Source organism: Lissotriton vulgaris, unplaced genomic scaffold (assembly GCF_964263255.1).
Source record: "Lissotriton vulgaris unplaced genomic scaffold, aLisVul1.2 SCAFFOLD_743, whole genome shotgun sequence".
NCBI lineage: Eukaryota > Metazoa > Chordata > Amphibia > Caudata > Salamandridae > Lissotriton > Lissotriton vulgaris.
Window position 1 is genome coordinate 83,327 of NW_028254099.1, and position 72,089 is coordinate 155,415.

The 72,089-nt window shown below is 46.6% G+C and overlaps 1 protein-coding gene across 1 annotated transcript; it reads left to right on the top strand.

Moving 5' to 3' along the window:
- The first annotated feature begins 6,326 nt into the window (after positions 1-6,326).
- LOC147660664 (refilin-B-like) lies at positions 6,327-42,152 on the top strand. Its single transcript, XM_086951550.1, has 3 exons — positions 6,327-6,824; positions 18,639-18,748; positions 32,571-42,152. The coding sequence occupies exons 1-3, from the start codon at positions 6,600-6,602 to the stop codon at positions 32,899-32,901; spliced, it is 666 nt and encodes a 221-aa protein (XP_086807676.1). The 5' UTR covers positions 6,327-6,599; the 3' UTR covers positions 32,902-42,152.
- Positions 42,153-72,089: the final 29,937 nt, after the last annotated feature.

Below are 72,089 nucleotides of genomic sequence, written 5' to 3' on the forward strand. Positions count from 1 at the left end.
TTTGGGGGGACTGGCAGGGCCGGGCACTCCTTCACAATGCGTGCCCCCACCACAAGAGCAACTAGCAGCACGCAGGGCGCACAGGCTGAGGACAATAGATAGTTTTAAAAACAAAAATTTCCCTTTAGATTGGCACTTCCTTGGCTTCGGAATATGTTCGGCATACATGCTAAAATTAATAACCTGCACTTCATTGTGAAGGTAACTTCAATATCTTTCATTTATGTTCAAATGATAAATGAAACGGCTCCTATGAGGTAAAAAATATTGATTAAAAAATTATTACATTATGGGAGACAGTCATAATTCTACAAGAATCACTGTAATGTGGGCATTAGTGAAATGGATGTTTTACTTGTCAACTCTTCCTATTTTAAGTGGGGTTCTCTCTCTCTTTACTAAAAACATTATTTCATAAAATTTTTCTGGTTATCCTCCCAAAAATACTCATCAACCTTTGTCCATTTTTTAGATCACCATCCAGGTGGCTCCATATTTATCCTCAGATCCTAGCGCTCAGGGCTTTAAGTGGGTCGGGTCTGAGCACCAGCAGAATTTTTCAGGGGGCCTCGAAACGGGTCTCTATCAGCTTCTATTTTCGGGCTTCACAAAGGTAGTCTGTTTTCTTTTTTTTTGGACTGCAGTGAGAGCATGCACATCAATGTGTGCATGCTCCTTTTGCTCACTACTGAGTAGTGGAAGTCAAGGCATGACGTGATGCCAGGTGAGCTACGTTGTAGGAGGAAGGGAAATCCTTTAAAGAGAGCCATTTTCTCTTAGGATTTCCCTTTCTCTTTTTTGCAGTGAGTAACAGCCATTGACAAAGCCAATAGTCCTGACTTGTAGGTATGATGTTACTTGTTGTATCATATATCTGGATGCAATGACAGAGACAGCAAAATACATGTCGGGTGGCACACTATGCTAATTACAGATTTTTGGCTTACGTGGTTTTAAGCTACGCCCTTAATTATATAGACCACTCCCCTTCGAGAGACCCCCCTAGTTTTTTTATCCCACTGAAAGCCCTGCTCGTGCTAATCCGTCCCTTTAAAGCTTCGAAGTCGGCTTAGGTTGTATATGTACTATATTAACAAGCAACGACACTGTGTGTGGTCCTACAGCTGGTATACTAACGGGAAGAGGGCAGGCACACTGACACCAGAAGACTAACACAGTGGCACCAACAAGGACACAGGCCACTGACATGGGAAACCAACACTGTCAATGGCACACTGCCGCAGGAGTGTCACAGTGACATGGGGACATTGACATACAGAGACAAACGCAGGCTGTCACTAGGACACTAAGGGACACTCACAGAGGGCAATGACAAATGGGCACTGTCACGAGCGGAGATCAACACTGACACTGGACCACTGGCACAGGGGGTGAAGAAATACAACCACCAATACTGACATGGAAAGAGTGACACATTGACGGGACACAAGCATTAGCATTGGCAAGGGGGAGTTTCACTGGGACACAGACACAGAGACCCTATGGCACAAGGTTATTGGAGCTAAGAAACCAAACCGGGATAGTGACGCAACATAGGTGCCAGCTTTCATGGGAGACCCCTACACCAGGCCTACGGCACAGCCATGATCCCAGCAATTGTTTCCAGTCACAGGCTCAGAAGCAGCAGTCAGGTCAGTGGATCTGAACGGGAAGTTAGAAAGCTTTATCCCTCCCCTTTGACACATGTAATTGGCGTCCCCCGAATATATGTGAAGTAAGTCTATAGTAAGTCTAATCAAGAGGTTAGGAGCACCACGCTCTTGATTAAGGAATTGTGACATTTGACAAAAGTAGCACCAGTGCTGGATTGGCCATGGAGGACACAAAGAAAGCCAGCAGGACCAGCGGGCAGCATTGAGCAGTGGTTGAACAGAGAGATCATCAGCCATCCAGCTGGCAAACAGCTCTGAGGGAGCGGACACAATACTCATGTAGACATATATATAATTTCCCCGACTTCTTCCAAATCCTTCTGGAGATGGCCAGGCTTACTTGTTACACTCGCTCTGTACATTATAGGTCTAGTATGAACACATTCTGCATGGGGGCAAGAAAAAAGGGCTACGCAGTGGTATAGTGGGAACTAAAATTTCCCACTTCACCACTGCGTAGTCCTTTTTTCTCTGGTATGAATGGCTGCTGGTGCTGTAGTGAGTGGGGTTAAATCTATTCTGCCACAGAATGTAAGATCCTTTGGCAAAGTACAACTAGTTGGAAGACTAAAACTAATCAAATTAAGGAAAGGAGGTGATGATATCTACCAATGTAGGTGACATGATGCCTATGAGCCCTCTCCTGCGCATATTAGCACCAGTGACCCATGTGTATTGTGCCTCGTGGGGAGTCAGAGTGGGTTCTGTGAACAAGGAGCTACATTCTATTGTAATTCTGTAAGCACATTTCCCCACATCCGTGGTAGGAACTTCAGAAATATAGAAACATCTGAAAAGTGCATCCTCGCTGTTCTTGCCGTGTTCTGGATCTTGTGCATGAGTCCTAAGTGGACTTAGGTTCCTTCTGTGGGTGGCACCTGCAGTTTCCTGATGCCAGTGGGCTCGCATAAGGGGGAGTCTTCTGCCTCTTCCTTGACTCACAGTTGCATTAGGATGCCCAACTCCCTCTTATGTTCCCACTAACATTATTGATAATCTTGGGCTTTTCACTAATAAATTATTGTTCTCAGGTGTGTTAATGTAATTATTTCAATGGAAGAAAATTCATATTACAACACCCAAAACACTTTAGGAAGTAACAAGAAAACCCTGGGCTGGAAACAGTATGCTGAAGTGGGGTGGTGACTCAACACGTGAAAGACCCGTGCCTGCTTTTGTGTATAGTATGGTGTCTCTACAAAAGTGCTTTTCAAATTGACCCAATTTTTAGAATGACAAACTTTCGAGACCCACCCGGCTTTAATAGACATGAGATGGGTGATTTTTTAATGTTACTAAAGCACTGAGTGGTAGCCCACTGTCATTTACAGACAGCACATATATGATTGAAATGGCCACAAAATTTGCATGGACACAATCTTTTACTGATAAAACTACATTGCACACAAAAGTGGGGAAATCAAGTTTCAGTGAATCTTTATAATGTGTTCATCCTCAAGTAAAGTATCTTGATTTTTTAAAATTATTTTTAAATCTTTTAGTTTCAATCACACTTCTGAATTGAAAACAAACGTGCTTCATGTTTCCTTTCCTAACTGCTGGATGTGTACAGTTAATTTACAAGTAATTTGTTGTGTGTTACTAAAAAATGACATCCTACAGCCTTTCATTTCTCCACTCTCTGTATCATAGCAAGATTGTCACATAACTCACTTGCTTTTCTTTCTCCTACTGCTAAGTGAGAGGAGTTTGTAAACTCCACTCCCCTGATTCAAAAAAATATATAAGCAGCTGTTTGCCAGGCAGCATGGGGGGCATATGTACAAGGGAGTGGCCGAGAGAGGCATTAGCCTTCCTGGCTTAACGCCTCCCTCCGCCACATCAGAAACGCAGTGCTGCACCATATTTACAAGAATATGGGGCAGCCCTATGTTTCCCCCTACGCTGGCGCTACACTTAGCAGCCTAGCGCCAAAGCAGGCACCCTTGCACCATAGTGCAAGGGTGTCTGCATGCAGGGGAATTTTATTTATGTGCAGGAAGGCCCCCCTTCCTGCACATAAACAATCTTGAAATGCCACTTTATAACTTCTACATGTGCTGTTTAATGCAGCACACACAAAAGTTGCAAAACGGCATTTAAAAAAAATGTTTGTTTATGTGTAGGAAGGGGAACCTTCCTGTACATAAACAATCAATGGACTTTTGCTCTTTACATGTGTGCTGCACAAAGCAGCACACATTAAAACAGCAAAAACGAGGAGAAATGAAACATTTCACCTCGTTGCACCAGGTTTTCCCTGGTCTTAATTCTGGAGCTGCCTCCTATTTACACCTCCCTTGTAAACAGGAGGCCGCATCAGAATTAATGGGTGTTGCTGTGGAACGCCCACAGCAACACCCATTGCCCTCCCCTTTCCCGCTATGCATAGTGTGAAAGGGGGCCTTATTTACAAGGCAGCGTTAAGACACAGTAAGTGGCTTAATGCTGCCTTGTAAATAAGGCGAGGCCCCTATCGCCATCACAACATCAGCCGCGACTCTTGCAGGTAAAAGGTGTGGGGTCTGGTGGGGGGTATTTCGACAGTCTACCGAGGGAAAATGTATTATTTAATTTTCCCTCGTGGTCGTCTGTCGAAATACCCCCACCTGGCCCCATCGCCCTACCGCTCAAACCTGCAAGAGTGCGCCTGCACAATGTCACTAAAAGTGACGTTGTGATGGCGATAGGTGCTTGTAAATATACCCTATAGCCTGAAATTTGACCTCTCTCCTTGAAGCAGCAAATGTGAAAGATAAATATAGACTTTAAAGGCATCTTTATTTATTAATTGGACTTTCCCAACCCATCAAAAGGGACCCACAATTTGGGAAACGGCCCTCTACTACAATATATATAAGAAATATTGTAACTATCCAAGTTTGTCAATGGTTGTATACAGGGCCGTTTCTACCATTAGGCAGGACTAGGCAGCCGCCTAGGGCGGCAAAAGGCAGAGGGCGGCAAAAAAACTGATTTTGTGCTGACCCTACCCAACATTTCACAAGGCTGGTTCATTTGTAACCAACCACACGTGTAGCTTGTGCTCGGTAGAGAAAGCGCTTCTGAAAAACATAACACAGGCACCAAAATGCTGCACGGTCGTTTGTGTGGCTTTTAAAAAGAAGTTTTCTCTTTTATTATGTGCAGAGAACGATCTGGAATGGTGTCATGAAGGCGTGCATTCCCGCAGGGCACTGATGTCTTCCTGTTAATGCGAGGCACTTTCTAAAGTGCATACAGCAAACTCAGGTTGTTTTCAGGGTTTGAACATGCTATGCAGAGAGCACCACTTGATAACAGCTGGAGGTGACTGCCTGGCATTCTAGTTATGCTGCGTACTGCACATCCTCCGAGAAATTCCGCGAGAAATTCCGCATCGAGTGTTTGCATTTTTTTTTTGTAGTTTATATGCAGCAAACTCGACCGGAAGGTACCAGTGCACTTTACAGGAGCACCAGTTGCATTACAGAATCACAGACGGACACATTCATTTTTGTTCTTTTGTAGACACGGGGAGATTAAGTGATTTGCCCAGAATCACAGTATGAATGAGCCTCCCTCCAGACTCCAACCTGATCCCCAGCTTAAAAGTCACAATAAATTCACCTAAAAACAAACACACATCTGTGCCCTGCACGATCACGCACCCACGTCATAGGCTCCTGTATTTGTAGTTCAATGATTGACCAATCAATAAAATAAAGTGCATTCCAGTAATTGTACGTGAATTCGGTACACTATATCTGGGCTGCGTCACCTGCTTATCAACATGCATAGAACCGGAGTGGTGATCCTTGCACCCACGAGTCTCACCTGTCAATTAATTCTTCTAGCCTTGATGATGGGGAGAGAGTGATGGTAGTAAAAGGGAGGGGGGCAGCATTTCTTAAGTGTTGCCTAGGGTGGCAAAACACCTAGAAACGGCCCTGGTTGTATACTTAATCGTGCCAAATAGTATTATATATTGTATCTCACAGGACCTCAAGCTTGCCCTAGTTATTTACCCAGTGGCTACTGGCGCCGGATGTGGCCCGTACCCCACATAACTTTGTCGTGGGCTCTACCAGCAAAGCTGTTGAATGTCACCCCTTGCCAAGAGGCGACACAGAAACCAACCTCTGCAACTTGCCACACATTATTATGGTCACGTACTTTACACTGCAAAGCAGTAATTGAGGCACATCTTTATTTGAATATGACGGTGTATGTATATAGCGTGATCTACATTTATATTTATACACACACACACACATAATTATATTGACAAACTTTTAAACAAAATATAAACACACACACTCACACAGACAACCATTCGCGCGCGCACACTCCACGACTGACCTTTCCAGGTGGTTGACCCACCTGTTTCAACTATTCTTGGCCCCTCCCCCACTAACAATCAGTTCCAGGCCCGCCAGTGGTGCTCCTGTCACTGCTGTGGGCAGGCTGGCCTGTCACCACATCTGGCGGGCTTTGGACGGCTCTCTACCAGTGGGCGTGTCGGTTCACAGATGGGCGTGGCCTACCCCTGGATGAGGCCGGCCTTCCACGCCTACATGCTATATGTGGATATTAATGGCGTGGTGTGGGCGTGGTCTGGCCGTGCGTGGGCGTGGCCCCTGCGGCTCCGCTCGCCCCGGCTTCCCTTCACTCAGTCCCCACTCGGGTGCTCAGTGGACGGTGGTATTTGCACGGGCTCTTGGGGGCATCCATGCGACCAGGGGAGCGAGAAACGCCGGACCCTCAGCTTTAATTCTGAGTCTGCACTGATTTTTTTTGTCTGGATTCGCAACAAAGCCTGAACCTGCCGAGCTGTGTCACTTCTGCTCCTTAGGTGTCCGACCCTCCAACCTGCTATAGTCACCGTTCACGAAGGCTCTCTAGGGCCACCCTCGGGCGGTGTCCGGCCCAGCCGTCGCCCGCGCCATGGTGGGGCGCCTTAACCTGCAGGAGGTCCCAGACCTGCTGGATATTAAGAAGCGGGGGGAGCGCGTGCTCGACAGCCCGGACTCCGGCCTGCCCCCGAGCCCCAGCCCGAGCAACTGGCACTTGTCCGGGGGCAACGGAGACAAGGGAGCCGCCAGTGGGCAGCAGGAGGCGGAGAGCCCCCCCAGACTGGAGAATGGGAGCCCATGCCTGGGGGTGCCAGGGGTGAGTACAGCACCGAGCACGGTGCCAATAATGAGGGGCGAGTACGGGGATGAGCAGGGGAGGGCGGCTGCAGTCCGTCACTGAGTACGGACAGTGAAGGAATTCCTTGAATGGGTTGCTTCAGAACTGACTATGAAACCAGCGTGCAGCAACGACTTTAGTGGCGCGTGTCCAGGTGGAATGTGAGCAGCACTGAGTATATAGGGCCCTTCATAGACAGTGACAGAAGAGAAGTGCACCTGCACTTGGAGTTGACCCGGGGTGAGTGCCTGGGCCACGGTGTTGGGGTTGAACATAGCGCCGGGATGCCTGGTGTGCTGGGTGAAGCTGCGCACAGAGCGACACAGATATGTAGTGGTCAGAAGCACACGCGGCGGAAGCAGTATTGTGTAAACGGGGAGAGGACAGCGCAGGCATCACTGTTTGGGTGGTACGAAGCAAATTATTCTGAACTGAAGCAAAACTAGCGATTCATGCGTGGCGCACAAACATTATAAGTAACTTAACTATACAGCGCCGAGTATACAAGGATTTGTAAAGCGCCAGCGTACAGGACACCCTCTCTAGGGCTTTTGTAAAGCAGATAGGAATGGACTTGGGTTGAGTAACTGTGACACATCCGTTAAACAGGAGGTCGACAACTTCTTTTTTGTTTTTCTCCTTGGCAGGGTGCCGTTTCTGGTTCAGATACATCAATCTTCACCTTCCACAACACCCTATTTATTGGTCAGTCGTTGGTAAGAAACTTGGCAACAAGTGCGCAAGCTATCCCATTGACCTTTTTCCTGTGAAGGGAAAAGGTCACGTTTGTCAAATTCATACAATAAATAACTACATTTACTCCACCTATCTTCAACCGCTTTCTCCTCTCCCCTGTCGCCAACCGGTTCCTGAGTTAAAGTAAAAAGGACAAAACAGGTTAGTGGCCCCTCCAGGGCCACCCGTGCAAGGGAACCCCTTTGGGACCTCATTCGTCGTCGTCTTTATCTGATCTGTCCAGTGCTGCGTAGTCACGTAGGAGGCTGTGGATCATCTCATGGCACACCAGGGTCGATGTCTCTTTCTTCCCTACGACCAGGCGGTTTCTGGAAAACAGAAGAACATCTTTAAAACAGCACAGTAGCCTCCAGCAGTTCTGAGGTCGCTCAGTGCGTGTGTCCCTGAGAACAAACCATACGTCACAGAGTCCGCGATGATGCAGGATGTAGGTATCCAGGCCCTAAGCTCTGTGCCTAGGGCCTTCAGCAGGTCCTGTGCGTATGGTATGTTGTCTCGTCTGCGATGCACCCTCTTGGGCGGGGCTTGTATCGGCTAAGTCCTCTTGCATTCATGAAGGCTCTCCGCAACTGCCACTACTGCAGAGGGGCGGCAGCCGCAGCGTCAAAGGCTGTGCTGAGGTTCCCTGCCACTAGAAGGTCCTTGCCAGTATTCCATCAATGCAAGTAGGGGCTGTATTGGGGCAAAGAGGATTGTGGGTGTCAATATGCTCTCAGCCAAGAGTTGTGATTTACACATGGAACGTCATTTAAGTACTGCCCAAAGTAACACGCTTTCTTTGCTGGTGGTCCGTAATGCAGATGTGTAGAGCACTAAATCACCTGGGAGGGTATCCTGGTGCTGAGCTGATGAGTATCTTGGCACGCCTAGGCCTAGTGGGACTACTCAAGAAGCCGGGTCTTCAGCTTCTTGCAGTATTCAAAAAGTGAGGAGGCGGCTTTTATGTGTAGAGGCTGGTCATTCTGTGCTTCAGGAATGATGTAAGAGAAGGCTCGACCTCCGGATCTGTTTTTCCATATGCGTATGATGGGTCTGCTGGCTTCATGGACTAATGTGTCTACTGTAGGGGCCTGTGTTCGACCTTAAGGTCACAGGTTCAAATCTCAGCAGGCCCACTCAGCCTTTTATCCTTCTGAGGTTGATCAAATGGGTACCATTGAGTTGGGGGGCAATAAACATATGTTATTCAGCACCAAGATACCCTTCTGGATGATCGTGCCCTTTACAAAGACACATGTTATTTGTGCAAGTAGGTGTTTGGAAGGTTTGTAAAAGAATATGCAATTGTTGGGGTCAGTGTTATGTAGTGCCATGAAAGTGTGGATGAGGAATTGGAATTGTGCTCATTTGTGAATGTGGGTCGGGTCCAGTGAAGCTCCTTCTGGCGTGGTGTGATGTGATTTGAAGAGGTTTCTCTGGTAATTGTGGATGTCTAAATGGCTGCATGTGCTTTATAATTCTAGGGAGGATGCCTTGATGTGGGCTCTAACTAGGGTCCTACAAATAGTACATGTTTATAAATTGCTGCAGCTCTTTCAATGTCTGGCAAAGCAAATAGGTCTGTTTTTGTGCATATTGAGAAGATATGGGTACACTGAGCATAGTGATAAATGGTGACCTGTCTGTGCAAAATTATGATTATAAAAGGCAGTTATTTGCAAAGAACATTAATGCTTAGTTTCACAGCATTTGTAGATAAAAACCAAAGAGTACACAAGTACACCAGGTAGAGACTATGGCAATGATCTTCAAACGTATCCATATTGAATCCCCTTCAAGTAGAATCATTTCCCTAGACTCCATAAATATAGCGAGCAAGCTAAAATGCAGTAATGCTCATGGTATTTCCTTTGAGAAATGTAGACAATATAAATAAAGACTCATCCAGTCAACGGTTGGTAAAGTGCAACTACTCACCCGGGAGAGTCTCAAGGCAATGGGGGGTTAGGGGAGGTGAAGTGCTGGGGTCATGCGAAAAGCCAGGTCTTGAGTTCCTTCCTGAACTGGGGTGGTGTGGGAGATACCCTGAGGTTAAGAGGTAGGTTCCAGGTCTTGGCAGCGAGGAAGGACAAGGGCTGTCCTCCAGTTCTGGTCTTGCAGATCAGTGAGACGTTGGCCAGGGCAAGCTGGGCCGAGCAGAGTTTTCTTTTGGGTGACTGGAAGGAGAGGCGGCTGTTCAGGCATGCTGGTCTGGCGTTGTGGAGGGCCTTGCAGGCGTGGATGAGGAGTTTGAGGGTTATTCTTCTGTCTCCCGGGAGCCAGTGGAGTTCGCAGAGGTGCTGAGTGATGTGGCTGTGCAGACATGGCAGCAGTGCTCTGGACATTCTGGAGCTTGCAGAGGTTTTTCTAGGTAACGCAGTCCTATAGTGCGTTGCCATAGTTGGGTTTGCTGCGATGAGCGCTTGAGTGACGGTTTTCTGGATTTGATGGGGATCTATCTGAGGGTCTTTGGCAGCAGGCAGAGGGTATTACAACAAACTGATATCCAGTAATACTTTTTAATTTATCACAATAGTTATGGATCAGGTTTGCTAGATGTTTCAAATACAGTGGCAGCTTTTCCATATAGACGTTTGGGCACTGCCCTACCTGGAACATTTCATGTCATTTAAAGGGTCAGGAGTTATGCATCAGCGTTCCTTGATGTGGTGCCTGGACAGTGCCACCCTTGGAGTGACCTGGAACAAATTTCAAACTGTGCATGTCAAACATACAAGCAGTTTGTGTTTTTGTTGGTGACCGGGTGCACTAGAGCTTCGAAGCTGTGGCTTGACATTGCAGCTTTGACTCTCCAGCAGGTTTCTTTGCACCCATGTTCCAAAGCTCAGTAGCACGCCCTGCTTCCCACCTTTGCGGTGTGATTGACTGTGGAGGACATGTAACATAGGCAATTATTATTCAGTTTGGCTGTGTGACAGGCTCTCCACTGTCAGCTACACTGCACGTGCATGCAAGGCTAGCCATGCTACGAACATCGAGACTTGGGAGTGAAGGAGCGAGTTACAGTGTAGAGTAGGGTGCAGGTTAGAACTCAACTGTTGTCGTGTGCACACAAGTGTGTATGTGTGTGCGATTGTGAGTATGCTTGGGAGAGAGGGAAAGTCTTGTTTCTGGTGCATGGAAGTGTCCCGCTGCAAACCTAGCCCCATAGCCACCCTTTACTTACAGTGCTTTCAGGTGCATATATCGGCCACCATTGCTATAAGTGGACCCACACCAGACAAAAGTCTTGGCATTTTATGTCCATGCATGGAAATATGATACACACCCCTGGCATAATGAGAGTAATTCCTGACACATTATGGGCATTCATGAATTCTTGGTGTCCACCCATGTTATATAGTTTACCCTGGCACAATGGTGCTTATTCCAAACATATTGGGACCACCCTTCTCATGACAGTATAAACGCTGTGTAATGCTGGCCTTATCACACCAGTGGTTGTTCTTGACAATACGATGTGAGTGTGACTTCTTGATGAACATGAAAAGCCACTTCTGGCATAATGCTGACCCTAGCTTTCTGGCGGTAAGTCTTGACATATTGTGGGGATCATTGGCTTGCCATGCTGATAGAAAGGCATAGACAGCAACATTTATGCGTGTGCTGTAGTAGTATACTTGGTGTGAATGCTTAGTGCAAATGACATGCTGATGTTTCGGTATTGCACTTATTTAAGAAAAGCTGGTACGTATGGGGAAAAAAGAGTTTTCCCTGAAAATGGCAAGCTTTTATTTTGGGGATTTGGTTTATTCTTCCAAAATGCAACTTGTATTTGCTATTAAAATATGTGTTTTAGACACTGGGAACCTGATGTTTGGATACAAAATGATTGCATTTCTTAAATCTATATTTAAAGCTCTTATTTGAGTGATAATCCCTACTGCTCTTTGAAGTTTGAGCTTAGAAGATTGGGTGACCTGCCTACTGTCCAAATGTGTTAAGTTCTCCTTAACTTAAGTGATAGAACTGCTGTATAATGTTGTTAAATCGACCTAACTCTTTTGAATTTGGTGTGGCATTGTAAGATTTTTGTATTTTAACATTTTTCATCCTGCCCTTTCTCAAGGAGCTTGATGAAATAAGAATGGTAATCTTTTGGAAGTGGTAGGTTTGAAAAATGAAATGAACTAAACATATAAGCGAAGAAAGTTGCAACGACCCAGGGGCGGCTCTAGGCTTATGGTGGCCCTGGGCAGGGAGCATAGGTAGGGGGTCCTGGAAGAGGGGGTCCGGGCGGGGCAGAGCGTTGAGGCCAGTGAAGAGAGGGGAGAGTGGGGGGGTCAGGGTGTTTGAAAGTGGAACAGAGCTGGAGGCCGCCAAATCCCTGCCAGGGGCCACCACGCAAATATGTATCCATCCTCAGAGGATTATTATATTAAGGATATATATTGGCGTGGTGGCCCCTGGGGTTTGGTGGCCCTGTGCAGGTGCACAGCTTGCACATGCCTAAGGCCGCCCCTAAACGACCCATTGAAAGTGCATGTTTTGAAAGGCAGCAGGTTAGACATTAACCAATTTACCAACATTTTCCTCAAGCTTTGTTTGGGGTGGATGAACCTCCTGACACCCAGGAGGGTGTTTTGGCTTATGTTGTACACCATGACAAGTATTGGAATATTACATTAAAAATGTGTTTTTGTAAAGCATGTATTTACCATCCGCTCTTTCAAAAATCAGTTCAAATGAGAACAGACAGCGAATCTAGACAGACAAGCCACAAAACTATGTTGTGTTAATTTTTTGCTTATACTAAATGTAATATTAAAACTACAAAATATATTGTAAACCAGGGAGCTGAAAGGCCAAAATGACTTAGGGGGAAGACCGTTTATATCGTCCATTTATGAAAAATTACTGTTACAAATTCCAATACATTAAAAAAAAAATGTTAGTAGTAGCCTAACGGTGTGTTCTGTTTATGAAATCTATCAATGTCTGCGCTTCTCTTTTCTTTTGTTGACCAAGTAGCCTACATAACCAACTGATATGGCTGAGTTTAAATCTGCGTGGAGGTGGTACACGTTTGTGATGCCACACACTGCTATTCTCACAGAGTTGGCACTATAGGGGCCATGTTATACTAATGGCGCACCTCTGAAAAGGTGCACCAGGCGCAACAGGGACAGTACGCTGTATTAAAAGAATGCACTATCCCCAGACTAGAGACAGATCCTGTTGCATGCGACTGCACCCGCCTTCAGGGGGATGTCTGGGTGGTCCGTTGGATCCCTTTTTCCCCTCCATAGGGCTGCCTTTAGGAGACACAGTGAAAGTGCGCCACCTTTTTGTGGAGCACTTTCAGTGCACCTCCTAAAAGCATGTTTGCCTCTGCGCATGCGTCCGTGATACCGCGCAGGCGCAGAGGCACAGCGATTCCCCCATTTCCATGGAGCCACGCACCCATGCAAATGAGTGAACTCCTCTCATGATGGCGCTGGCTCAACATGTGCGCCAGTGCTATCAGGATTACAGAAGGGGACGCACACGCGTCTGTGACCCCCTTCAGTAATATAGCACAATTCTCTTCCTGAGCAATTACTAAAGCATTATCTTAGAATTAATCTACAGAAAGCATCAAAATTGTATGCGAATAAATCAGAAGAAATGAATCCAGTATATTTCAAAAAAACTTCTTCTTTATTTTCTTCTTTCCAGTCACTCAGTACTTTCCCTTCTTTTTTGCTTTGCCAACACGTGTTTCGTCCAAACTATATACAGTTTATGGACTTCCTCAGGGCTAAAAGCAAATTAAACAATTATAAAATTACTAAAATTCATAAAAGTTTAAATAATATTATTTAAACTTTTATGAATTTTAGTAATTTTATAATTGTTTAATTTGCTTTTAGCCCTGAGGAAGTCCATAAACTGTATATAGTTTGGACGAAACACGTGTTGGCAAAGCAAAAAAGAAGGGAAAGTACTGAGTGACTGGAAACAAGAAAATCAAGAAGAAGTTTTTTTGAAATATACTGGATTCATTTCTTCTGATTTATTCGCATACAATTTTGATGCTTTCTGTAGATTAATTCTAAGATAATGCTTTAGTAATTGCTCAGGAAGAGAATTGTGCTATGTTTACTATATAGACAGATTTATTTGTCTATTTTTACAGTTGTAGCAGGGACTGTATCTCAGCCTTTGAGCAATACTAAGTTTGATCAATATTTGCTGAATAATAACACTATAAGCGCAAAATACCCCTCTTGCCTTTCGATAAAATAATCCCCTTCAGTAATACTATTGTGCCCACAGGGCACACAAAGGGGGAGCACATGCCCTTTACGCCCCCCGGGGCACAATGTATAATACTGCCCCAGGTCTCAGGCCAAACTTCCATGGACTTGTGAGAGAGGTTATTGGTAAAAAAAATTAAAGTGGTTAAATCTGCCTCGGTCCTCCTTCCTGGCACAGACATGCATTCCCCTAGGGATCCCTTTAACCCGGCCCCACAGTTTCATCATCATTAGGGGCACATTTTCAGACTTCACATAACGCAGCGCAGCAAGTGAACTTTTATCTTTGCATAAACCGGAGAGAGCAGAACTGCTCTACGGCCCAGATTTTCAAAGAGTTTGCGTTATCGATTCAAAGTCTTGTGCTAAGATTTACAATGCAAAGCAAATGTCAATTGCATTGCTTTGAGAAAAAAATGCAACACTGCGCATTGAGCTGCCTTGCATTACTTTGTGTCAGGGATGAGTTACTGGGTGATGCATAAGCATTCCAAAGCATCTGCTCATAGATTTTGACCCAACCCCATATCTACAAAGAGTTGTAGACCTGGATTTGTGCCAAAATGGTGCGCCTGCCTGAGGCTGGTTTAATCAGGAGAAATATCTTAATTTCTTTTTGTTACTTCCTCTTTCCATGTCTGCTGAGTGGAGCTCAAATGAAAAGAGGTGAAAGCTTCCAAAGATAGTTTGCGCTCAGGATCGGGTGCCTTTCTGCACTAAAACTATCCTTACCATAGCTGTGACGCATTTGCACTACAGCACTGTTCTGCTGTCTCCTGTTCATGCAATGTAGTGGAGAAACTTTATTTTCTGCTCTGCGTTATGTTAAGTTTTTGAAAAACTACCTCCCATATCTTCAAGGAAATAGCAGTTTGCATTGCTTTGTAAATCCCAACACAAGACTTTATGTCGGATTGCGTTAAAAAAAGTAATACAAACTCTTGGAATATATGGTCCTCAGTCTGCAGAGTTGCAGGCAAGTGGGCTTAGTCAATGACGTTTTGTGATCTTTCTCCCATTAGCCCCCAGTTAGTGAAGTGCCTTCAAGCATGAACTGGTAACAGGGCAGTTCCACAGGGGATGGGCTAGAAGGCCAGTGTGAGCTGCTTCTGGGCCGATAAGGCTAGTTTTAAGGCCAAGGCAAGCTGATTTCTCAGTGACTGGTTCGATATTACAGTCAGAGCTGAAGCCTGCATATAACCAAGCAGGTTGGAGGCAAGTAGCACACATAACCCAATTATCTTAAACTTCCCCCCAGTTTTGTAGAGTAGCCTAGATTCACCTGCCTCATTGTGAACCTTCAAGCAGATATGCATATGTAACTCTTTCAAAATCTATATTTAAATACGCCACTCCAGACACTGTTACAGTATTTAATTATTCTCCATTTCAAAAGCACGGCTGTCAATAGTGCGGCTGGGGCAGTGGCACCGGAGCACAGTGCACCTCTATTTGCACTCTTTTAATAACTATTTTAAAATGCTGTATTTTGAACAGTTTTCAATCACTGAACATGGCAATGGGGCGGGGGGTTGGGGGCACTGTCATTGTTGGCTGGAGGACACTTGCTTACTTGCCATGTCACGATTGCCTGTAGGACTTGTGAGTATGCTTTTGCTTTCAAAGCATGCATGCTAAATAACACATTTTTGGTAACGTCACAGACCACATACCACTTAGCACATATAATGGATAGAAGATACCACTGGTTTATTCAAAGTCCTGTTCTCACATGGAGAGAGCGAGAGAAAACAAACCCAGTTGCATTCTCCCAAACAGTCACTTACTCACAAAAGGACAACTAGGCGAAAGGAAGAAAGGCGGAATTCTAAGAGGATACTACTTCAGGATCCCGCCACAGTACCTAAAGATATTGGAATAGACGCCTACCTCACTGAATCGTAACATTCTTCCTCATTGGCGACTATCCACAACCTGGTAGGGTCATACCACCAGGTCGGGCTCAACCAAAAAGATAGGAGTGCTTCTATAAAATTTTACTGAATAATGCAGGGATCCATATAGGAGAAAAGGAGTTAAAATACCTCACAGAATACCCAGAAAGAATACTCTTTATTTGTAGGGTACCCTGAGTATAGTTAAAAACGAATCCAGGGTCTTAGCTGAGTGTTAGTTTCTCAACTGACCTTGATTTTTTTTAATTGCCAACATGTTTCGGCCCACACCAAGAGCCCATCTGGGTCTGGGGCCTTCGTTAGGGCTGTGTGCGTATCCCTGCCTACCTAAGCATGCATTCCATGCACATATGTGAGGCGTAAGGCTCTCACCTGAGATCAAACTCACTGAGTCCAGGATACCCTATTGTTGGGTTGATCAAGGGTCATGGGTGTCTTGCGCCCAATGCCATTTCATAGTCAAATATGCATCAAGGTGCTCCCATCTTTTTGGTTGAGTCCGCCCTGTTGGTATCACCCTATCAGGATGTGGATAGGCGCCAATGATGAAGCATGTCCCGATTCAGTGAGTGAGGCGTCTATTCCAATATCTTTGGATACTTTGGTGAGATCGTGAAGTGATGTCCTCCTAAAATTCTGCCTTTTATTTAACGTCATCACATTGTTTTATTGATAAAATATTTTCAGTCTTGGAAGATCATGGAAAGCCCACGCATGTTAGAACAGACTCTACCATTTTGCCCTCCACCGACCCCTTGCGCACAGGGTATTATGCCCTGCCCCAAGGTCCTCTTTTTGCGCAGAAGTAGCGGTGTTGGAGTGCATAAGGGGCTATAAACTGAAGGCCCATGCTAGGCGCCTTTGAATGGTGAGAGATGAAACTAGCTACGGCTTCCGTTCAGCAATGATTGACAGTCTGTCTACTTTTCCCGCCCCATATCTTAGCAGTGCTCCATTGCTACCCGTCTACATTTGCACAAGCTGTCATCAGCAATAGCCACAATAAAGAACAACTAACCTGGTGGTAACACTTAAGTGGCCCCAGAACCTCCCTACATATGATAATAGGGGACACACCTCCACCTCAATGTCAAATCTTGCAAAGGAGCCATGTTATTATGGGTCTGGCAGTATGTTAAACTCTAGCAAGTACCTGTCTCCAGGCCGCCGTCAGTACCGGCCCATCCCCCTTACTCTGGAATCCTTTCTCACAGCCGAATATCAATCCTTGCCCAAGTGGAACACTTAGGTTAGCCACCTCAAAGTTTCTGTTTTTCAAAGCACATATTTCTATCTGTTGTTTTGGGTCCGTCTAGTCTCCAAGAACATCTGGATGGGCTTTTATAGTACGCCAGAAGGTGGATATTGGGTTATAAGTATACACGGACTGAGAGGACACTAGAAAGATTCTTGCAGGAGCAAAACGCTGCACATCTGTCCCGACCCACCACGCCATTTAGGGGGCACTACAGGTTGTGTTACAAGCGCAAATCACCTAGGAGGTCTTACAAAGCTTTGTAGGAGGGTCACCAAACGGTATTACAAGCAGCCAACATTTGGAAGGACAGGCCACATCCCATACGAGGGGGGATAACAAATTGTATTACAAGCCAAAAACATGTGGCATGTCACCTTAAAGCCTTTTGCAACTATGTAGTGCCAAATTATGTGGCAGATCAAGCTAAAGTATATGGTAAGGAAACACAAATTCTCATGCAATTGAACACAAATGATGCTGTACGTTCTGTGATATTTTGACCCTGCTAACTTAATTTAATACATACTGAGACAAAATAAAAAGCCTTATTTTATACAAAAGCACAGGATTCTTATAGGTGTAGAACCATACGCATTCAGCAGATTTCTTTCGAAGAATTCCTTACAAAATAATTAATAATGATGTCATACACTGAAGCTCAAGGACGCCTGTTCTTTCTACCTTCCAAACTAAAATAGTTTGATTAAAACATGCACAATGTCACGCTGCCCAAAACAATAACCCTACATAGACACAGTCTGTGTAATAAATGGTGCGGCTCTTTTAATCTGTGCACCCCAGCTTTTTGCCCGTTATGAGTTTGGCCAGGGCTCCCCTTGGCGTCTCTGAAAGCACCTCTCACCTTTGAGAGCTACCTAGTGAACACTTGATGTTTGTTGTCCAAGTGTCTCACCACAGCACTTCATGAGTTAAAGTGTCTGTTCTAAAATCATAAAAGGATGCGTTTTGTTTGGGATTCGTCTAAACTCCGAGAGTCCTCATAAAATTAGTGTCGCTTTCAGAAATTGTGAACATGAATTTACATTTATATAGCGCTTACGCCCCCGATGAGGCGTTGATTTGTGTGAACAGGGAAACAAATCGTGTTCGTGACAAAGAAGGAATCATTCTTTCAGCCCAGTTTCAATCACACGTCTGTATTTCAGGTTTTCCTTTCCTTCTGCAGGCACCTGACTTTGACCCGATCTAGTGGTGTAGCTACATATTGGCTTATTTGTTGGCCCTTTAAATGCCAGAACACAGCAGCCAACCGCTGAAATGTGACCAGTTAACTTTTACGAAGGGTGGCACTCAGTGCTCAGCATTTTAATGTCTTGCAGTCTCTTTGAGATACAGACATATTTTTGAAACAGCTGCTTATGGTGCAGCAGATACTGGAAGATGCTGCAGGGCAGCCACGGCCAGGGCTATTGGGTCATAGGATGTCAGTAGGAACAGCCACTGCCTTTCGGATGTTGAAGATTTCAGTGGCTGCTGGTGATTGATGACTGGTGGCCCGCCTGTATAGCTGTGTCGCACTTGGACAGAGTGTGTTTGTTTCATGTGTGTGCCGCGGACCGAGCCCTTCTCTGATCACACCTGCGTGCTCTGTTTACCTTCCCAGAGTTCATCGCTCCCTCCCACGCCGGTGAGCGCCAGCTTCCCGCCCCGGCTCTGCCCGCTGTCTTTCGGAGAAGGCGTTGAGTTCGATCCATTGCCACCCAAGGAAGTAAGGTAGGAACCACCTTTATTAGCATCTGTTGTCTTTCGATCCCTCTGTGCTTCCTGCAAGGGCCCCGAGATGCTATTGCTGCCTCTGCACTTCCCGTTCTTCATGCGAAAGGGACCACCAGGTCTATGTGCTGGGAGCAGGGGGTGGGGGATGGGGGGGAGGAGAGGTGGACGAGGCCTAGGAATTGAGTCTGTCTGTTGCTCTCTGCAGAGTCTTCTGTGCCTTCTGTAAAGGACCCCTGTAGCTCGCTATTGCCCCTTACCTGTAGAGGTAGAAGGAGATTTCGAGTTTCTGTTGCTCTCTGTAGATTCCTCTGTGCTTCTTGTAAAGCATCCCTGTTAGACCTGCCATCATCGATGTGGTATTTCCCCCAGCATTTTTCCTTCACCCCTCCATTTGCTGGATTCGCTTTTGTTGGCGCTTGGACTCTGTGCACTTTACCATTGCTAACCAGTGCCAAAGTGCATGTGCTCTCTGCTTCACACATGGCTACATTGGCCTACACCTGCTTGTTGCATTTAATTTACTTGTTAGTCCCTAGTAAATGGCACTGCATGTACACAGGGCCTGTAAGTTAAATGCCTCTAATGGCCCGGCAGCACTCATTGTGTCGCCCACTAAAGTAGCACTTGAAAAACATGTCTCAAGGCTGCCACTGCAGCCTGTAGAGCAGTTTTAAACTGACATGTCAGCCTGGCAATATAAACCATTTGCCAGGCCTAAACTTTCTTTTTTATTTCTTATAAGTTGCCCCTTAGATAGGCGCTAAAGGTTCATAGGGAAGGGTGCATTTATTAAAAAAGCAGGGCACGTGCACCGCAGTGAAAATCTCTGAAAGTAGTTTTTCACTGTTGTAAGGCCTATCTCTCCCATTGTCTAACACTGGGTTACCTTATTACATGTAGAGATAAGATGATTACGCTCAATTGAATTGTAATTTAAAATCCTCTTTAATGGTAAACTCTGATTTTGAGTTACAATTCTGAAATCAGCACTTTTAGAAAGTTGGCATTTTCTTGTCCCAAACAACTGTGATTTTTTACAGGTGTTGTGGGTCACATTACTATGAATGGCTCTTCTTTTGGAATGTATGTATTGCTTCCATACAGTGACACAAAGGGAGCTTAGATGAGGGCAGGATGGCTGGAGTGGGTCTGTACACAGCTCCCCTTAAACTTCAAAGGGCTTTGCCTCCAGCACACAAAGGACCAGATATGGGAAGAACTTTCCAGGAGCAGTTGTGGGCGTTAGACAGGATGCCCCCCCAAACACAGGCTGGCACCAGGTATACATATTTGACCTCCAGAGCCACTCTTCAGAACACTTCAAAAGAAGGACTGCCCTGCTGCTTGAAGGACTGCCCATGCTGCTCTAAGGACTGCCCATGCTGCTCTAAGGACTGCCCCTGCTGCTCGAAGGACTGCCCATGCTGCTCTAAGGAGTGCCCCCTGCTGCTTGAAGGACTGCCCCCTGCTGCTTGAAGGACTGCCCTGCTGCTTGAAGGACTGCCCCCTGCTGCTTGAAGGACTGCCCCCTGCTGCTTGAAGGACTGCCCCCTGCTGCTTGAAGGACTGCCCCTGCTGCTTGAAGGTCTGCCCTGCTGCTTGAAGGACTGCCCTGCTGCTTGAAGGACTGCCCCTGCTGCTTGAAGGACTGCCCCTGCTGCTTGAAGGACTGCCCCTGCTGCTTGAAGGACTGCCCCTGCTGCTTGAAGGACTGCCCCTGCTGCTTGAAGGACTGCCCCTGCTGCTTGAAGGACTGCCCCTGCTGCTTGAAGGACTGCCCCTGCTGCTTGAAGGACTGCCCCTGCTGCTTGAAGGACTGCCCCCTGCTGCTTGAAGGACTGCCCTGCTGCTTGAAGGACTGCCCTGCTGCTTGAAGGACTGCCCCCTGCTGCTTGAAGGACTGCCCCCTGCTGCTTGAAGGACTGCCCCTGCTGCTTGAAGGTCTGCCCCTGCTGCTTGAAGGTCTGCCCTGCTGCTTGAAGGACTGCCCTGCTGCTTGAAGGACTGCCCTGCTGCTTGAAGGACTGCCCCCTGCTGCTTGAAGGACTGCCCCCTGCTGCTTGAAGGACTGCCCCTGCTGCTTGAAGGTCTGCCCTGCTGCTTGAAGGACTGCCCTGCTGCTTGAAGGACTGCCCTGCTGCTTGAAGGACTGCCCTGCTGCTTGAAGGACTGCCACTGCTGCTTGAAGGACTGCCCCTGCTGCTTGAAGGACTGCCCCTGCTGCTTGAAGGACTGCCCCTGCTGCTTGAAGGACTGCCCCTGCTGCTTGAAGGACTGCCCCTGCTGCTTGAAGGACTGCCCCTGCTGCTTGAAGGACTGCCCCTGCTGCTTGAAGGACTGCCCCTGCTGCTCGAAGGACTGCCCCTGCTGCTCGAAGGACTGCCCCTGCTGCTCGAAGGACTGCCCCCTGCTGCTTGAAGGACTGCCCCTGCTGCTTGAAGGACTGCCCTGCTGCTTGAAGGACTGCCCTGCTGCTCGAAGGACTGCCCTGCTGCTCGAAGGACTGCCCTGCTGCTTGAAGGACTTCCCCTGCTGCTTGAAGGACTGCCCCTGCTGCTCGAAGGACTGCCCCTGCTGCTCGAAGGACTGCCCTGCTGCTCTAAGGACTGCCCCTGCTGCTCGAAGGACTGCCCCTGCTGCTTGAAGGACTGCCCATGCTGCTCTAAGGACTGCCCCTGCTGCTCGAAGGACTGCCCCTGCTGCTCGAAGGACTGCCCCTGCTGCTCGAAGGACTGCCCCTGCTGCTCGAAGGACTGCCCCTGCTGCTCGAAGGACTGCCCCTGCTGCTCGAAGGACTGCCCCCGCTGCTCTAAGGACTGCCCCCGCTGCTCTAAGGACTGCCCCCGCTGCTCTAAGGACTGCCCCTGCTGCTCTAAGGACTGCCCCTGCTGCTTGAAGGACTGCCTTGCTGTCTGAGAGGGAAGATTTGACCGACTGGCCTACATCCTAAGCTACCCAGAATGACTCCAGGGGTCAACTGACTGACCTCCTGTGTGAGAACAGGGACACAACAGGAGTCAGAGGACTCCTGCAACTGCCCAGCTCACCTGCTGCAACTAGACTTGTCTGGCCCTGCAACCGGACCTGCCGGAGCCCTGCTGCTTGCCTCTTGTGCAGTGAGTCCTGATCCCCGAGAGGTGCCATCTAGGTCCTGGTCCCTTGGCTGGCATCAGAGGGAACTGCTGCCTGCCTTACTGAAGGGTCCATCAAATCCGATGCAAAGACCTGCAAAGCCTCACCACACAACTGAAAACTTTTTTGGATCCAACGGCAAGCAACGCAAAGCCCCTCTAAGCCTCACCACACAGCTGAAAGCTTCATCAAAACCGACGCCAAGCAACACAAAGCATCGCAAAACCTCACCGAACAGACCTCGAATCAAGGACATAAGGTACAACTCCCAGCTGCCGAACTCTGTTCTGTGCCCAGCTTGCACTCGATCGCGTTCGGCCTGAACCTGTGACTTTGTCCTGGTACAGTGCAACCTGATACCCTCCGTAGGTGCTTTGCGCCTTTTGGACCTATTTGTATCTAGAACTATAAAATTCAATATCTCCCATTCTACAGATTGGATTTTTGTTCGTTCTGGTATCATTTTATTTATAAAAATACACTCTGTTTCTAAATTGGTTTGCGATTTTGTCTTGTGTTTGTGGTTCACCCTGAAAAGATTGTGGTTGTCAGTCAACCAATTTCTTTTAATCCCTGTGTCTCTCTAGTGCTCTCTTGAGTCTCTTTGTTGCTCTCTGTAGATTTCTCTATGCTTCCTTGAAGAGATCCCCTCTGTTGCTCTCTTTGGATCCCTCTGTGCGTCCGGATGGAGTGCTGAGTCCCTCTATTGCTCTCTTTGGGTTCCTTTGTGCTTCTTGTAAGGGCCCTGAGTCTCTGTTGTTGCCTTTCAATTTCCCGTTCTCCCTCTAAAAGTCTCTCTGTTGCTCTCTTTGGAGTCCTCTGTGCTGGCCGTAGAGGGCAGGGGGCGCATTGAGTCTGTCTGTAGCTCTCTGTTGAGTCCCCTGTGCTTGCTGTAAAGGACCCCTGTGTCTCTCTAGTGCGCTCTTTGGGGTCCTTGTTCCTTCCTGTAAGGAACCCATGAGTCTGTGTTGCTCTTTTTTGATTCCTCTGTGCTTCTTTGAATGGACTCTCTCTGTTGCTCTCTTTGGAGACCGTTGTATTTTCTGCATGGGACCCCTGGGTCTTTCTGTTGTTGCTTTTAGAATGTTGCTTTTAGAGTCCCCAATTCCTCTTGGAAGGGAGGCTCTCTTTAGATTCCTGCCTTTAAGTTACCCTGGAGTCTCTCTGGAGATTCCTTTGTGCTACATGTAAGAGGGGGGTCTCTGAGTCTGGCGTGTGCTCTATTTCTCTCTTTGAATGTCTTTGCTTCCTGTAAGGAATCCTTGAATATCTCCATTGCACTTGTTACATTCCTCTGTGCATTCTCTAAGGGAGATGTCTTGAGTCTCTCGATTGCTTGTATCGGATGTAATTGTCTTCCTTGAAGAGAGGGTCCACAATATCTCTACTATTAGTGTTAGTTTTCTCTGAAGGAGGATCCTCAATTACAGGTACGGCTGTCTTAGGATTCATCTTTCCAGCGTTCTAGTGTCGCGATTGCTGCTTTTACCCCCTTCCCTTGTGTAGTAAAGGAGAACCATAATTGGAGTAGAGTGTGTCCCTCACAACCCTTGTTCTCAGTGCCACGGCATATGCTGCATTAGTGATAGCAATAACCCCCCTGAATCCTTACAAAGGTGCACCCTCAATTGTCAGTTCTCTCTATTACTCACTGTATTCCACTGTGCTGCACTCGAGGACCCTTTAATGAGGACCCTCAATGTTTGCAAATGAAGCCTTCGGATTCTTATTTGCTACCTATCGGAGAGGGTCTTCGATTATTTCTAGTTGTCATTTGGTTTATCTGTGCTTCCTGTAAGCGAGGACCCTCAGTTCCAGGTTCTACTGTGTTGGATTTCTCTGTGCTTTCTCTAAGAGAAGACATTTGCCCACCTCCCTTCCTACCTTTGGATTCTGTGCACTCGTGTAAGACCGGGATCTTGCTTACCTGAATCTTTCATTCCCTTAACTGTCCAGTGATGAACTGTTTTGTATGGATGCTTAGGCGAATCCCAGGTGGACTTGTGATCACCTCCTCAAATCGACTCCAAGTCAGGGGACTTCAGTTTGGCCCTACTCTGGCAGCCTCATTTGCCCACAACTCCAATATCGTTTTCTCGGCTCCCTTGCTGAGGTGGTGTAGCCCCAAGTAGGTGTCCCATAAATGCAATTCCCGCTAGGTTGTGCACTATCTTGCCTCTGGACTGCCCTTTCTTCATCAATATCCACATGAAACGAACTACACCCTCAGTCCGGGCCCAAGCATCCTTCCTCCTGTGAGCCCCACTACCTAAGAACACTACCCCAGCCCACTACCTAAGAACACAACCACAGCCTGGCTATATGCCCCTGTCACTGACACATCCAGCAACCCTACATCCAGCTGAAGCATCCCTAATCTCTTTCTGACCAACTTTCCTGTAGCAGCCTTGTCCTGGTCACTGCCTGTACTGGGGGAAACGTTGTAGGGAAAGCGATACTCTGGCCACCGCGTGTCCATCCTTTTAGCCATTCCTCAGCACACCATTTCTGTTCTTGTCAAGGACCACCATTTATAAACTTACCTGACCTTTAAAACCTAGAGACTCGAACCCTTAACCTTCAGAATGAGAGTCTAAGACCTTAACCAGTATGCCCCACAAAACTCCCAAAAAAACGCTGAAAAAACACTACGGGCCTAATAACAGCCAGGGCCGGACTGGCCATAGTGGGCACCGGGCATTTCCCTAGTGGGCAGCCAGAGTGGGGGCTGGTTTTGGGCCCCTAGGGGCCGTTTTTGTTGTTACAGGGCCATTTTTGCAGCATCGTTGCAATACCGGCCCATGTTACAAGATCGGCCGAAACCAGTCCTGGCAAACAGCTCAGCCGCACCCCTAAACACTCGGGGACCAGCTGAGCACTTTGCCGCTGCTGATTTTGGTTCCCAGTCTAGTCCGGCCCTGATAACAGGCACAGACAGTGTCACCTAAACAAAATGGTGGCTGGTAACCTAATATGTCCTTATTCATATCCTTGGGTTATCTTGTAGCCTTAAATGAGCCCAAACCACAGCAGTCGCTGGACTGCTCCATTTCCCAAATTCTCCCAGGGAGCAGACCTGCCTGTGGTCTGCTGTCCCCAAAACCCAAGTTACAAGTGAGAATAAGTAAATCGAACAAATTCAGTGTATTTGAGACATTTGGCACAGAGAAAAGTGTAAATGTATTTCAGCACAGGGCCAATCTCGTAGGAAGTGTAATAAGTTAGTTTTTTGTGACAACGTCTGCAAGTCACCAATTATCATAATTCAAGCAATCGAAGCGTCATGCTAAGAACATTTAGCAGAGTTTGTCTTAATGCAAACTGATGCCTTGTTCTGTTTTGGCAGCATCAGGCGAAGGATTTTAGATACATTCGTATACCCTGGAATACCATAGTCTAATGTCCCTGATTGGATTGTGCAACTTTGTGTTAAAAATAAATGTTAAATCCCCTTACTGGGAGAGAGGGTCTGTTGGATTCGGGTGCAAAATAGAAATAATGATAGGTACAGAAAATGTGTGTCTCTATTGTTGTAGTTTTTGTGTGCCCGAGTAGTGAATGTTTGAATGCACAAACACTTCTCCAACAATATGAAATGGAGTTCATTTATACTCCAGGTTATGCAAAAATATCACACACAAGAAAAGAGCAAACTTGGGTTTTCGTAGGAAGAGTAAGACATTGGGAGGTTTCTCATAGATCATAGAAGCTTTAGCATTGTAGTGAGTAATTCTGTAGGAGCTGATCGAATCTAGCAAAATGATTCTCCCATTGCCTTCAGTAATAACGATACTGTAACAAGCATTTGCAAAGTCATTAGGTCTCACATAATGGAACCTATTGGCTTTGCCAGTGTTGTTAACTGATGCTATGCAGCATTAGTCAAAATAAAATATTAAAAGGATGCGATGAAGCGCCGCTGGCTGCATTATTTCATATACATTCCAGTCACCATCATACAAGCACATTAATGCATCACCATACATGCATGCTTCTACAAAATGAAGCAGGTGCCATTTTAAATATTTACCGTTCCAAGATGGAGCGGCAAATTAGGAACATGTTATTTCACTAGCTCAATAACGCTTCGTTTTTAAGGCTGAGGGGCTCCAGCAAGTTACTCGAATAACAGCAAAAAAGGACGGCAGGTTTGGAGTAGCAATGGAGGTGTGGGTGGGGAGGCTGGTGGAAGGAAGCAGTAGGAGTGGGGGTGGGGAGAGAGAACCTAGGGAATGAGGGAGAATCACTAATGGAACAACAATCTGATGCACCATGGTATGGAGGAGAAGCACTCTAGACAAACAAGCATTGGTAAATGCATTAGGTTTCTCCTATGTGATTATTAATAAACAGTTTTTTGTTGTAAATTGTAGCTTGCTAAGTAGTTGTACAATATAAGTTAAAGTGTTATGACTTGTTTATGTACAAAAAGGCAATATATTGTGCTATTACTATTGGTATAGTGTGGGTAAGTAATCGCAACATTTTGAAAAATGAAAGAGGGCAATAATAGAATGAATTGATGTGTAATAGCAATTTGTGTGTTTAGAGAAGTTCAGACAACTTTTGGGCCTGGTGCCACTGCACCTGCTGCACAATTGCAATCATGACTGTAGTGTATGCAAGGTAACTGCATTTGTGACTGCTTATTTAGTAGTTAAATATAGCAATATTTGGTGTTTAGTGGGGTCCCTAGAGCTTTTGGCTCTTGGGTCACTGCACCTGCTGCACTATTCAGATCAAGCCCCTTTTAACTACAAGCTTACTGCAATTGTGTCTGCCACTATAGTAGTAAAGCACAGCAATATTAGGTATTTAGAGAAGTTTTGGCAATGTTTGGGCCCGGTGCCATTGCACCTGTTGCACCATTCAAATCATGACCCTGTTGTCTGCAAGGTAACTGCATTTGTGACTGTATGTTTAGTAGTAAAATATAGAAATGTTAGGTGTTTAGTAGGGTGCATAAAGCTTCTGGTTCTGGTGGTCTTGCACCTGCTACACCATTCTAATCATAATCCTATTGCCTGCTAGATAAATGCACTTGGGACTGTCTTGTTTAGTAGTCAAATTTAGCAATAATCTGGGTTTAGTGGGGTCCCTAGAGCTTTTGGCCCCAGTGCCACTGCACCTGCTGCACCATTCACATCCAGTCCCTTTTAACTGCAAGGTAACTGAAATTGTAACTGCCTGTTTAGTAGTCAAATATAGCACTATTATGTGTTTAGAGGAGGTCTGACAACGTTTAGGTTCGCTGCTACTGCACCTGCTGCACCATTCAAATCATGACCCTGTTGCCTGCAAGGTAACTGCACTTGTGGTTGGTTACCTGTTGAGGAATAACATATTGCAATAATAGGTGTTAGCGAGGTGCCCGGAGTTTTTGGTCTCGGTGCCACTGCACCTGCTACACTATTGAAATCGTGACCCTAGTGCTTGCTAGATAACTGCACTTATGACTGCCTGTCTAGTTGTAAATTATAACAATATTAGGTTTTAAGAGGAGTTCTTACAACTTTTGGGCCCGGTGCCACTGCACCTGCTGCACAATTTAAATAATGACCCTGTTGCCTGCAAGATAACTGCACTTGTAACTGCCTATTTAGTAGTATAATATAGCATTATTTAGTATTTATTTGAGTTCTGACAACGTTTGGGCCCGGTGCCACTGCACCTGCTGAACATTTCAAATAATGACCCTAGTGCCTAGAAGATAACTGCACTTATGACTGCCTGTCTACAAGTAAAATATAACAATGTTTGGTGTTTAGTGGAGTTATGACAACTTATAGCCCCGGTGCCACTGCAGCATTTAAATCAAGCCCTTTTCAAATTCAAGGTAACTTCAATTGTGACTACCTGTTTAGTTGTAAAATATAGCAAGAATCAGTGTTTAATGAGGTGCTGGAGCTTTTGGTCCCGGTGCCACCTTACGTGCTGCACTATTAAAATCTTGACCCTAACACTGCTAGATAACTGCACTTCTGACTGCCTGCTTAGATTTACATTTTCGCAATAATCTGGGTTTAGTAGGGTATCTAGAGCTTTTGGGCCTGGTGCCACTGCACATGCTGCACCATTCAACTCATGACTTGCAAGTTAACTCATGACCTGCAAGTTAACTATATTTGTGGCTGCCTGTTTAGTAGTAAAATATAGTATAGCTCTTGTATATTAACTTTATTTTTAACGTGCAATGTTTATTACCGCATTTATAATTTGATCATAGTGACTAAACAGATTACGCTGAAAAAATCAATCCAATAATGCCTACAAAGTGCATAGAAAAGTACTGAGTTATGAATAGGAACTGTGACAAACATTCTAAGGCTAAAGCATCTGCTTTACACAACTAAGTAGTAACAAGCATTAGAAATGCAATGGGACTTGCATTTTTTTGAGTTTGGGCTATTGGCATAGCTCAACAGCTACCAGACAGAAATTGCCACTTTGCAGGTGCCGAACAGAGCATTGCCCCGTGAAACAGCATGAAAGCCTAAAACGATGTTGAAAACCTACAAAATAAAAAGGCAGATCAGGATAACCAGGAGTAACCACGGACGTATTGGGATGGCAAAAGCCAGCAAACAATGAGTGAAATCGCCTGGGCGTGACCCAAGCAGGCAAAGGTGGGAGAATCAGACCCAAAGCACCAATAAAATCCCTGTATTTCTAAATGGCACAACAACGAACAAATGGTGATTCATGGGCATGCCAAAAGCCGATAGAGGAGATAATAACAGGTCTTGCAGACAGCGCATGCGCGCTGCCTAGGCTCGACCTAAAAAGCAAGCATTTCAGCATACTGTTAGAAACTTTCTGTCTTTTCCGTAGGAAGAGATCTTATCTTAACAGTGAATGGGCCTTAAACAGTGAGAACAGCTTTTGCAAAAGTATTGTAAATGCTTTAGGGGGAATCACAGAAGGCTAATTATTAGCAAAGGCAAAAGGAGTAGAGAGCATCCGACCGGTCAGTTGGCGCCATTAAAAAAGTGTTGTGGCCCAGATAAGAGCCGACTAGAGTTCGAGAGGCAGCAATTGGGATCTCTTTTTGTGCTATTATGCAAACTGGGTTTACCAGTTTGCCTAGAATAATTACTTTTAAGGGGTTTCATGAAAAAGAATGATAATTACCATTGGGGAAGAAGGGGTGATTGGCATTTGTTTGCTCATCATCATCAACTATACAGAGCACACCACAAACTGAATTGACTCTTGGAGTTTAACACCTTGGATGCTCATGACGAGCTGAGCTCGTCATGAGCCACGGCGCTCCGGTGCTCATGACGAGCTCAGCTCGTCGTGGCCCGTGGAACGCTCAGGTGCGGGGAGAATTCCCCTGCTGAGCGTTCCACGGGAGTCAATACACCTGTGACGAGCTCAGCTCGTAATGAGCAACGGAGCGCCATAGCTCATGACAACCTGAGCTCGTCATGAGCATGGGAGGCGCTGTGCGCGCCCCCCTCCCCCCCAGCACAGGGGGGGAATAACCCCCGCAGCAAAGGGGTTAAAGGCCAAGCAGCAAATTTACTAAAACGTAGTGCAAAGAAGCACAGCAACCAAAGTTGCTGCACTGCATTGCACTAGGGAGAGAGAGCAGCAGAGAGCCATATTTACTAACTAAGGCCCACTGCTGCTCTCTTTCCCTACCCTGTCACACAACCAGGCCTCCTAGCAACATGCACAACTTTGACCCTTGGTGCAAAGTTGTATGCGAGACCCCTAGCCTAGGAGTTGTAATGGAAGTATACCCTTCCAGTACAAAACCCTATGCCTAGACTATTTTGCAAATATGTCAGATATTGCTCAGCACACATGCAATGTGTAAACTGCCGAAATAAATAGATGTCTCCAACTTTGTATTTGCCTCAAGAAGGTATCATTTTTTAACACAAAGGCCAGTATGACCATTTTAGTAGATAAAGCTTTTCGTCAAAAAACATGGATGCGACAGCTGGAATGTCAAGTACCACCCATGTGCCCACGTAACCCCACATCCGCCTGAATGGTCCAAAGTGGGGCAAAGCAGAACAAAGCACTAGTAGCACTGAAAAAGGGCACTTTTCTAGCACAACAATGTATGCAGTGGACAGTGAATTCCCATATCGAGTTCGGGGCAGATTTACAAAGGCTTGCTTTATCCTTGCGTGAAGCAAGTCTTTAACTGGGATTTACTAAGCCATGCAAAGCCATTTTGCGTGGCTTTGCGTGGTTTAGTAAATACAAAGTTCATTTGCGATGGGTAGGTATTACTTGGGGGGAGCATGGGCGTTCCCATGCATCCACCCATATATTTTGACACAAACCCAGATTTACAAAGACTTGTAAACCTGAGGTTGCGCTAAAATGAAGCGCCTCCCCAACATAGATGTAACAAGGAGAAATATATTTTTTTCTCCTTGTTAATTCCTCTTTCCATGTGCGCTGCATTCTGCTGAACACATTGAAAGAAGAATACGCCTCTAAGGATTGTTCTTGCGCACAAAGGTGTCCCTTCACACACAAAAACAATCCTGCCCATAACATATAAAGAGTGCCGGCATTGGCGCTAGGCAGCACACAGTGCAATAGCGCAAGGAGAGAGCAAAAATGCTCCATATCTTTGTAAACTTGGAGCATGTCTGCTTTCTCCCTTTCATGCAACGTGGCGCAGTAGTTCCCTTGCTGCGTTGCGTGAAAGATTGGTAAATCTGCCCGTTAGCAGCGCAAAGTCAGGATTAATGCGCCCCTCAGTGTTGTTCACCGCACACATTATACTATTTTACTGGTTAAGAGCGGACCTTGCTGCTATTCGAGCCGGTGGCTTGCAGCTTTCGCATAAGTCTCTGAAGTGGGTGCTAATTAAGGAAGAAATGCCAGGAAAGTTCCAATCCCGCAGGGTACTTTTGCATCAATGGCGTGACATATTGCAGAAATTAACTCTCTAGCCGGTGTCGTCTGACTCTAAAACACTTTAGAGCTCCTCTCTCTCGGGCTGGAGGGATTTCTGTTAATATCTGAGCATGAGCTGGTCTCATCCGTGTTCCCACGAGGGGTCAAGTGAGGCGACTCTGCCTGTTACAAGGTGGGCCTCTCAGCTGTTACGGTTCACTTTCAAGATGGAGCTCTTGGCTGCAGCTGCCAATAGTTTATCCAGACTTCCTGTCCGACGGCATATTCCTGACAAAAAGGCACCGATGATGGAGTTTCAGAAGCTCGTGTTTCCTGGTCACATAAAAAACGGGTGAAACTGAATGGATGCTTGTACCAGAGGCAAGGATTGTACAGACAGAGTGCGTGGAGCGCACGGTCAGGACAAATGTGAATGAGGATGTCGGGTGGCCAGAATTACTCTTAGAGACACTTTCATAGCTCGGTTGCAAGAAAGGCTGATTTTGTCACGAGCCAGACTAGAATAAACCCGCGTGGGCGTCTACTACATCTATAGGTGGTTGGACTGTAGTTTAGTTGAGCGTATGGATGGGGGTGCAGCTAAGGACAGGCCCTCAGCTGGCAGCCTTGGCCTCTGGCTCCTTTGAGGGTTAGCCATCCTAAGACGCGTGGTAGATTCAAGGGTACACGCCTCTGGGTGTAACCATGCACTTTATAAATTAGGCTATTTTTATTATTACTTCATAAAGTGTGTGGCGGAGTTAATCACCTCCCATTCCAGAGGGCCCAGGCTGTTTTTATTAGCTTGGGCAGCATCTAGACAGTGTTCCATTTGTGTGTGGAGTTCCCAATGCGAGAATTGATCTGTTGAATGTAGTAGCCAGAGTTGATGATAAAGTACCACTTGCATCTTCATTACTGTTTTTCAGTTTGTACTAAAAACACACTTAACTTCTTGAGTACCTTGGGAATGGGTGGGGCTTCCAGCTCTTCTTTCAAAAGCTTCCCACATGATCTGCTGTCTCCTTTAGATATCTACGCTGTGTACTACGCTGCTGGGCCATGCCCTAAGATGGAATTGCGTTTGTGCACTAGTCAGACAGCTGAAAAGTCCAAAGTGTCAAATGCAGGTTCTTCGTTAAGAAACAAGCATTAACAAAGGCAAGGGGTCTGGCCTTGGAAGCGTGCCATTTTTAAATTGTTTTTTTCAAGCGTATGCAACAGAAATTAAACGTTTCTGACTAAAAATGCTGACGCTGAAAGGTGTTGGGCATACATTTGCAAATAAACATAAATAAAGATTGCACTCTTTTTTCAGGTGGCTGTGACCACGTAACAGATAAAATGCCATTACTTACAGCGCAAGACATCCTATGGATGGCCTGGGTGGACCTACTGCCCCCTGCTGTGTGCTGTGGTGGGTGAAAGCAAATGTTGGATGACCCCTGGACCGACCAAGGGTCGTATGAAAGTCCCTATATCTGTGTATATAAATTTGCATTTTTATCATGAAAAACGTGGTACTGGGACAGCTATATGTGTCTTTAAGCCAGACCTAAAAATGTAACGGCCTTTTGCAGAATAATGAGGATTCCAAAAACAAATATTGGGATGAGACCAGCAATGGGAGATCTTTAAAGAAGAGTGAAAGAGCTAGTGTGAATGAAGCAGCTCTATTTTGTGGGGTTCATGTAGAGCGGTGGCTTGGAGATGTTTCATGAACTAGAGTTTAAACTGTGAACCTTGAATAAGTGCTCGCTTGCTGGAAACTTGAGCATCTTGTCCTTATTCACACACATTTCATTTCCTTTTCACACAGATACACCTCTTCAGTGAAGTATGACTCAGAAAAACACTATATTGACAACGTTCTGCTTCCTGTGGGTTTGGGGGTGTCTGGCTGCAGCCAGACCGTCATCTGCATCCCAGACTGCACTTGGCGAAGCTACCGTGCCGAGGTCCACTTCGAGCCACAGAACAAGCCCCAGCGGTACCTCAGCACCACCATCGTGTACCCCAAGCACACCACCACTGTCTACACCACCACCCTGGATTACAACTGCAGGAAGTCCATGCGCCGCTTCCTGTCCAGCGTCGAGCTGGAGAACGCGGAGTGCCTTAGCAACGACGGCTTCCTAGAAGAGTCCTGATCCTCAAGCGGGGCGTGGCTGGTGGCCATCCCTCTTCAATCTTCTTTTCTACCTTCAGAGAACTGCTACGTCACATTTGACTCAAAGGTAACCCAGGTCCTCTGCCGTGCACAGGATTCTCACCCGGTTGTGATTTCGCTCTTTGTAAGGATCTCTTTCTACTTCCGGTGCATAGCTGCTTCTCTTCGACAGCTGTGGAGGGACAGGTTCAAGGGCAGAGAGAGAAGACCCTTATTTTACATAATCAGATTCGTGCCTTCTTGAATGGTGTATGGCCCAGTCAGAGGAACTTGTCTTACCCTGCAGCTGTGACGAAACTGGAGCCCGCTTTCTGTGGTTAGCAACATTCCAACAGAAATCTGACATCTGAGAGCGAGTCCTAAAAACATACGTGAAAGTGGTATTTTTTTAATAACCAGCACTTTTAACAGGTACAGTGTGCCGCCCATACATATGCAACATTGCATTGTAGTAGACATACAACTTACTATGCCCCGATACATGTCCTGAGAAGCCTCTAAAAGTGTTTTTTGGATATTGTGATGCTTGTGACAATAACAAACTGCGGCTTCTACCAAAGATGACTCTGTTGGTGCCTTCGCTAAGGTAGACCCGCACTATTGACGTCACAGCCGCTTCACCAACCTCACAGTTTTAAAACATTCTTAGTGTACACTACCACAACCAGCGAAGGGCTCCAGCGGCACGGCCTTGATTATCCGGAAGTGGTAAACACAAACCCTAGCGTGAAGAGTCCCAAACTCCTGAAACCGTATTTGTTTCAAAATATCCTTCTTTCCTTAGTTTAGGCAATGTGGAAGATTGACACCTACAGATGGATCACTCGGTAGAGGGCCTATTCATTCATACTCACTGATTGACCTGTACTGAAGTTTTAACATCATCAGTTCTAGTGACATGAAGAGCTGCTCCCCAATTCTAAGAAATGTGCTTCCAGTTTAGAATGCATTACTGACCATAGAAACCTGATTGTGGTGTCAGGTGAATGGATTCGAAGCGCTATGTTTACAACTTAAAGGGGCCGCCTGTTGAATGATGTCACTATAAATCTCAAAACCCAAGCAAAGTTCCTCACACAATGCAAAATTCGGGTATGCCCATTAACCGTGGTTGCCGGTGATGTACGACTATGTAAGGAGAATTTGTTATGTGTTTTTTCCTTTACAGTGCTTGGCCCCTTCAAAAGTACAGTAACCCCGGAAGTGTTTTCTATGAGGATACTGTTACTTACTTGGAAAGTGTTGAGACACAAGGCAGCATGGCACTTGGGATTAAATACGGACATATCATTTGGTTGAGTGGTCTACTGCAATTTTCCAATTATCAAACGTTCTGAAGTAATATAAGGAAGCCAAAATGAGGAAATCCATACAGTATACTGTATCATATGTTTATAAACTGTTTATGTTACATTTTCCAGCGTGTAAAACGTGCTGTGATGCTATTGCTAAAATCTGATTTCCTGTTGGCCGGTACTTGGTGATTTGATATGGTGGGTCACAGGGACCTACTTTACACTTTTGATTGCTCACCAGGGCGTGACCCAAGCACGCAAAGGTGGGAGAATCAGACCCAAAGCACCTATAAAAACCCTGTATTTCTAAATGGCACAACAACGAACAAATGGTGATTCATGGGCATGCCAAAAGCCGATGGAGGAGATAACAGGTCTTGCAGACCCTTTTTTTTTTTCTTTGTACATGAGTCACCAAGGACATGCTGGCAGCAAAAGCTGCCTTGGATGTCTCAGGGCTGCTGATTGTAAATTGCCACACTCGCAAAGAAACTGAGATATCCAAAGAGGGTAAAGGGGTGGTTTTCATCAGTACATCTGAGCAGAAAACGATTGAGCACTTTGTTAAGTCGATTTGGAAATCCAAACCCAGTGGGTTTTGATACCTTGTATTCAACTAAACCAATACATGGTGGAACATTAGGATAATGCATTAGGTTTTGAAATCGCAGACGGCAATTGACAAACGGTGACTGTTTTCAGAAAAAGAGATCTGTGACCTTAATGTGTTGAACCTACCTTGCATCTTATTTTCAGTTATTCCAATGAAAGGTCTTCAAACCTGCAAATATTTTAATACATTTGTGATCTACAGTGCGGAGGTGAATCATACACGATCTTGAATCATATCTTGGGGCTTGTGACCACTGTTAAGCGTTACGTTGGGTGATTTAGATTTTTTTCAAATGCATTGGCCAAAACAGGATTGGTTGTAGAGATAATGCTCCAGAATTTTAACTGGGTAAGATTCTAACCTGAAATTACATAACAATTTATTTATTTAAAAATAAAAATAGAAATTCATTCAACAGAGATTCTCAGAATCGGGTTAATTGTCAACAGATTTTGTGAATAGTGTAACTGCAAATAGATAGGAAGAGGGGTCAGTGGAGACTAAATTCAGGAATTTAAAAAGTATCTGTCAGCAGGGAAACATATAACCTCCCTTTCTACCTGAAAGATCTTATAAGTACACCATTAGCACATGTCTGTATCAGTGTCCTGTAAAAAGATTCACTTAATAAGTTGATGCCTACACAGTACACTCCTCCCTTCAACAGTTTTATGGAGCTATGGTTTTGATGACCTAAGAGATAGGCACCTATAGACTACAGTTCAAAGAAATTGAAAGAGTGACCAGTTATTAGTAAGAGTATTAGTGAAGAGCAATGGTAGAAATATATTTTTTGTGGAGCTGTAGACATTTATTGTGTGCTATCTATTTGTTCTCTGAACCAACTTTTAAAAACTGCTTTTAATATTGCAGTCCCCTCACAGTAGGTGTGCCTTTAAAGCCCTGGCCCCTCCATAGAGTATGTCCCTGGCCCCGTGCACTTCCGCAGCAGGGGCCAGTGCTCTGGACCTCGTACCATCTACACAGATGTGGTCTTCTACCCGGCCTCTGATCCACAAGCTCCTCAAGAGGGAGATGATTCCCTTTACAGCTCCAGTCCCTTTATATAGCATTCCATGCACTTCCCCTCCATGCCAAACCCTACCGGGGAACCTATGCATCCAGACTTCCTCAAAGTAAATACCTAAAAGTAAGTGGTATCCATTGATGTGCTTCCAACCTATCCAGAGGTATTTACGAAGCGACCCTCCAAACTTCTCCTCAGTTTGTGTCCCTTCCCCCATATACAGAACCAGTATGAGGACCCCATCCCTCCTGTAGAGGTGTGCCGCAGTCTACACGCACTCCAACCACTTCTAATTGGGGCCCAGCGCCTATTAGTGAAAGCTAACAGCCAGCACAATACTTTCTTTCGCCAGATCTCATTTTGATTGCCTGCGATACACAAGTCAAGCTGTAATCTGAGAATCTTCAGGGAAAGCAAATCTTTTTGATGCATGCACCATTTTAGGAAGCTGACTTTTGGTTGATTATAGTCAGCATGGCTCCCCATGCTGATCTTCAGAAAGTTTTCTTCATATTGTGAATCCCAGGTCTGTGTGAGTGAGCGCAGCAGATTCTGGGCCCAACCTACCTTCTATCATAAGTAAAAGAGGAGGAAGACCATCAGCATGACAGCTTTAAAAAGAGGTGTAACCTTTTCTCAGCTGCTTGGGAACAGGATGAATGGAATAGGCCTCATTAGAACTAATTTGTTATATGAATAATGGCATCAATTGCCTGGATCCTTTTTCAGTGGATAGAAAATACATTTGGTAAACGCCATTTTGAAAAGGTGTGGATCTGTTGCAGATGTTACCTAGGACCCCTGGGTGGATGCACATCTGGAGCTCAGTGGCTATCTCATTCCATGTGACATGAGTTGTGTCCGTTTTGGATAGCGTCAGACGATATTGTTTATGATTCAGAGGACCACCAACTCTAAACGATTGCATTCAAATATGCACTTCTCAACGAGGAAGCATACTAAGTATGAGAGGGGTCCTGGCTAGTGATTTTGGCAAACACTGCCATAATTGCAGCTCTGTGATGAATGTCCACCAACAGATCGCTGACCGGACATGCGGACATGTCATCCTCTCTCCAACTCCCATCTTGGATTGCTCCGAATTTCCTCTTTTCTAACCGGTTTTAGCCAGCCTTAACACTCTAGTGACATCATATGCACACTGGCCAATGAGGTTGAGCCCAATGATCAGCTCACAGAAGCGACACATCTCTAGCACATCCTTACTGTACACACATTCACAAAACCTACTACCATTATTGAAATAAAAACCTACTACCATTATTGAAATAAAAATGGTAGCTACAAACGAGCTCCTTGCAGCCCACCTCGGTATAAATTCCCAGTTATATGATAACCCTCAGGATTCTGAGATCTAATTAGCAGCATGCATCGTTCAACAAAAACTGGGGGAAAAAAATCATAAATACGGCTAGACAGCAGACTTGTTTAGAGTATGCGTGCAGACACAATACAAGATGGGCTCTTTTTTGCATTTTATTTAACCACTACTTTTCGGCTCCCACCGAGCAGTTTCTTTAGCTGTATTCAACCAATAAGGAAGACTTGCTTGAAATTAGACAAGTGGAAAAGAATAGTAACTTTATAATGCAGATTTTTTGCTTTCTTTTTTAAAGTCCAATTTCTGATTTTTAGGCAGCCTTTACAACATATGGTTATATATCTGCTACTTATTCGGGGCTGGCTATAACATCTATAATTTTCCTACCAAAAGGTTGCAAACTCGAAATTGAGACCTCCTCGAGATGTGTACCTCAGTTGCCGTTTTCAGTACACAAATGGTTGTACACATGGGTGTTTTTACCTATTTTCAGGGTTTCGGCAAAATATATAAATATTTCTTTGCAAATGCAATACCTTTTTCGAAACATAATTGTTTATTCAATTATTAAGGGAGGGTTACCGAAAGTGAATGAGTGTAGCAGGACGTTGTGGACAAAAGAAATGGTTTTGGGGTGATGGGAAAAAGAAATGTTGGCAAACTTGAAGATTTTCTTCTTTTCTGAAATAATTCTACAGAGTTCTTGTTGGTGGAAGTAACCGGGATTGGAAATGGGTTCAGAATGTACTCTCGCTGGGCTTGCAAAGGAATTAAAATTATTATACATAGTGCTAATATGCTATCCGTCGACTGTTTTAGAGCGTTCGGAGGTGCTGCAAACTTACAGAAAATCAGAAGGAATTCAGAAAGTTGAAGTAAAAAGAGTGAACCTTGTGTATTGGCATAAAAATAAGGTGCAGAGTTAAGGGCTAGTAGCATCATTTTGAGAGTGACATGAAGTGGTGGTAAAAGCAGACCAATAAGCTCACTAACTTGGCCTTTGTTTTCCTCCCTCAGCCCCTCAATTTACACTGCCTATTAGGAATTGATAGTTGTTTTAAAATCTGTTTCCTGGCTGTGCACCCCTTAACATATAGAGCATTTCAGTGTTTTTTTTGTCTGCTGACCAATGCTAGCGGGCAGGCACATGCAACAAGGAATTTGCAGTGTCATCTTATTTATTTTAAGGCCCAATGGGCAGATATATTTTGGGACCCTCTGTCCTTAAAAACTTTACATTTTATTACCCATTGCTAATTAAAGCCTACATAATGCCAAACTATATTTAATTAGGGTTGAATTTTCAGAAATTGGGTCAAATAAAAATAGCCTATTATTTACTATTATTTGTGTTTTATAGAGCGCATGGCTGCCCTGGGACTTCCCAGCGCTAAGAGACACGCAGGTAGTTGACTGGACGTTAGAGGCATTTCTTAAACAGCCACGTTAAAATACGCCTTGCTTGGGACTAAAATTCCTTAGAATAAATCTGCATAGAGATAGAAAAAGTGAGAAGTAGAGAGAGGAAGCATGGCTGAGACAAAAAAAAAAATAGAGGTGAGATAAAAGAGAGAAAGATCCTTGACCCTTGGTTGATGGGGTACTTGGGTAATTGCACACTTTGCCCATTAAAATGTCTCCGACTCATCTGGGTTTTCATTCTTCCTAAAAAACCCTTCCCCTATCAAACCATCACACGGTTACAGTCGCGCCTCCTAAAAACAATAGAACGCTGCTTGCCGAGAAGCATGTAGGAGAGAGTCTGACTTTTGGGGGAAATATTTGCGCCCTAAATTTTCTGGTTGGCTTTATCACATGTGAGCCTTAGTGTACCCACCCAGATGTATAGCAAGAAACCATAGGCCTTAATACCAGGAGCGTAAATGGGCCTCTGTCCTGGCTGGATTGTAAAAGAAACTCTTAATTAGGGTGAAAAGAGACTCTCCCACCTCTGGGTCCCTATGCTGCAGCCCCATTAGTAGCCACGCCATTGGGACCAGCCATAGGCCCTATTAACAGCCTCGTTGAGGCTAAATGCTGAGATTAGCTCGTCTCCAGAACTTGGATAAACTGCCCCCTAATTTATTACTTTTCTAATTGCAACCAACCAGCGCTGGAACCCAGAAGGGAGGAAACAAATCCTTATGAAAGTCTGTGGAAAACTAATTAGTGTATGGCAATAATATCACTTCATAAGCAAGGCTGTAGCACAGAGAAATGGGACAGCATGGAAATGGAAGATTACAGCACATGTGCAAACCAACTACTCAAAGTGACAGCATTTGCTGACAGAGGGGGGCTGGTGGTTCATATATCGGTTGGTACATTTAAAAAGTGTACATTTTTCATCGAGAAACGTAAACGTTTAGAGTAAAAGGTAAAATGCTTCGGTGGTAGGCCTCTGATAGGGGTAAAATGGCTGGCAGTTGTGGCCTTACAGTTGCTGCAGGAAGTATCCAAAGAGATGAAACTGATTGGCCCTGCTAGGCTCTGCTGTCAGTCTGACAGATCTATGCTGAAGGTGGGCGTGCTGTTTATCAGCATATAGCTGTTGCATTTTTCTAGCGCCTCCATGGTAAATGTGAATGTAATGGTATTCTTTTTGCTTTTAATATTGGGGTCTGCGTTTTCTATTGTGGCACATAAAGGATACAGAGATAACGTAATTTGCTGAGGATTACACAATGTGGTCAACTGGGGAACGTGGGAACAGAACTTGTATTGCCTAGTATCACATCTGAAATCTCATCCAATGGACAATTCTTTTTTTTCTTTATTTCACTGAGTTTTTATTGAGGTTTTTAAGTACACTACTGACCAAAGATCACTGAACGATATATACGTGTATGTGACACATTAAAACAAAAATAAACATGAGGAGAGAGTAATTGCACCCTTCACATATAATAAAGGCATGGTAGTAAACTGACAGTAGAGGGTGGTAGGAAACTGACAGTAGAGGGTTGTACATTGGGATATATATTCTGTGGTAAATTAAAAAAATCCAGCAATATGAGCTGGAGAAACCAAAGTGCCTTTGAAAAACAGAGTAGTGAATCAAGATGTCAAGGAGTATGAGTGATGCACAAATTCTGTATAAAGAGAGCAAAACTAAAGAGGGCAGTGTAAAAAGTAAGAAAGACAGGTAAAGGGTGTAGGGGCAGACAAGAACATAGTCTTCAGGGTAGTGGCTGAGGGGGAGTGAGACGGTCAGTCGGGACCAGAAGAAGCAGATGCAGGTTGAGTAGCTTGTAAAAACATATCTAAAGTGTTCCAACTTGTTTGAAAGATGGTGGGTGGGGTGGTCTGTGAATTTATATTGGGAGATGTGGATACTACGAAAATGTCTCCCAAGCCCAGCAGGAGTGAAAAGAACCAAGACTGCATGTTTTCAAGTCAAGCAGGATGACTTTTATAGTGATTGTCAACAGTAAGTCAAGGAGTACAACATCAGTTTCTGAGAGGTCCCAATATCATAGTAGGGAAATCGAGGTATACATGTATTTTAAGTATGCAGTTAAGCTAGTTTGCGATTTGCTTCTAGAATGGGGTGAGAAATGTGTATTTTAAAAAAGTGTTCAAGATCCCGCACACATTTCAATGCAGGCCCAACATTGGTTAGCGTTTATTAGATCTAACATATATAATTTGTCTGGGGACCAGTGTAGAATGTGGATTGCAAAAATGTTGGTCTGAGAGAGAGAGGGAACAATTATATGTGAGAGGGTAAAGGGTGAGCAAGGCCTCCTTCAATAAGACGCAAGGAAGGGCATGATATAGTATGGTTTAGCTGCCATTTTGCCCCTTTTGAGGCAAAATAGGATTATTGATAATGGTACCAGTTAGGGAAATTACAGCTACCATCACAAATGTTTAGTCGTAGTTTTTTAGGAGCTTCTTGCTCTGTCCTGACAGTTCCTGAACAGCATACATGTAGAGGAGCCTGGGGTAATATAGTTTTGCAGCACTTGGTTTACAGGGTGAAAATAAACTCTGAAAGATATTTTTATCCCCTCAACAGAAAAAAAAGGATTTTTTTTTTTTTTTTTGAAAACTAGATGCCCGGTGCTTCAAAAGGTGCAGCATTATTGGCAGTAACCCTAAGAAGAAGGATTATGCAAAGCATAAGTGGCTCGTTATAAGTTCCTGCGCCCCATGCAGCAGTGAGTTCAGAGTAGTAAAACGTCTCTGCTGCTGTAAGGCACTATGCCAGCAACCTGTTGAATAGCTGCTTTTGGCTTTCGTGCTCCAAGGTGCAAAAAAGTTGCCTTGTTGTACGTCACCAGCATCAGAGCAGCATTAGCGGTGTGGAAAAGATATGAACAAATGTGGCAACTGATTTGCTCAAGGTGGTTTGGGCTCAGTCCATGACACGACATTGATGTATTACCATGCGACAGGCTAATATCAAAACATGAGCCTACAAGGTAGATCTTTAGCAAACCCTCCTGCTTTTCTTCCATGGATATTAGCTATGCAGCGCTCTGTTGGTTAAAGCCTATTTCCTGGTAAAACGAGTTTCTAAATATTTCGTAATGATCACAGGCAAAGAAAAATAACTTGGAAAAAAAGATCATATTTCACCCCGGTGTCAGCAGCATCAAGGAAAAACATCATAGTCCTCACCCGATACAACTCCATTAGCACAGAGGTTTTTTTTTTTTAACAAAAGCACCACAGAATAACAGCGGGTTAGTGTAGGTTGTAGCTCAAGAAATGGTTGTTTTAATTTTTGATCCTACGATTTTCTTTTAAAAGGAAACAGTGCCTGGAAAAGTTTTGATGCAGGTGTAAATTAAAAGTCGACATTTTTTTAATCATTAATTTTATATATGTGACTGATTTCAGTTTGCATTCAATTATTTCATTTGAGACACAAATGCCTTATAAAAATATTTTTTATGTCATTGATTTCTTTGCCATGTGATCAGCAATAAATTAATTGAAAATGCTATTTCTACTTTTTTGTCTTCCCTTACATGAATGAGGTATGCCTTTATCATCCGCTGAATGTGCACAGTTAGCAAATTGTGCTCTGGGAGTTACTAACGTTCAAGATCATAACTTTTTTTGACTTTTATGTGACATATATTGCAAACTGAATTTTCTCAAGGTCCTATGAGATATTATTGTCCAACTCAACATTGTGTCAGAAGGAAGATGGGATGAAATGCTAAATGTATACTCCATGACAACCAGCAACAAGCATTTGCAATGCAATAGGTCTCGCATTTACGCAAGTTTGAGCTATTGGCATTGTAAATGACAATGCCTCTTATTTATGTTTTGGTTTTTAAAACATAAATAAACGGCATTGTCATTTCCAATGTCAATAGCTCAAACTATCGCAAATGTGAGACCTATTGAATTGAAAATGCTTGTTTAACACCTTGGCTGCTTGAGATATTCACCTGCTGTGCGGAAGGTCAATTGAAATGGGTGTGGTCATGAAGGCTCCCAGCCGTCATCAGCACACGAGCCTCATGACAACTGGGAGCCGTCATCAGCACCGAAGGGGTTAAAGTTGAAAACAGACAAATACACTAACATTGATCGACTGCAAGTACTAAGAGTGATCTGTATGTGTGGAGCATACTTGGTGGCAAAAAGATGAATACACACCAGGTAAGAAAAACACTGTATGTAAGTCATTTGTGATTTGCCATATAGACTGTCAAACCCATTGCCCAAAACAGCCCAGCAGAACGGTAAACTTCCGTCCCACGGACAAGACAGCTGTTTGGCTGTAAACTGTCCTACCTTATTTAATTAATTAAACGAGGAACCAGAAGATTTTCAGGAAATTATTGACCTTTATACCTTGAGCACTGAAAACATGGATTAAAATGCTAAACATCACAGTATGCCCCCCCTCATCACTTAAGCCTTACCACTAGCTAATACGCTCCTCGTCCAATCTGCACCGCCCCGGTACTCCGATCTCATCTCCTCCCCCCTATTCCTACTGGCTAATTCCTTTTTTAGTCCACCTCTCCTCCAACCTTATCCCCCAGTTAACTTTCCTTATGATCCCCTCATTCCTCCCTCTCCCCCTCTTCTCTACCCCTCCTCCCCTCGCTTCTTACCCCGATTTCTCCACAATCCCATTGCATCTCTCTCCTTCCCCCCACTCCGCCAGCAATGCTATGCTACCCCTTTTCCCCCCTTGGTAACCCTTTCCATCTCCCTCCATCGGGCCCAGCAGAACCATTTCCTTTCTTCAACTTCCCCTTCTCCCAACCCCCCTCACTCTGCCAGATGCCCGTTCCCTCACAGCCACCTCTCCTAGCCAACAGGACCTCTCCAACCACCTCCCCTCTTTTCCTCCCAAACCTCCTACATTCCTATGACACCTCACAGTCCTCCCCTCTCCCTCACCTTCTACCCCACTGCCTTGATCCGCACACATCTCCCACTAAATATGTCCTTAATTCCTTTCCTTCGTGCAACACCAACAAAGACAACTCTCCCTTCACCTCTGATACACCAACCCCTGCTCTCAACCTCCACCTTTCCTCACCTATGAACCCTATACCTCAACTCTCCTCCTGTCGCCCCACCTCTCCCTGCCTTCCACCACCAATTTCACCCCCTCCTGTTGCCATCGAGACACCCAACCTTCTGTGCTCTGCCCTACTCTCTCTTGAAAATAAGCTAGGCTCTCTTATCACCTCTATCTCCCAGCTTGTAGCTACCATTTCACTTTTAAGCTCTAAGATTTCCACTTTTCCATTCACCTCAACTCTTTTGGAAAACTCTCACTTTCCCACAAGATGCACCTCGCCCCCTTACCCCATCGTAGCCAAGCATAACCTGTCATCTGCAAACATCATTCACTCACACACGCCCTTGGACGCCACCCTTCTTCAACTTGCATCTCCGAGTAACCCAACTATCTACACTATTCCGACCATCTCTTCTGTCAGAACCAAACATCCACCTAAACCCTCCCGTGCACCCGTATAAGTACAATATCCCTGTCACCCTTCTTAACCCAAGGGTCCCCGTCACCAAAACAGTCTCGACAGAGCTGCTCTGTCTGCTCCACAACTGCAAATCTGCAATAGAACACAAACTCGAAATCTCCGATACCATCACCCTTCACAATATTGACATGCTCTTCCTAACAGAGACCTGGTTCAACTATACCTCTCACTCGATGTTTGATCTCCTTTTACCCACAGACTTTTCTATTTTTAGGAATGACAGAACTGTCAAAGTTGGGGGAGGTGTTGCAGTCATCTTTAGAAACTCCCTTCAACTTAAGGCTTTTATCAGCACCTTCTGCACTTTTGAATTCCTATCTCTTGAGCTTCAATTTCACCACCGCTCACCCCTCAGATTCCATGCCATTTACCGCCCACCTGGCAGCGGCCCTTCGTTTATGGAGGAACTCACTGACTTCATCAGCGACCAATACTCGCTAAGTGACAATCAGACCTTCGTGGGTGACTTCAATCTCCACTGGGGCTCTCAGCAAAACTCTTCCGCGAACTTGCTGGCCACCTTCCTCTCTACAAACGATCTTCTTATCCAACACTGCACAGAATCAACACACTCTAAGGGCTCAATCCAGGACCTTGTTATTTCTAAAGCAGGCATGCTTTCAATCACTACCCCTATTCACGTAGACTGGTCTGACCACCTCCTCATCCCATTCTCTCTTCACCTAGCACACTCTATAACTCTTGGCCAACCTAAGAGGGCTACCTCCTGGTTCTGTGACACTAAAAATATCGACACCATTTGCCTCTGTGAATCAGCTTTGCTGTCACTTCCAAGGCTAGACCTGAACCTAGATGTTGACGATCTCACCTCCCAATGCCTTTCAGTCCTTGCAGTCAAAATCAATAATGTCGCTCCTCTCCAAAGCATAAAGAAAAGGCCCATTCCCTCAGCACCTTGGTTCAACAAATCCCTCTATGAAGAAAGGAAGCACCTAAGACTCCTGGAGAAACAATGGAGGCAAGCGCCCTCCACCAAAAATGTTGCCACGCTTCGTTCAGCAAGATCCAAGTACCACAAGCACATCTTCCTTGGGAAAGCATCACATTTCAGAACCCTCCTTGACTCAGCCAAAAATAGACCCCAAAAACTATTTGATCTCATCAAGAGTACTAACTGCTCTCCCCAACCTCCAGGTTGGAGGACTCTACAAAGAAAGCAGCGGATTTCGCTGTATTCTTTGACGAAAAAGAGAAATCACTTGTGGATCAGGTCGCTCATCCTACCCCTCCAGAGGAGCGCAACTAACTAGCCATTTGGCAGAACTTCGACCCCATCTCTGAAGATGTCCTCAAGTGCATCCTCGAAACAAAGCTCTCCAACCATTCTCTTGACCCCATCCCTAGTGCCATTGCCATTGACTTCTATACCCATTCTTTTCCCTATTGGACCACTCTGGTCAACCTCTCCCTCTGTTAAGGTTCCCTTCAAAAGTGGGCATGTCACCCCTCTGCTTAAAAAACCCACTGCTGATGCGAATGACCTCAACAAATTCCGCCCCATCAGTAACCTACCCTTTCTTGCGAAGATCACAGAAAGATGTGTTGCGAAACAACTCTCTCGTCATAGCAAGGACAATGATCTTCTTGACAATTTTCAGTCCGGCTTCATCCAAAACTGCAGCACTGAAACAGCCCTGCTGCAAGTGATTGATGACGCGCTGCGGATACTCGATTCGGGGGGGTCTTCTCTCCTAATTCTCCTTGACCTTTCTGCAGCTTTGACACTGTCAATCACAACGCCCTCCTCAACACTCTTCAACAGAGAATGGGCATGGAGGGCACTGGGCTTACATTTTAATTTAATTTTTTTATTTAAAGAGTTTTATATAGCGCTGGCTAGACCCGGAGGTATCAGAGCGCTTTACATGAGGTTAAACAAAATTACAAGATTACATCAGTTTCAATTTACAACAGTTGCTAGAAAAATTACAAGAGCATAGAGAAAGAGATAAGTGGAGTGTAGAGGGGAAGGGGGGAAGGGTAAAGGGGTGGGGGGGAGATACAGCAGAAAGACGAAGGAAGGTCTGCCCAAAGTCCGGCTGGGTAGGTGACGGTCGAGGGGGAAGTCCCAAAACCCATCTCCTCTATAGCTATCAGGTAGCTCCACTGGGCTTTGGCCAAATAGCTAGGTCTCAAAGGAAACATTAAAAGAACATGGAGGGCAAAATAATGGAGCGTAGAGGGGAGGGTGAGAAAAGGGAGGAAAGGGGATATACAACAAGGAGAGACAAAAAGAAGTCTGTCTAAAGGCAGACTGGGTAGGTGAAGACAAAGGAGGGAGTCCACGGCCCATCTCCCCTATAGCTAAACCAGGTAGCTCCATCGGGCATCAGACAAAATAGTTCAGTCTCAAAACATTGGGAGATGAGAGAAGGAGAGACATAGATAGAGGAATGATGCAGGAAGAGATGACAGGAGAGATGAAAGGAAGTCTGGCTAAAGACCGACTGGGTAGGTGACGTCCAAGGAGGGAATCCTCGACCTTTCTCCCCTATAGCTAAACCAGGTAGCTCCATCGGGCATCAGGCAAAATAGCTAGATCTCAAATGACAAGGGAAAATTCACGGGTAAGCAGGGTGGGGACTAGGGCCAGAACAAGGTGAGGGCAGAGGTCAGGAGCAGGCAAGTGGAGAGGAGTAGAGCGGGGAGGAAAGAAAGAATTGCAGATGTTCGCATAAGGGTAGGCGCAGTCCTGGACGGGCAGAGTAAGTCAAAGTTCAGCAGGGGGGGGGGGGGGGGGGGGTAGTCATCATTTTCGGCCATGATGGGGTCAGGCATCCTTGGACCCTGTTCCAGATGGAGTGCGTCAGGAGCGGTGGAGCTTTTCAAGGATGGGGTGCCCATTAGATGATAACAACGGCTACTCGATGTCAACACATCAACTGATTCTGAATCCCTCGAAAACTGAATTCCTCCTCCTCTCCTCCCCCGGTTCAATCATAGATGGACCAGATGAATCTACTGAACAATAAACCCACCATTGTCGACTGCGCAAAATCCCTTGACACAAAACTCAATCTACTCTCCCACATTAATTCAATTGCAAAGTCTGCTCGATACCAACAGCGCCTTCTTTGGGGGATTGGTCGCTTCTTCCCGGAGCATGACCTTAAAACCCTGGTCCAATCCCTGGTCCTCTCCAGACTGGACTACTGCAATTCTCTTCTTACTGGCCTCCCCAAATCCCACCTGTCCCCCCTTAAGTCTGTTCTCCATTCAGCAGCTCGTTTCATTTATGGGGCTAAAAGAAGCAACCACATCACACCCATGTTATCCACCCTTCACTGGCTTCCCATCGAGGCAAGATCTATCTACAAGACTGCCTGCATCACCCACAAAGCCTTGCACTCCTCCTCTCCTCGCTACCTGGCGAATAAACCAAAACTCTCTGGAGGCTCTAGACCATCACGAAATGCGGAAAATCTACTGCTTGAACCTCCCACTTTCAAGAAGGAAAGATCGATGGCCCAATCCTTTTCAGGCAACGCAATGAGAATCTGGAACTCACTCCCGCCTCAGCTCCGGACCACCTCCTCCTCCCAGGCCTTCAAAACTGACCTCAAAGTTCTCCTCCTTCAAAGACACTTCCAAATGTAATTCGCGCCCTCTCTATTATCTGAAGGAAGACCTTTTATTATAGAAAATTTCTATTCTCCATGACAATGGAAGTGCCTTCCCAATGTGTTCTTGTGGTTTGAGAGTCTGCCATTTATTGCAGTGTTACCCTTTTACCTGTGTTTGGTACTCTTTTGTAACATGCACACGTCACTTTTCTCTTGTAACACACTGTTTGCTACCTCTTACATTTTGTTTGCTTTCAATACTTGAACACGTGCCACCATTGCATACGTAACGTGTGTTCTTATGTTTGAGTGTCCTCCATTTATTGCAGTACTATACCTCTACTTGTACTTTGTACGCTTTTGTAACCTGCACACATGTCACTTTTTCCTCCTGTAGTGCACCGTTTGCTACCTCTTGTATTTTGTTTGCTCACGTTTGTCACTTTTGCCTCATGTAACGTAACGTTTGCTTTTGTAATTCGTTCACTTGTAATGTTCTCATGTATCAGTTCTGTTCATATTGTGAAGCGCTCTGACACCTTCGGGTAAAGTCCGCGCTATATAAAAACGCATAAATAAATAAATATCCAGAATTTAACTCAAATCAAAGGAGCCACAAGTGAGCAAGCTTGAACATTCCCCGGATTCTTGGTTTGTTCTTGGGGCGGACGATCACTTCCACACTGATCCTGCACACAGGCTGGGGCTACCTGACCTGTGCACATTCAGGAAGCCATTTCCATACAAACAATGGTGTCTTTATAAAAATCTGCATTGTAATATCCCATCCTATAAAATCACACACGCACACATACGGAATTGCCACGAACACAACGTGCTCTGTTTTTAAAACCAAGCAGAAGAAGGAACGGAAAACCAGTACAAATACTTACACTAAAGGGTGCTGTGGGTTACAGGGCTCCCCAGTGTTCATCAGCCACAGGGAGGATGAGGAGCTTCCGCTTCCTGGGTCCTGGACAAGTCCAGCATGGGAAAGTGGGAGGGGTCAAAGTTCAGCAGCTACACGGAAGCCACGATTTAAAAGAGCAGTCACTTAAAAAAGTGCTCAATGAAAATATTTAAAACAATTAAAACAACTTTGCGTGAACCGCACGTTTGGGACGCGAGGACGCGCACACAAACAAATATAATTAAATGAATATATTAATACAATACACTGGGTGGGGCAGTGGCATTAGACGGGGGTGCAAGGACGACTGAGCAGAGACCAGAAGATGGGATGGTGGTGCGGGGTGGTGCATGAGCTGTATACCAGTCTAAGCATAGTTTAAGGGGACCGGTATGTGCAGGGAGGGCACAGAGATACACATTTGTAGCTGGGGACTAATCCCTGCGGTGTGCCCCTTATTCCTCAGCACCCTCGAGCGCTGCCCTTATCAACGGGGAGGGCAGCTTCCAGCATCAGCAGCTCCCCTAGAAGGGGAGTACGCTGTTCAGCTCTAATCCGCACCATTTTGGACTTTGACTGGATTTGACTCGGGTAAATGAGTAGGGTCCCAGGAACAACGTGAGAGAACAGTACGACCCTCGGAACAGCAGGAACAATAGTGCCAATATCGACCCGCACACCAGCCCCCCTATAACATATTGTATATCCCATAAATAAACAGACAAGACAACTTGTTGATGGGAAAAAGTAGCTGCAGGTTTTTTTAGCATATCTTATGCCAAAACATGGTGGGTTATCTTACAGACGATCCAAAGGCAAGCCGCCCCTCGCAGCTTGCCACCTGATAGGCCAAGTAGCCCTGCGGCCTTGGCCAGATGGTGCTTAGCGGTTGTGGTGAGAGGATAGCCCCTCCCATATCCGGTGAACCATTGGTCCACCCTCTTGCTCACACCCCCCCTAAGAGGGGGGAGCGTTCAAGCGACCCCCGGTTGTCCAGGTTTCCAACCGGCCATAGGATAACGGGGTGCCGTCGCACCCCAGGGTCCACCGCACAGATCTCCCGGGGATATTGGGCCTCAGCACCCTTTGTGCTTCTGAATAGGGTACTCCTGAGTACCTTTCGCCTCTGGATCGTCCTGTAACTCCGCCTGCAACACATATAACAGATATTAAGCGCATAACTCCCCTCGCCTCCTGAGATGTAGGGTAAGCGGAAGGGAGGGCAACATCGAGGGAGAGGAGGACAAAGAGGCCGCCTAGAGGGAGGGGGAAGCCTTAAGTACTACGGCCCCACCCCACTCCCCCCCCCCCCCCACTGGGCCGGAAGTGACGCGTCTGCAGCTAAGGAGTTGGCGACTTACAGGGCTGCCGTGCTTGCCATCTTGTGGCACTAAGGGTCCGCCCTATTATGAGGGTCCCCTGCGGAGACGAGTCGGTCGGCCCGCATAGTGCCAATATCGGCCCGCAAACCAGCCCCCCTATAACATATTGTATATCCCATAAATAAACAGACAAGACAACTTGTTGATGGGGAAAACGTAGCTGCAGGTTTATTAGCATATCTTATGCCAAAACATGGTGGGTTATCTTAATCGACGATCCAAAGGCAAGCCGCCCCTCGCAGCTTGCCACCTGATTGGCCAAGTAGCCCCGCGGCCTTGGCCAGACGGTGCTTAGTGGTTGTGGTGAGAATAGGATACTCCTGAGTACCTTTCGCCTCTGGATTGTCCTGTGACTCCGCCACAGCCCTGGTTGTGGCGACCCTCGCAGCCAGGGCCCCCCACCTGAGCTCACATTCTTACACACAGCCTGCTGATACTAAGACTTCCTGAAGGTCCAACAGGAATAAGTCCATGCCTGCCCTGGAGAGGCGAACTCCTTCCTCGTCAAAGCATCCAGTGGATTTGGCGTGGGCATCCCCATGTCTAATAAAGCCAAAACCCATCAGCTCGGCGAATCTAAGCATAGCGCAGTTATCTCTCCTGCACGCTACTTCTAACTCTTGCCCAGGGCGTGCCCCATGCCAAACCAGGCGTGGTGTGATCTCCGACCACCACAGCTTGCAGGACCCTAATAAGTTACCTATCTTGGCAATGTTCACCTTCATGTCCCTCAGCAGAAATCTTTTACCTAGAATAGGCAGGTTGTTCCCTCCTAGGTGCAGTACAAGCAGGTCTGGGGTATGGGGGCTCCCCTGCAATTCCTCTTTCAAAATGGCTAGAACCCCATTCCAACACAAGCCATTGAATCCGCTCCAAACAAATTGAGTTTTGCTAAACCCATGTTTTCACTTGCTGCTTTCGGCCCACAGAGCCCATAAAAACACTCCTAACAATCTGTTGAATAACTGAAAACTAAATGTTGCTTTCTGGTCTAATGTACCTCTTGTAACAAATTGTAAGCCATCACCCCACTTGCTTTATGCCTTCTACCTGTACACCCTCAGAGAATGCTGTGGTGGCTGCGCCAATGCGGAAAAAATGCGTGCAAAAACGTTTGCCCGGTGTCGAAACACCTGACGAAACCAAACATGCTTGCATGACATGTTCCATTTGATATTTGGAAAGAGGGGTGCCATCTGCGTGCATGAGGAGATACCCATCCCTTGCCGGGCGTATATCTAGAAATGCCACCAGTAGACTAACTGGGCTGAACTTGGTCAAACCTAGGCAACCCAAAACACTTTCCCTCTTCCCCGCTGGTCAGTTTTCGATTGACGCAGCGTGATCTTAAGTGCATCACCTATCACTGACACATCTTGCAACAGCATTGCTACACCTGTTTTGTCGTTCTTAGATTTAGCCACAAGCTCGGAGATCCTAAAAGCACCAAAGAAAGCCCAGCTGAACGTGGATGCGAACAGTGACGCCTTGAACTCTGAGGTGGTAGCCTGGGGTAGCAAATTGATCATGCTTTGTAGTGTCTGGAAGTCAATGGGCGCTCTGTTGTCAGGTGCCTTGGGTTCACATCTAGCCCACCCTTTTAAAGCTGCCCTGATTACAAAAGTCTTAGTAGGGTCAGCCTGTCCCTTTATCTTGGCGTGGTGGCTAATGGCTGCTAGGTGGCCCGTTATCCAAGAGTGGCTCTTCTTGTTGTCTTTAGCCCACAGGATGAAAGCCTGTACTTTCATCTCAGCGGCTGCCCCAGAGTCCTCCCACGCCCCAACTGTGGCACCAAATATTTCAACGCATGCTTTGTATCTCTAGTTGGTGTTGGGCGCCAGCGAAAGCTCCCCCAGGGCCCTCATTAGTTTTACCACTTCAACAGGTACCAGAGATGTGCTGGGAAGGGGGTGGCTTCCTCTCTCGCTCTCGGCCAAGCGTCTGGAAACCCTGCCACTGACAAACGAGAGAGAGCGTCAGCCGCAATGTTCTTGGTAGCTTGAATGTGGCGCGCCCTGCATTCGACATTGTTGAAAAGGCAAGTTCGCACCAGCTCGTGCAGTAAGAACAACACCAAGGGGAAACTGGCAGCATGAGAGTTTATGGCTTGTACCACTGCCAAGTTGTCCGACCAAAGCAGGACCCTTTTGGTGACAGTATTGCAGGCCATAAGTGGAAAGCAGCAACAATGGGAAAGGGCTCTAGGACAGTGATCTTAGCTGTAACCTTTTTCTTAAGCCAGGCGTTGGGCTATTCCTGAGCACACCAATCCCTGTCTAAGATGGCGCCAAACCTGTGCCTACCAGATGTATCCATGTAAAGGGCAAGGTCGGGGCTGCCAGCCCAGGGAGCCCTACAAATCACTGCCGCATTGAAATTGACCAGGAACTCAGACCACATGGCCAAAACATGCTGAATGCCTTTGCTCAGCTTCACCATGTGGTGCTTATTGGAGATATTGGCAGTGGCCCTAACAAGTCTCCTGGCAAAGACCCTCCCAGCTGGGATGATTCTAGCAGCAAAGTTGAGGAGACCTAAGATGCCCTGGATGCACACAAGGGAGGCCCTATCCAGACCAACTCGAGCTTGAATCTTGTTCGCCAGGTCACGCACCTTATCAGCTGGTAATCTCGATTCCCCTGCAATAGTATCAATCTCTATTCCCAGGAAAGTAAAACATTTGCACTGGCCCCACTGTCTTACCAGGTGCAAGGGGAACCCCCAGGTGGTCCGTAATAAGTACAAAGTCTGACAATGCCTGAGAACAAAGCTGTGTCCCGTCGCTCCCGATGAACAAAAAGTCATCTAGGTAATGAGTAACCCCTTCTACACTGTACGTGTCTTGGAGTGCCCATTGCAGAAAACAACTGAAAGCTTTGAAATACGCACAGGACACAGCTCAACCCATGGGCATGCATTTGTCATAGTAGAACTTACTGTCTAGCTTGAAACCTAGCAGGTGATAGCTGCTCGGGTGGACTGGTAATAACCTGAAAGCTGATTCAATGTCTGCTTTGGCTAACCAGGCCCCTCTGCCCGCCCTCCTGACCAAATCCAATGCTACGTCCCGCATACAGTATGACACAGAGCATGCTCCCTCCTCTAAACCATCATAGACCGAAGTCCCTTTAGGGTATGAATGAGTCTGGAGGCACCTGGTTCTTTCTTGGGTACTACCCCCAGGGGAGATACTACAAAGTTCTCTAGTGGAGGAAGCAGGAAAGGTCCCCCTACTCTGCCCAACGCTCTCTCCTTTTCAACTTTCGCCTTAACCACCTCTGGTTGTTCTTTAGCAGATCTTAGGTTGTCTGCTTCCTTGCTCCCCAGTGCACCTGTAAAGGGGATCTAGAAGCCTTCATAAAAAACAAAAAACAGCAAACGGCTGTCTGCTTCTAATGGATAGCGCCTGAGCAAGGGAGTGAAGTTGTCTAGAATAACTGGGGACATACCTACGGGAGCTTGCAGTTGAAATACTGGAGGATGCGAGGGGGAAACTGGAGAAAAGGAGCACCCAAAACCGCCCCTGTGCGGCCCAGGGGCTGAGTGGGAAAGCGTGGACGGGGATGCCAGATCTTGAGGCTTGCTGCCCGCCTCAATTTTGCTGCCCCCTCTTCCTGCTGGCTGCGGGCTTTGTTTCGTGTGGAAGGAGGTTGCGGGGTGGGGTCCCCCACAGGTGTTACACGCATGTAAGAATTTGCCCGTCTTGCCCCAGGAGCAAGACCCATTGTTGAATAGACGGCATGTCCCTGGGGTGGATCGCTTGAAGCCCCCTCTATGTCCACCCCTTCTGCGGCCTCCTTGAAAGGCATGCTTGCCCCTACCCCTCAACTGAAAGGACCCCCCGCTGCAGACTGCCCCCCAGGAAGACTACCTTGAGCGCTAGCAGAAGACTGACCACGCGCCCCCATGTGCTCCATCCAGAGCTGCACTTCTTTTTGATCCCAGTTCATCTCTGGGCATTGCGACATATTTCTTCCAAATTCCCTGTCATAATTGATCCAACCATTGCCACCCCATTTCATAGCCTCATTGTGTATAATCCTGGAGTACTGGACCAGGCCGGGGCCCTGTTCAGGAAAATTTCTCCATAGTGACGGACGTTAATATGGAGAAGGCTTCTAACCAATTTGCAATGTTCTTTTCAGGCCATGGCTGGTACTTAACCTTTTTGTCGTCTTCTTTCGCCCCTATTTTCCTAGCGTCCATACCTTCCTGACCCAGCATAAGAAGCGTGAAAATATCTAAGAACTCCCTATTCCAAATCCCTTCTTTAGCGGCTTGCGGCACTTGTCAAGCCAGGGAGCAAAGCCCGGAATGGAGCGGGGCGGTGGAGACAGCAGGAACTGGGCATGGAAGGGAAATGGGCAACGGGCTAGCAGCCGGAGGCACCCCTGCAGTGCTGCTTGTAGTGGCCAAAGGCAGGCTGGGAACTAAAGGAGGAGCGACCGGGGGGGAGCAACCGGGGGAGGCACAGCGCTCTGCACCCCCAACCCTTTTACCATTGGTGTGTTCACAACCTGCAAAGTTCCACCTTGACTGTTATTCTGCCAGAGGACCACACAATGGAGGCTGCTGGAGCAGGACTCACGTTATCAATGATACTCCCCCCCCTTGCGACGGGCCTGCAACAGTAGACCCCCCTTGGAAACGTCCATCATTTTAGCAAGGTCGTCTCTGGTTGCAAAATTACCTTGGGCAGCCTGGCTGTCCCTTTTGAGGACCGGGCTCGGCATTGGGACAATAGACACCTGCGACGGGACCTTCCGGAGGATCGCCACAGTTTTGCTTCGTGGTGGCGGCATAGGTTCCTGTGGGAAATCCCTAACTGTGGGCTTTCTGATCCGCTTGGGCCTGGAGGGGGCGGCATCAGCACTGTTCTGGGGATCCGAAGCTAGAGATTCGCCCGTGAAACCAGAGTCCTCTGGCTCAGGCGTATTCATCACGCTCTCAGCCCATGCAAGGCCTTTAAGCTTTGCCATCTCAATAAAGTCTGCCCACTGCGTGTCCTGGGAGGTACCCGGCAACGAGTCCTCTACTTTGGTAGCTTCAGCTCTCAGCCCCACCCTGTTCAATGTGTACGTCCAACCGCTGGCAGAGGTAGCCAGGAGGCACGGAATGTCTCTCGTGTCCTACGCTGACGACACACAGCTGGTGGTGGCATTAAATGATGAAAGCGGCCACGGCGCCCAAAAATTCCAACAAACTCTCGTTGACATCACAGAATGGATGACGGCGAATTACCTCCAGCTCAACGCCGGAAAAACGGAGGTGCTGCTGGTGGGAAAAAAAACAGACACTTGGGGGAACAATTGGTGGCCAGAAACCCTCGGCCAACCGCATGAACCTAAGGACTGTGTCAAAAACCTAGGAGTCTGGGTAGACTCTGCCCTAAGATTTACCCACCATACAAAAAAAGTGGCGGCCACCTGCTTCGGCATTTTACGGAATCTTAGGCCTATAGTAGGATTTTTTGACCACCAAACCCATCAGATGATAGTCCGAGCAGCCATTCTCTCAAGGCTGGACTACGCCAGCTCCCTCCTGCTAAGAGCTAACGTGGCAGAAAAAACTAGACTCCAGCGAGCCCAGAACGCCTCCGCCAGGGCCCTGGTAGGACTCCCCCGCCATACGTCAGTGGCTAGCGTCCTTACCAAACTCCACTGGCTTCCTATGGAGAAAAGGATTCACTTCAAAACGCTATGCCTAGCATTCAAAATCCTAAAAACGGCTTCTCCCCCCATGCTCTGCCCACTCCTGTCAACCTGCATCCCTCGACGTACTCTACGATCAGAAGGACAGAACCTAGCAACCGTACCTCGCATCAAACTAGCCAGGATGGGTGGCCGTTCATTCAGATATCTAGCCGCCAAACTCTAGAATGGCCTCCCAGACCAGATCCGAGGGATACAAGATCTGCTATCTTTCAGAAAAGCAATTAAAACCAGTGGCGGTGCGTCCATTGGGGGCGTTGGGGCGTTGCCCCACTAGCCTGGACGACCGCACTGTCTGCAAAACATACTCTCTCTGATTAAAAGTACATGTGATGATGTGAGCAAAAAATAAATGTGAGCGCACAGCGCGCTACAGGCCCCGGGACAAGCATGACAGAACAGAATCGATCGGGCATCGTATAATGAAGTGGGCCGTGGGGGGCGGGGCTTCTGCAGAGAGTGACAGGCAGCGCACAGGCAGAGAATAGTGGAGTAGACAACAAGACTGCGCAATGCGCATGTGGAATCCAGGAGTAGGCAAAATTTTGACTGACCTGCGCATGCGTAGACCTTCTCTCCCCCCCCTCTATAGCACTAGACACAGGCACTTTCAGGTAGGGACCCCGGACACCGGTCTCAAAACGGGCAGATAGTATCCTGCTCGTAGCCCAATCCTGGCGCAGTGTTGCTGTTAACGCTGCGCCAGGATTGGCTGCTGCAGCAGGATGGTGCCGCGCGTGGGTGTTGGCTGATCTGCTGAGGGGCCGCACTGTATGGCCAATCACCATATGGCTATATCCAGCCATGTCGAGGTGATTGGCCATTTCTACGCTGTTGGGACGTGTCACGTCACCGCGCGTGGCCACTGCTGCCAGAAGTTCCAGAACACAACAAGTAAAGTGAAAGTACTAACTAACGAAGACAGGACGCGTGACCAGTTCGTCGTCGTCGTATGCTGAGTGCTGACTGTGCCTACTACGGATGGTCCGGACCACCTGGTGCTTCTTTCGCGTCCACGTAAGTTTTTTTACTGTGCCGCCCTGACGGTAAATAATAAATTATAATTGTCAAGTGTAAAGCGCCCATGTGCATGCCACCCTGCCAGTCTTCTCCCCACCCCGACTCTGTTGGTCCACCGCTCCCCGCGCAGATGCCTATGGATCAGCACCGTGCCGCCTGTTAGCTTCAGTCTTTTGCTTGTCGTGCCCGCACCATTTTCAACCTAATTTCTCAGGCCAGTAACCACTCCGACCGAGGCAAGTCCCAAAGAGAAACAGCGTTTTTTTTTTTTTTTTTTTAACTATGGATCTGATACTTCTGAAACTTCTGTGCGAAGCACACCCGTGTTCCATATCGCACATAATGAATTCCGTAGCTGCTTTTCGATGCTAATCACGGGATTTCGTATACTTTTTTATGTACTCAACTTCAACTAGCCAGGAAATGACCTCTAAAAGTCAACCGTTAGGTCATAATCAGGCAGATCCTAATGACGGGCTGAGGATCTGGAAGGAGGTTCGCGCCGCACAGATTGTGGCAGACCAGTTTATTAAAATTAAACAATGTAGATACGTTTACGGTGATGATGTGACGTTTAAATGCTTACTCTAAATTCCTGAAGAAAGAAAGACGTGCGCATTGGTTGGGCATGGACATGGACATGAATGAAAGTGTCCCGGAATGGAAACCACATTTCAACAGTAAATTAATTTGCACCTTTGAATCGTAGGCGAGACAAAGCCCCAATATTAATGTGTTGGAACCCTCTCCTGACTGTAAGGATACTACCCCAATCCGACAAAAGGCCTCGCAATAATAAATGATGTGGTAGATGAAAACTGTGCTCTTTTTAACAGTCAGCTCCAGTTTTTAATGCCATATTTTGGTATGCTTTACACTGCTCCTCCTTTTTGTTTGGTGTGCTGTTCTTTATGTGTTTAAATGTTTGAACCATATTTATATGTGTCGAGAATTATATTTTAGGCAGAAATCTGCCTCCGTTCGCTTTTCAGTCAGTTCAATTATCTCTGCTGCCCCCTCCGAATTGTTAGGTCTGTTCATAAAGAAAAGTTGCATCATGTATGAAAAGAATTGCAGAAGATCACCAGGGAGTTGAGTACTTTCTTCTCATGCTTATTCTCAGACAGGGTGTACAGTTTGTCTCTGACACAATTGCATGCCTACATAGCACACAATAGGTTGTGACGAAAAGCTTTGTGCTGCATGCTCAGTCAGGTACGCAGAGAGCCACGTGACCGTAAGACACCTTTTAGGAACTAAAAAAGGTGAATTTTCATTTCTCACGGTCGCATTAGTCAGGTTGTACCCTGTGTTTCCGCACATCACCAGGCATATGCACCATCATCCCAAGGCTGGCAAATCATACCGGGCCTGGCTCACAAACATTTTTGGGCACACACGTGTAACGACGCATTGTTTTGTACTAAATTAATCAACCTGATTAGGAGAGCCAAGATTTATTTAACTTTATGATTATGAATTGCACTTACCCCCTCACCACTTGCCAGACGTCACTGTTATAAATGTAATAATTGGCCAGAAAGTGGTACTGAAGGGAAGGCATTGGCCCAGAAAATGCAGTGACAGTCACAAGTATCTCAGGTTTGAGGCTGTTAATAAACATGTTGCAGATAGCTTCACGACCTTAAACCACACGTTAAACTGTTCGAGTGAGTGGTTGAGGCTAGCTAGTTTTTAATATGGTGAATGGACAACTTCGCCCTATGCAATGCGAGATAAATATGGTTTGAGAATAGGCCAAGATACACAGCCTCTCAGCAGTGAAGAGTCCAATAAGAATATGGTAATAAGACATTTGGGGATGCAAGAGGCTATATGTGAGTAGCACCGCTGGTTATGTTATGTTAAATATTTTTAATATAGCACTCATCTCACACTGGGACATCTCGGCGCTGTGTGGAAGCAAGGATCGGAGTGGAAGGGAGGCAGTTAGAATAGGTGGTCCATACTAGAATAGCAAGAGATGAGATGCAGTGAGTGCAGAGATGCAAGAACACATTTTACTCACTGTGGGGGCAGCATAGATAGAGTACAGAGATTTAACGGGAGGGCAGTTGTGTGGAAATCAATTTGGTCTAAGGACTCTGAGCTAAAGAAAGTCTGAAGAGATGGACTTTTAGGAGTTGCAAAAATGAAACTACTGAAAAGTTGCAAACTTTTTAGTCCGTTGTGAGTGCAAAGCCCACTCAGTGGCAGATGGGAAGCAGAGGGTTTATCAATAAGAATTGTGAGCAATTATCGTGATATACACATTCCCAAACATGTTACTATGGCAGCCACCTTGATACCTTCCCTCATGGTGCTGGGCAGGCTCCTATCTTCTTAAATATATGAAAACATATAGAGCATAGCAGGTCAGGCATGCTATGAGGCATGTAACACTTCCAGTGACATAAAAGTGCAGGTGATAAGAATGATATTAGACCCTTTCACTATGGTATGCTCTATTTCTTTAAGGCCTTCACGAAACTATTCACATCTTGCACATTTCATCATGAAGCAATCATATGGTTACAGGAACGAAAACAATGAATTCCCTAGCATTAGCATTCAGCCCATCTAAGAAACTGGTGTTAGGTGAATATAATTCTCATCCCTTCAATACCGCAAATATTTTCTCCTATGAAAATTGATTTGTGTTACTAAATCATTGTATCTGGTACCAAGGGCTTTGTTTGCAGAATAATGCCCTCAGAAGCGAGTAGCAACAAAAGAATCTGGCTATCGTACAATATTAAAGATTTCATGGTTTAACTCCTGATAGTACAGCTTGATGTAAGTGAGGGTTCATTCATTTTTAATATGATTAATTCTTTATGCTCTTTGTTGAACAGGGAGTAGAAATGAAAAGTAAATAGTAGATACGTAGGCTGTTTTTTTAAATTAAAAAATGAATAACACATAATCTTTGGTTCAATGTTGCTGTTTTCAGGATACACAGAGATGTTAAAAACATATATATCTCTTGTGGTGGTTGCAAAAGTAAGCGCTTGAAGGTTGAATTTGTAATATCAAGTAAGAATGTAAATGCACAATAAACCCTATACAGATTCATTTTCTTCTTTTAAAAGTTAACACACATATATATGAGTATGTGTGTATGCGCATGCGTGTGTGTGTGTTTGTATTCACAGTGCAATACGCTATTTTTGGTGAATATGGGAAAGGGGTAAGCAGCTACCTATGTTATATGACATTTCTTTAATAATGTAATACCTGCACTTTCACAATTGCTTTATTAACCTTCCTGCTTTCTCAAATTTGCTTGAAAATTCACCATTTTCCCACTATTTTCTCGGGCTTGCTCGCTCGCTACGCTCGCTCGCTAAGGTGCAGTATAAGTATCATTTTACGCCCCACCACTTTTAAATGTCACCAGCCACCACTGATTAAAACACACCTCTTCTGTTAAACAGTACTCTCCCTTCTTTCCTCCCTGACCCTATCCTCCGTCCATTATTTCATGCTGAAAGCGCCGGGACGCCCCTTCGCTGGGGCAGCCGAGCGCTATACAAGCACATATAACATTAACATATAACAAAAGACGGGGTGAACTTTGGCTGTCCATTCTCGCTTCTGCTCGCCTTCACGGAAGATCACAATGGAGCGAAAATAGGCGTGAATGGAAAGTGCGCTCAGTGCGGTGAGAACTCTGCGAGCGAGGGCGAAAGGGGCTACGGAGGGAAATAATTAACGCTAGTTGGTGCACATGAACGTGACACTCTTACCGACATACCCTCTGTAGGCTCCATCCCCCTTTCAGCGGGCAAACCAACCCCCTTCTGTCCCCCTCTAGACAGGGTCCTTAGCCATATACCTGATTCTGCTCAATACAATTTTCTGCCACCCGGCCAATACTGCTAGTCCGTTGCGCCGGCTGTTTTGCTTTGACTCCTGAAATAAAAATGAAAATTGTCATAAAGTTCTTTCCATTCATTCCGCTGAGTTTTAGTCCGCCATGATCCTTCAGCTTTTGGCGTCGTGAATCCACAGCCCAGCTCTACTCTGGCCAGTCCTCCGCATAAGCAAAAGGTAACACTTCCTGCAAGTACACACATGTTAGGCTAGTATATTACCGTTTAATTGTTGTATGCCCTGTCTACCATTTCTACTTTACCACCCATGCCCCAAGGTATAGTGAGACACAACATGAAAAAAGGGGCAGCACTTAGTCAGCGCATGGCAGGTGCCATTGGACACACAGAGTTAATGGCAGAACTGCCGCTAATCTCCTCCGAACGTAACACACAGGATCGAGTGGTCTGCCCCCTGAGGTCATGCTCCTGTGCCCTGCCTGCCGCGCTACGATAAACCGTCACCCCCAGCAGTGAGGAAAAGTTAACTCCCGTTAGTAGCGTGAGGTGCTACCTCACGCCTGTCACCGAAGTGGACATCGCGAGAAATGCGCCCGGACGCGGGGGGTGAAGAAACACGCACAAGCCCTGGCCATGCCCCCAACAAAATTGGAGGAAAGCAAAAGTAAAGGATTAGGCATAATAAAATCTACTAACCAAATAGCACTTAACCTCTGTATTGACCCTGAAGGATGTATGAGCCTTGCTCCAGGCGTCTACCTGGCACCCCAGCTTGAAATTCGGTGCGCGAGCCATTAAGCCACACCCACTCCACAGCGTGCCGCCGTGTACCATGAAGGCCCCATCGCTGGCTCCGATATAATTGTGCGCAATCAAACATGCTGCGATTCCTGATCAGGGCTCGCCCCCCGTAGCACAGCCCCTAAGTCCTTCCCCGAGCCTCCATCTTTATTCAGTGCCGGAAAGAAGACCATAGACTCCCGGCACGGATGGCTACCTACACAACGAGGGGGAAGCAGTTCCACACGTAAAGCACAGGGAGTAAACGGAATAGCCGGGGAAAAGACGATTCAGGGAGTCAGGGTAACAAATGACGCCTCATGAACACAGGATGCGGTGCATAAGAGTATTGCCTAGATCAACCGTATATAGAGCCGACCCATAAGAGTATTGCCTAGATCAACCGTATCTAGAGCCGACCGTGCATCTCTAACCATGTAATCCCAGCTATAAAGTTGGCAGTATGCCGCGAGGCAACATCCTCTCCTTCCGCTACCAATGCCGCCCGAGCAGCACGCCCCGTAGACCATGGCAGTGCGCTCGCCGTACCCAAGGCTCTCCAGGCGGCCAAAAAGGTTAGGCGACCCCGGACCAACAATGCGGCTCACGGCCCTTGTAAGCGATCGCAATGTGTGCAGCCTGAGATAACATAGCAAATACTTTCATCTAGAGAAATAGTCCATGTGCCTGACCCCCTTAGCCGAAAGGGAAGAGAAGATAATATGGCCGCCCCCGGGCACCATTCACCACGTGCGCCGGACCTCACGTACCGCAGTTGCTCAAAATACATAAAGTATAGCACAAATAACTGCGCCCGTCAACAACACCGAACTCGGGCAGCAGTTGCCCCCACTGAATCCCCCAAACACCTCCGGCCACTCGGACTGGAGGAATGGTAATGGCTGCCGATGTGGCCGCCATTTTCCCCCGGGGTCTGGCAAAAACGGCCGCAAGTCCATAAAAGGAGACTCGCTCGGAAAATGAAATGGCCCCTCGACACCGCCACCTGGGGAGAGTCCTTGTGCACACTGGGGGGAAACGGCCAAAAGAAGCGTGGGAGGATGAGAGAACAGTCTCCCAAAAGAGCCCCCATGTTGAAAAACCTTTGCCGGCCCGTGAAAGGTTGTAACCCTCTCCAGCCTGCAGCGGGAACCCAGTCGCAAGGAGGGAGGTAGTACCCGGGCATGAGAACCAGCCGTCGCCTAATGACAAATCTCCTACTCCTCCGCAGCCAATAAGGCCCGTTCCGGTAGGTCCAAAAAATCATGAGAACGACCCCTTCCGCCCGCCAAGAAAACATCCGAAACCATCCTGCACACAAGGGAAATGCAAGACATACGACCCAGATGGGCCGCGAACCCACAATCCCCAGCTCCGGAGGCAGATGCCGTATCCATTAGGCCACTGGGTTAATGCGGAAGAGTGACCCTGAAATTCGCCCCGCAGGGAATACTAGGGATGACGAACCCAGCGCCGTGCCCAGATCACCACCCCGCACCGTAATAACAAGAAAATGACAACATCGGCCCTAAATATAGGCCTGCCCCAGTTTCAGCAGCCCGCTCCAATGCAGGCCGCCCGGCCCAGCTCCGCTCCCATAATGGGGGAGGCAGGCACGAAGGGGGTACAAAGAAAGCTCACCTTCTATAAATCGATTCCTGGGCACGACCAACATCGAGGGAGAGGAGGACAAAGAGGCGCCTAGAGGGAGGGGCAAGCCTTAAGTACTACGGCCCCACCCGGCCAGAAGTGACGCGCCTGTAGCTGACGAGCTGGCGACTTACAGAGCTGCCGTGCTTGCCATCTTGTGGCACTAAGGGTCCGCCCTCTTATGAGGGTCCCCTGCGGCAACGAGTCGGTCGGCCCGCAGAACAGCCCATCAGGAGAAGAGGAGCGCCCCATTTCACCCCATGGAGCCACCGGAGGAGCAAAGGAGAAAGCTGGAGGCCGGGAAAGCTAGGCTTGCTCACTTCAGAGAGTGAAAAAAAAGAGAACATGAAAATATACTCTCACTAATTTATATTGCAGCACATTACCAGGTCATTAAAGATTTACATACAGTACTAAGTGATCTTTTGTCTGTGAAATACCCCCGATTTATAGTCGTATATATATATACACACGCACAACGTCAACAACTCCTTGTGGTCAAATGTAAAAAGAAAATAAAGTACGGTGTTTGACGTTTGCCAGACTCGAGGATCCTTATAAAACATGTGTAAACAAGGGTGAAACTAGTGGTGCGCGCGCACCACAGAGGAGCGGGGGCGAGGGAGCCTGTTGTATGTGCGGCGCAGATGCGCGTGCTTGACACCAATGGGAATGGGCGGAGCAAAGGCGGGACATGCACCTGCATTTGCCCAATTGCGCGCCTTATTTTTGTTAAAAAAACACGCTAAAGCCAATGGCAGCCGGCAGAAGCCTGATCACACGCACAAGCTCCCAAATTCTTGACCTTAGCTTTGGGAGTCCGAATAGATCCCAGTTCTTCCAGCCACCAGAAATGTGACCATATGGCGGACTGCTTACGAACTACCATCATATCAGTCTTTCCTGCATTCAGTTGCAAGCAGAAGTACTCTGGATCAGTGTCTGAATCTACATCTTTTAATAAGCAAATATACAATAGCTAAAGAAGGTTCTTTTTACATGGGTTTTATGGACCTTTCTTCAGCGTTGAATCTGGTTAACAGGTCGAAGCTATGGACTATTTTATTAAATATGGGCATTGATCCTTCTCTAGTTCATTTTTTGGCTGACCTGCATTGGGATATTTCTGCAACAGTAAGGATTACGCAGGATGGCAAATGTACAAGGCAGTTTAAGTTAGGGATGGGGCGTCCGACAGAGATGTATTTAGGCTCCAATTTTTTTTTCCCTTTATATCAATCCCTTAGCAAAATCTTTGGCGAAGGCTTGTTTGGATATTCCACGTGTAGGAGGACTGATTATCCCGCTCCTCCTATACGCGGATGATGTAGTACTATTAGCTCGTACTGCTGTATGCCTTCAGCGGCTTTTGAATGCCTTTGGTGATTTTATGAAATTTTTGGATCTGATAGTTAATATCAAGAAATCCCATATTATGATAGCTGGTAAAAGAAATAGGAAAATTAAATTGTTTTATTGTAATGGAGCTGAGATCTCTAGGGTGCCCTCTTTTACTTATTTGGGGGTGCTATTTGATGAAAGAGGTTCCTGATTCCCCCAACAGAAGGCTAAAAAGAATGCCATAGTCAGGTCAACGACAGCCCTCTTAGGGTTCGCTCAACGACTGGCTGCTAGACCCTTTGAAGCCTTGCTTGGAATTTATAGATCCAAATGTTTGGCTATTGCCTCTTATGGTTCAATGATTTGGGGCTATAAACAGCGGGAAGAGGTGCAGAAGGTGTAAAATAGAAAATAGATTTTTAAGATTCATTTTGTCTGTCCCTCAATATACTTCTACTTTTGCCATCACCAGGAACTTGGAATGGGGTATGTATCCGATTTAATGAGAATTGCCCCGCTGGTTTGTTGGCTCAAAATCTGGCTTAATCCAGACTCATTATATCCTGCGGGATTGTGTTTCCCTGGATAAAACCAGTAGTACCCAGTGGTTGGCTTATGTTAAGCACATGTTTTTTAAAATAGGCCACTCTGATCTTTTTGACCTCCCGGAAGGCATCAGAAAGGATGATGTGAAATGGACCAAAGCACAACTATTGGATACTTTTATGTTGGAACGTGAGGAGCGGGAGCTACAGAAACCTCTTGTTAGGGCCCATTATCTGATAATATCATCTCCATCAATTGAGCCCTACTTGAGAAGAGTGACCAAGCCCTTCCATCGGTGGCTCCTGACCAGATTCCGTTTTAACCTAATTAATTACTCCCTGGGTACTATCAAGGGCTGGTCTAAACCTAGATCCATGTCAGTGTGCCAATTTTTCCTCACAGGACGCACTGAATTTTATGATGTTTTGCGACTTTTATGCAGAAATATGAAGGAGGTTTCTATCCCTCTTTTGAGGGGCAAGGGTCTCCTACAGGTCAAGCCAGCTCTTCTTTATTTACAAATACTTAGCAAAACATGGGATATTTTTAACATCGCTAGCTTTCTGGTTGCAACTGTACAACTTAAAACAAAGAGACTTTCTCTCATAAATCCTGTTTTAAATAATTTATTTTTCCACAGATTGAATTTGATATGTATTTGACTGTTTTTAACGTTAATGATATATTTACTAACGCCCATTATGTTTTATATATTTGATATGATTGTGCTAATTTTTAAATGTGTATTGTACTTTTTGTGATTTTAAATAATCAAATAAAAGTGGTTTGACTGACTGACTGACAGTTGCAAGCAGCTGAACTTCATCCAGTTAGCAAGATCACTCAAGCATGCCTTGAAATCGGATGTCATTCCTGCCTCCTTGTGCTCCAATGTAACAATCAACTGAGTGTCATTGGCATATGACCCCAGTTTCACCCCATGTTTCAGCACAATCTCTGCCAGCGTGCGCATGTAAACATGAAATAGAGTAGGGCTGAGGGCCGAGCCCTGTGGTACCCCTTGAGACAAAGGACATACCTTGGACTTAAAGGGGTGTTGTAAGACCTGGAAGGATGTATTCTGCAAGAAGAGGTTGATCCGTTTCCATGAGCTGCCCTCAACCCCGGCCTCCCACAGGCCGTGGGAGACCATGTCAAACGCAGCACTCAAGTCCAGTAAAATCAGTGCGGTTGTCCTACCCTCATCAACTGCAATTTTCAAGGCCTCGGAGGCCAATTCGGTGCTGTGAAGCGGCCTGAAACAAGACTGGATTTCATGGAGAACCAGTCTTTCTTCCAAGAACGTAGGCAGTTGAATATTCAGATGATTTGCTGCAATTTTAGCAAAGTAGGGAAGCAAAGATATAGGTCTCCGATTCTCCGGAAAAGCTGGGTATAAAGATGGTTTCTTTACACTGTAGCTAGTATGCAGGGCTATTCGGGTACACAGTGCTGATGTGTGCTTTTGTTTACTGCACTGAATGTGCTGTGAGCGACTGGTATTCAGAATCGCTATTGACATCAAACAGGTGGCATTTTATGCCCACAAAGTAATCATGTATTTTGAAACTCATGTTTCTTTATAGAGAGAAAATACGTAATATCCTGATAGTGAAAGCGTTTCCAAATGCATTGATTGTAATAACGTAGTAGTAGTAGTAATAGGAAGGATGGAAGAAGACTACTGCATTAAAAAGAACTAATAGCTGCAGTGGATGAGCTAATTGTGTTTGGTTTGATTAAGTGGAGGAGACCACAAGAATGGGATTTAAATATTGTCAAAGGAACAGTTTAAATAATAAGACATTTTACGTTGCCTGTACCGCCTAGGCGAGGCAGTGCGCTGTTACTAGCTGTGATTTTAGCTTGGAATTATCTAGTAAAAAGGCAGTGTGCACTGTCAACACCTGAGAACACGGATTAAAGCATTATATAGAGTAACTTTGAAAGACACAGATGTGTGAAACAAAGGACTAAAGCCCTCCGTACCACTGGACCACACATTGTGGGTCTAGCCCGGTAACTGCAGTTACCAGGCCCAACTGAATTATACGTTTTTGTTTTTCAAAATAGAAACAGCTGAAATGTCCCAGTGCAGTGAAAGACCGGGGAAAGCATGCAGAAATCAGCACAAACGCACAGTTTTACGCATGTTATTCCACAAACCTGTGTAATTAATTTTTTTGTGCCCCCAGAATTATCAAGACTCCCGCTAACAGTAATTCGGGGTGAAGAAAGAACGGGAATTTTTCAAGGGGTATTAATAATCGGGCCTAATTGGAATTCTAGTTAAATGGCCACCTCCAAATGCAAAGGAAAAGTAAGCAGATGTTTAGCGTTACAAGTTGTCACTGCCATGGAAACCCGGAAGCGACCAGGAGATGCTGTTGGGGCTGGATGCACTCAGCCAATCCAGGCACGAAGGCCGCCACGAAGTGACTCCCTCCACTCATGCCCAGGCATCCAGCCGCAGCCTCAGGGAACCAGCGCCAACATAAGGAGAGGACCCCGAGAGTGGCTTTCAGCAAGCAACAGGGTCTCACATGTGGCTTGTTATTTTTGGCTTGAATAGCAGGGGTGCTCTAAGGAGCCAGTTGAGACTTTTGCTATGTAGCGGCATAACCAGCAGTCAGCAGGGTTAAACAGTCCCTGAAGCTTCAGGGCTTTTTGTGTTGCAGTAACACACAGCCAGACTCTGGGGCATCTCAATTAGTAGTAGACAGCCGGGCTCGGACATTTATTGATATGGGGAGGGATATGATTAAAAACAAATGGTGGTGCTTATGTGTATTAGTTAATGGTCCACAGCACCTGGTGGAAGGTAGACATGTTTCGGCCAAAAAATGCTCATATGAGTCAGGTGGCCTTCGTCAGAACCAGAGTGTGAGTAGGTGGTCTTATTTCAAGAACACCTAAGAAGTAGTAAGGTGAGCAGATTGACTTACCCTTCTTCGTCAGTGAGCTTAATAGCTCGTAGCTGATGTGGTCATATGTGCAGACTTTTGCCTATGACTTTAAAAGGAGGCTGTGGTCCTCCGTGGGACACAGGATATATTCACAGTCATCTATTGATGGACGTCTCTGCTAGCACTGCTACCGTGCTCCTGTTCCCAGAACTCACCCTTACTACTTTCTTAGGTGCTCTGGAAATAAGACCACCTACTCACTCTGGTCCTGATGAAGGCCACCTGCATCGTATGAGCATTGTTTGGCTGAAACATGTCGACCTTCCACAAGGTGTTGTGGACCAGTAAGCAATACCATGTATTTTTAATCATATCCCTCCCCTGATCAATAAATGGTATTTACAGGAAAGGAGATTTTCTTTACCACTTATCATGATGGCTATCATCCAGATAGAATGATGACACTATCCACCTTACAAGGAGGCATAGTCCTAGAGGGAAAGGAGAGGGTGCCCTGTGCTATAGGGAGGAGATGTAGAAAGGTATTTTTGTTACATTTATTTTTTTTTTGTTGTAAATTTTTTATTTTGCAGTATATCAGTTGAAACGGAAAAGGGGGTGGGAAACAGTAAGAGGGGAATCAGAAAAGGGGAGAAAGACAGGCGACATACCGCCACTCAACCCCACACAGGGGGCGCAAAAAAAAAATAGGGAGGGTGCATTCAAAAAAGGAAGGGCGATAGGGCTCCACAGTTCACAGGTAGCCAACAATAGTCCGACAAGCAACGGGGGAGTGTCCACCCAGTGCAGCTTCTAGTCCAGAACAGGCATCCGTAGGTCAATAGAACATCCCAAGTTCCGCCCATAGTCCAGCAACCCTCCCTAGTCATAGCCAGTCGTAGCAAGAGAGAGAAGAAAGAAAGGAAGAACACAAGACAATTACCCCAACTATCCCTCCACCCTCAACCCTCCCCAACATCACCCCCCCTCGGTGGCGGCGACCAACAAGCACTCAATGCAATGCAGACATTCTCGTAATCAAAGTTGGAAAAGATGAAGAGACCGCAGCGTTGACGGGCATACAGCCGAAGGCAAGCCTCGGGACAGAAATCTCACAAGCGAGCCCCAGTTGTACATAAAATTTTTAAAATTCCCCAGGAAAATGTCAGAGAGGCGTTCCATGCTCAACAGACGCCACAATCGGGCATGCCACAAGGAAAGAGCTGGGGCAGACGGGGACTTCCACGCAGCCGCCAGAGTCATCTTGGCCGCACCCAAACATAACCACAGGACCCGCTTATCTGCTCTAGTCTGATGTTCAAGCAGCGGGTCCCTAAGCCCTAGTAGAACAAAGGCCATGGTGTCTGGGATCGGGTAACCCAGGATATCCTTTACGTGGGAGAGAATCTCAGCCCAGAATGGCTTGATGGCGGGACAATCCCACCATATATGGCTAAAGTCTCCTAACATCCCACAGCCCCGCCAACACCTATCTGAAGCAGTAGGAAATATATGGTGTAATTTAGAGGGATATAGGTACCAGTCAAAGATGAGTTTCATATGTGCTTCTCTGAGGTCAGTAGAGTGATTATGCGTTGTCACATCTCTCCATAAGGCCTGCCATTCAGTAGTAGCGATGTCCCTCCCCAGTGTGGATTCCCAATGGTCCTGATAGCGCGGTCGCGGTGCAACGGTAGAGTCTAACAACAGTTTATACAGGAAAGAAATCGTTCCCTTCATGGTGGAGGTGTGAAGAATGAAGGACTCAAATTTCGACAAGGGTCTGGTAGCCGCGTCCACTACGGCAGGTGACGTCGCCCAGTGTAGGAGTTGGAGATGTCTATAGCGTTCTGTCGGAAGGACGCCATAGTCCCTCATGCAGTTGTGGAAAGTGAGGGGTTCGACGCCATGGAATAAATGGGTGAGGGATCTACAGCCACCCTCCCTCCAAGCGTCAAAGGGACCTTCCTCCAGGGCCGGGGTAAAAGCCGGGTTGAAATGAATCGGGGTGAATGGGGACGGGAACGTGGTCCAGCGGTCGTCACCGCTCACCGTGTCCCAAACCTTCAATACCGTGCTCGTGGGAGTGCTAATGTAGGCATTTTTGGGCCGATCTGCTTTAGGCTTCCAGGCCAAATCCCAGATGGAGCGACCCGCAACACTCCGATCCATGTGGAGCCAGTGCTTTTCCGATAGCTGTTGGGACCACTCCACGATGACCCTCAGTTGGGCGGCTTTGTAGTACAAATGCATGTCCGGAAAGCCAACCCCTCCCTCCAAGCGTGGGCACCGCAGGACCGAAAATGGAAGCCTTGCACGGCCACCCTGCCAGACATATTTCAGCATCACAGTCTTCAGTCTGCGGAAGTAATCTAACCCTATCGGAATAGGCAAAGCCTGAAAGAGGTACAACAGTTTGGGAAGGAGCACCATTTTAAGAGCGTGTATCCTGCCCAGCCACGAGATGAATTTAGGCTTCCATCGTTCCAGCTCCGCCCTAATAGAAGAGAACATCGAAGGGAAGTTAGCCTGGAACAGGGCATTCACGGAGGGGGTCAACCGCACGCCCAGGTAAAGCAAGGACTCCGACGCCCAGGCGAGCGGGGTGAGCGGCCGGGTCAGCCGTACCTCCCCCGCCGACAGGGTCAGATTCAGGATGTAGGATTTATCGAAATTAACCTTGAAGCCCGCCACCTCCTCGTAGACGGAGAGCACCGAGTGGACATGCGGGAGCGACAGCGCAGGCTCCCTGATAGACAACAGGACGTCGTCCGCAAAGAGCGAGATCTTGTGCTGCTGGCCCGTAAAGGGAAGTCCTAAAATCCTCTCATTTTCCCGCACCGCCATAGCCAACGGCTCAATACTAAGAGCAAAGAGAAGGGGCGAGAGGGGACATCCCTGACGCGTCCCTCGGGAATGACGGAAACTCGAGGATCTATGGCCGTTGATCAACACTCGGGATGTAGGGCCGCTGTAGTTGGCCTCAATCATCCTCACAAAAGAAGGCGAGAAACCGAAGGCCACCAGCGTCTTGTGCAAAAACCCCCAGTCGACGCGGTCGAAAGCCTTCACCGCGTCGAGCCCCACTAGCACCGCGGGTACGCGAAATCGTTCCGCCTTTTCGATGAGGTGTATGACGCGGCGCAGGTTATCATGGGTCTGCCTGCCTTTAATAAACCCTGATTGATCAGGATGGATCAGAGTAGGCATCAGATCTTGCAGTCTACCCGCCAGAATAGAGGAATATAGCTTGGCGTCTAAGTTAAGAAGCGCGATCGGCCGGTAGGATGTACAGAGAGTAGGATCCTTCCCCGGCTTGGGAATGACAGTGATTAGTGCCTCGGCCATAGAGTCCGTGGTTCTGCCATCAACCGCCATTGCGTTGAAGAGGGAGACTAAGTAGTCACACACTTCAGAGGCGAACGTTTTGTAGAAGAGGGCCGTGTAGCCGTCAGGCCCTGGGGCCTTGTGCAGCTTCAGGCCTTTAATGGCGTCTAAGACCTCTTCCCGGGTGATGGGGGAGGACAGTAAATCATTCCATTCTGTAGAGACTTTCGGGAGAGACAGACCCTCCAGGAATTTGGATTGTGCGTCCGAATCAAGGGCGTCACTCGAGTAGAGTGCCGCATAAAAGCGCCCGAATACGGTCGCTTTGTCAGCATCTCTGTGCTGAACACAGCCCACGTGGTCACGAATACCTCCTATATAATCTTTCTCACGCTTGTCCCGGAGTTGTCGGGCAAGATGGCGCCCGATCTTGTTGCCCTGGGAATAGGAGGTGCGCCTAAGACGCAGAAGAGTAAACTCCGCCCTGTTATTGTAGTGGGCCCTCAGTTTTCCTCGCACCGCCGTCAGGGGGCGTAGAGTCACCCTGGAGGGGTTCGCCTTGTGGGCCTGCTCTAAGGAAGCCAGTTCCAATTCCAGAGCCTCCCGTTCCTTGCGCCTCAGCTTGTTCAAATTCGCATTGAGGGCGAGGCACGTGCCCCGTAGAGAGGCCTTGCATGCGTCCCACGTGGTATACACCGACGTGTCCGCAGGTGGATTGAGGAGGAAGAAGTCACCAATCGCCTTGCGCAGGGCCTTACACGATTCCCCATCTCGCACCAGAGCCGCCGGGAAATACCACTTGCGCCAACCATCCCCCCCGGTGGCCCAGTGCAGTCCCAGAACCACGAGGCTATGGTCCGATAGTGAGAGCGGAAGAATATCAGCCAATTGTATGTCCCCCCGGAGGGCCTG

What these genes read in the sequence shown, in the direction of transcription:
- LOC147660664 (XM_086951550.1), top strand. Translation starts at nt 6,600, where the DNA reads ATGGTGGGGCGCCTTAACCTGCAGGAGGTCCCAGACCTGCTGGATATT. An exon ending in CATGCCTGGGGGTGCCAGGG is followed by an intron (nt 6,825 to 18,638) that starts GTGAGTACAGCA and finishes TTACCTTCCCAG; the next exon opens with AGTTCATCGCTCCCTCCCAC. An exon ending in TTGCCACCCAAGGAAGTAAG is followed by an intron (nt 18,749 to 32,570) that starts GTAGGAACCACC and finishes CTTTTCACACAG; the next exon opens with ATACACCTCTTCAGTGAAGT.